At 40.0% G+C, this 70117-nt stretch overlaps 6 protein-coding genes and 1 long non-coding RNA gene across 16 annotated transcripts in view; 4 read left to right on the forward strand and 3 right to left on the reverse strand.

Annotated features, from left to right (window-relative positions):
- Positions 1-349: 349 nt before the first annotated feature.
- Positions 350-4020, forward strand: LOC142377048 (uncharacterized). Of its 3 annotated transcripts, none has more exons than XM_075460771.1 (5): positions 350-460; positions 1569-1661; positions 2861-2992; positions 3144-3490; positions 3585-4020. In XM_075460771.1, the coding sequence occupies exons 3-5, from the start codon at positions 2881-2883 to the stop codon at positions 3759-3761; spliced, it is 636 nt and encodes a 211-aa protein (XP_075316886.1). In that variant the 5' UTR covers positions 350-460; positions 1569-1661; positions 2861-2880; the 3' UTR covers positions 3762-4020. The 3 variants fall into 3 exon arrangements, with proteins under 3 accessions (XP_075316886.1, XP_075316889.1, XP_075316887.1); XM_075460774.1 differs by having other exon boundaries at positions 2864-2992; XM_075460772.1 differs by lacking the exon at positions 350-460 and adding an exon at positions 1362-1469.
- Positions 4021-5265: 1245 nt separating this feature from the next.
- Positions 5266-12374, reverse strand: nab2 (NGFI-A binding protein 2 (EGR1 binding protein 2)). The gene is made up of 8 exons (XM_075460775.1): positions 12125-12374; positions 11842-11941; positions 10640-11599; positions 10305-10438; positions 9229-9280; positions 9029-9143; positions 8749-8934; positions 5266-6908 (listed from the first exon to the last, which is right to left on the reverse strand). The coding sequence occupies exons 3-8, from the start codon at positions 11549-11551 to the stop codon at positions 6802-6804; spliced, it is 1506 nt and encodes a 501-aa protein (XP_075316890.1). The 5' UTR covers positions 11552-11599; positions 11842-11941; positions 12125-12374; the 3' UTR covers positions 5266-6801.
- A 1547-nt stretch (positions 12375-13921) lies between these two features.
- Positions 13922-23330, forward strand: dnajc14 (DnaJ (Hsp40) homolog, subfamily C, member 14). Of its 4 annotated transcripts, none has more exons than XM_075460776.1 (7): positions 13922-14072; positions 15425-16838; positions 16942-17048; positions 17356-17475; positions 17629-17789; positions 18234-18336; positions 20817-23330. In XM_075460776.1, the coding sequence occupies exons 2-7, from the start codon at positions 15633-15635 to the stop codon at positions 21109-21111; spliced, it is 1992 nt and encodes a 663-aa protein (XP_075316891.1). In that variant the 5' UTR covers positions 13922-14072; positions 15425-15632; the 3' UTR covers positions 21112-23330. The 4 variants fall into 4 exon arrangements, with proteins under 4 accessions (XP_075316891.1, XP_075316892.1, XP_075316894.1 ...); XM_075460777.1 differs by having other exon boundaries at positions 13922-14036; XM_075460779.1 differs by having other exon boundaries at positions 13934-14015.
- Positions 23331-24521: 1191 nt separating this feature from the next.
- On the reverse strand, positions 24522-27668 carry inpp1 (inositol polyphosphate-1-phosphatase). 2 transcript variants are annotated; one of them, XM_075462080.1, is made up of 6 exons: positions 27358-27668; positions 26547-26785; positions 26396-26456; positions 25978-26178; positions 25695-25869; positions 24522-25230 (listed from the first exon to the last, which is right to left on the reverse strand). In XM_075462080.1, exons 2-6 carry the CDS (start codon positions 26748-26750, stop codon positions 24732-24734), a joined length of 1140 nt encoding a protein of 379 aa, XP_075318195.1. In that variant the 5' UTR covers positions 26751-26785; positions 27358-27668; the 3' UTR covers positions 24522-24731. The 2 variants fall into 2 exon arrangements, with proteins under 2 accessions (XP_075318195.1, XP_075318194.1); XM_075462079.1 differs by having other exon boundaries at positions 26547-26752; positions 27358-27667.
- A 7269-nt stretch (positions 27669-34937) lies between these two features.
- Positions 34938-36192, forward strand: LOC142377054 (uncharacterized). Its single transcript, XR_012769487.1, has 2 exons — positions 34938-35491; positions 35606-36192. It is a non-coding gene; the product is annotated as an uncharacterized LOC142377054 (long non-coding RNA).
- Positions 36193-36656: 464 nt separating this feature from the next.
- LOC142377052 (bile acid-CoA:amino acid N-acyltransferase-like) lies at positions 36657-48889 on the reverse strand. Of its 3 annotated transcripts, none has more exons than XM_075460780.1 (12): positions 48798-48889; positions 44644-44772; positions 43982-44191; positions 43540-43639; positions 42167-42357; positions 41850-42025; positions 41621-41737; positions 41366-41466; positions 40454-40547; positions 39500-39580; positions 37963-38098; positions 36657-37853 (listed from the first exon to the last, which is right to left on the reverse strand). In XM_075460780.1, the coding sequence occupies exons 2-12, from the start codon at positions 44750-44752 to the stop codon at positions 37753-37755; spliced, it is 1416 nt and encodes a 471-aa protein (XP_075316895.1). In that variant the 5' UTR covers positions 44753-44772; positions 48798-48889; the 3' UTR covers positions 36657-37752. The 3 variants fall into 3 exon arrangements, with proteins under 3 accessions (XP_075316895.1, XP_075316896.1, XP_075316897.1); XM_075460781.1 differs by having other exon boundaries at positions 48712-48798; XM_075460782.1 differs by lacking the exon at positions 48798-48889 and adding an exon at positions 48684-48766.
- A 21179-nt stretch (positions 48890-70068) lies between these two features.
- LOC142377772 (uncharacterized) overlaps positions 70069-70117 on the forward strand; it is a 7128-nt gene continuing 7079 nt past the window's right edge. Inside the window, exon 1 of one of the 2 annotated variants that reach the window (XR_012769549.1) lies at positions 70069-70117. This exon is cut by the window's right edge and continues 117 nt beyond it. The gene's annotated coding sequence lies outside the window, so the exon portion shown is untranslated. The other variant, XM_075462081.1, reaches the window with a different exon arrangement.

Below are 70117 nucleotides of genomic sequence, written 5' to 3' on the forward strand. Positions count from 1 at the left end.
AACCAGGAGGAGTATGCATCAGCTGAAACTTTTTTGTTATATTTATCTATATGATGAAATACAGTTCACAGGTAATATAATTGGAGAGTAAACTTTAAATGAAAATTTGATAAATGATTTTTTTTTCTGCCCGATGACCGCTGGGATAGGCTCACCCCCCCGCGACCCGACTGACGGATTAAGCGGGTATAGAAAATGGATGGATGGAATTTTTTTCTGTATCTGGTGGTACTCTTTTATTGTTGTAGTTTTCAAAAAGGCTGAGCCTTTTATGTTGAAGGCAGCCTTGTTAAAAGGAAGTGACATTTTGGCAGGTTTACAGGTTCGTTGACGCAGGTGAGCTCGTTTTTTTTTTTAGGTGTCGTGTGTAGTGACGTCATGGAGGTAAAAGTACGGATCTTTTCCCATAATCCGATTTTGGGTGGTGACACCTCCTGCTGGAAACAATCGATCTGTTTGCGTGAGTAAACTTGAATTTTAATCACAAATTCACGACGCGTCACACGATTAATTGCTGGCATTAAAAAAGGGGCAGAAATCGCAATGAATCTTAGTTCCGCATACTTTAGAGAAGCTGAGCATATGGCAGCGTTACATTAGCACATCCACAGCAAGTTACACAATCGTCAGGGCAGAGGTTGGTTCTGTTGTGTTCTGGTTATCATGTCCCTAAATATGTTTATAAACAATAAAAGAGAAAAAGAAGAAGAAGAAGCAACGAGTTGGAGTACCTGCAATAAAAGACAAAAACAACTTTGTGAAAGTAGAGAGATTTGATATTTTCTCTCTGAGACTAGAATAAATGTGTACACTTTGTTGCTTTGTGTGATGTTGAGTAGTTTTTGAGCAGTTGCAACGCAACCTTGTTCATTTTACTCAATCTGACTCACACAGGGTTGTTTGCATTGATGATAAACACCGACCCACATTTTTTTGTTCAGACAATGACAACTTTTCGAAATTAAACCTCTTAAAGTCACAATTAAAGTTTAGGAGCACTGATGTGATTGCCAACAGAAGTCTTAAAACAGTCGAAGCAGCTCCGAAAAAGGACAGTAATTCCCTCAGGACGCCATCACAACACATTCCTGAGGGATTCTTTCATGACACTGGGAAACTTCTTTTTTTCCATGACAACCAGATGTCTGAGTTCTAACTTTTCTGACCCAACCAAACAGTCAAGCAAGACTGAGGCTGTGCTCCGTTCTTTACAGTAAAAATAGAGCTTTACGTTGGAGTCGAAACTAACCTACTCTTCTGCAGAGTGTTAGTCTTACTGAGAGATGGTGCAGTTCCTTTTTTTATACTCAAAAGGTTTCAGTTCTCTCTTTTTGAGAGTTACTTCCTTATGATTAGCAGTTACTAATACAGAGTGTGCTTTAGAACTAGATGAGTATAATCTTCATTCGTCAAAAAGAGAAAAGAAAAAGATGCCTTGACTGGGGTTGTTTGGGCCTCGTACGAAGACTGTATGTAAGAATCGCAAAGAATCACAGATAAGTGAATGTAAATGGGTTTTGGATCTAGATTTAAGCTCTGAGACAGCTTTTATTCCTCTACAACAACAGGACGCCCGATCGAGACTGAGGTCCGGCAGCAGAAATTCCAAACTGCAGCTTTTGCAAGAGCGAACGAGGACTTCGACATTCCTGCTGAGAGAGGTAAGTATGGTGATACTGATATGCAAGATCCAGCAGGTTTGAAGTAGGAATTCTATTAACTTCATACACTTCTAAAGGGCCAGAAAAAGGAAACTATTCATTGATCGTTAGTTGTTTATGTGCTGGGTGTGAAAAGGCCAGAACACGCTTGTGGCTTATCACATCAGTGCACCTTCAGTCTTTCCCTTACACCTCCATATTTTCTGTCCAAATCTTGATTGTTTAAAAATAGAAACAAGAATGAGGACGTTGGGAGGGCGGCAACCATTTCTTATGAACCTGAAAAATGTTTTAGTACATTTTAGTACATGCTATGACGCTAAAAAGGCACATAACACGGGCCACCCTGCACAGTAGCTGATTCATATGATTCATTGGACTTGTATTCTCCCACTCTTTTAAATGGAAAAAATAATTTCCTCCAGCAGCTTGTTTAAAAGGCACCCAGCTCTGAATCCCATCCTTTAGTCATCAGATGAAAACCCGAACAGTAGCAAAATTAACACACTCCGTTCTTCTGTCTCAAAGAGTAATATTTGATATTAAAGATGAAACATTTTTACAGAGATCCTTTCCTGGAAAGAAAAAATGGCATAACCTCGGCAAACCTGTAACTTCTATTTTGCCCAGTACTTTAGTTTATCACCTAGAACCTTAAAATGTAACGAGACCTCCTGCAGCTTTGGCTGTTATCAGCCTGGTAAATTTAACACCATTTCCAAAAAAGCGTAAAATGTAACTAAAGAGAGAAACACAAGCTTTTGCAAATAATTCAAACACTAAATTGAAGATTGTGTTGATAATTGATCACAAATGTTTAAAAGTTGGGACATGGGCAAAAAAGGAAAAGTTGTGAGAGAAAAATGTGTAGTGCAACATCACACAACAGTTCATTGACAAGAGAAGGTATAAAAAGGTGGGAGAAAGTCACCAGCCTGTTAAAACCTACAAGCGCAGATACTTGATGTCAAGAATCCTCTGCTCTCATTGCAATAATCCAGCATCTGGGATATTATCGGGGTGCATTGGAGCATATGACATGGCGAATGTAAACATCTGTGAGGGTTATTTATGCTGTATGTACACGTCCACATTTCATTTAAAAAAAGAATAGCTTGTGTTGTTGCTGATTTTGTTACCCACAATATCTGCATGTGCTTTAGCTTCAAATAAATGTGCTCTGTGATATTTACTGGCAGCAGCTCCCTGAACTGGTGTGATGGAGGAAGCATACAGTGAGCTGTACCAGCAGTTTCTTCGCCTGAGGTCACTTTGCCTGAGACAGGCAGCTCTGCTGCACCAACTCACAACAGCCCTGCAGAAACAACAAGGTCTGCATTTGAATGCTTATTAACAGTGTGTCTATCATTATACTTTAACCTTGATGATCCGACGTCCCGCAGAGTTGTATCTGCAACGTCCCGCTGGCAGGACGTCGGAAAGGTTAAGGGGTTAAACACATGAATAATTATTCGTATGCAGGTGCCACCGTTCCTAATGGAGAAGTGAGTGATATGATTTCCATCCCGGTCCAGTGCACCCATGAAATCCCTGTGCGTCTGTATGAAAAGCCTCGACCTCTAACAGCTGCAGCAGTGTGTGGTGTTGATCACCCCTCCAGAAACGTGGGGACTCCTGGGCTTGATGAAGATCTGCTAAAGCTAAGCGTTGACGTGCCTTATCAGAGAAAGCTGGATGTGAATGCAGAGAAAAGAAATCCATTCATGTTGACTCTGGACTCCTCAAGGTGTCACGGAGACTCGTCCAGCAATTTCAAAACTTCAGGGCAAAATCATCCCGGTGAAGACAGGGCTCTAGAGACAGCAAGGGTGAGTGTCTTCACAGGATAATAGCAACTCTGTCTCTGCTCCGTACGATTTTTTTTTTTTTCAAACTTCCTCCTCTCCTCTGTGTTTTTGTCAGATGCCTGTGACTGAGTGCTCCCTTCTGGCCGGTGGCCTCCTCAGCCAGTCGGGTGGAGAACTGATGTCGGACGTGGTGCTGCAGTCTCATGTGTGCGAGTTCTGCCAGGCGGTTTTTCCTGGAGACGCAGCCACAGGAGGAGAGTTCCTTCGGCATCTCTACACCCATGTCACTTAGGCTAAAGGCATATGACCTTTATTGTGATGATTGGGATATTCTGGCAGACTTTTTAAAACGTTATTTTCCAGAATGAAAAGACTGAGTCTAGTTGTTGTCACTGGACCATGAAAACAATAGTCCTCCCCAGTGTTTACCTTATGCAGCAAAGTAATTTTGTTTTATTGATGTGCATTTGTGTCATTCATGATGTACGATACAGAGTACTCAACTGTTTCTTATATGAAATAACTGGTCGAAATAAAATAGGCAACTTTTATGTGGTGTCATCTTCTCTTTAAACAGTGCTGGTAAAAACAGGGTGAAATGGGTTTGACCGTCACAAATCAGTGAATGTTACACACATTAAAGTAACTCTTTAATGTTTTTATCTTGGTTTTGGATGGAAATTCTAGAAAAGTAATTTTTAATGCTTGTTAATGTTTGATGAAAAGAAGAGACTCAAGTAAGCTGTATTTCTTACTCGGTGTACCTGACACTCAGATCCTGGCATTTCTTATATGGTCAACTTTAAGAAAATGATCTATAACGTGTGCCAATGACTACAGTATTCTTATGTAGTAATATCATTTGCTTGCTCTGGAGAATTCTAAAAACTCGTCTGGATGATCCAAATGTTCACAATGTGACTTCCAGCTGTCATCATCTATAACAGTCCATCTGCTCTTTGCTGTCAGATCAGATGTCTGCTGCTTGACTCTGTTACCGAGGGAAGAATGAGCCCTAAGAATAGACTCAAAGATTTAACTCCCTAATTAGTGGTGTTGACAGCTGACTGATGATGGCAGCTCCTTTATCTGTTGACACATTGACTGCCACTCTCATAATCGCAGCAAAAAACACCAATTTGGGTGTAATCGCTCTTGCATAATCCAGATCAAAAGGCATTTTTAACTCGAGCATTAACACATGACCAGCGAAGCACACAAATACTGCCGAGGTTTCTACTAATACGGAACATGTTGGAAGCTCTATGGTTTAAAATTAACTGATCATTTTGACATGATTATGGTTATTGATAAACAGTCAGAGCATGATATTTTCTAACAATTCACCATCTGGAGAAAATGTATGTTTTACCAAATTTCCTTGCAAGGCCTGTCATAATTGAACAAGACCTGTGACACTCGAATAGCAATGTCAAAAACTTTTTGACACTTTTTAACGTTACCTTTGTGATTACTACCATTACTCATACAGCTACTGTGATTGAATAAACTGAGAATTGTTAACTGTTCTGAAATAGCAAGGCTAATTTTGTCTGAATCGTCCAAGGTCTGGTTTGTGTGTCTTCATGCTCTCTAGTGTCTGTGTGGATGAGTGCTAATGACATCACCGGTACTGGTGAGTCACGGCGGGCTCGAGGCTCGACGCCTGAAGCATCAGTGCAGAAAACAAGACTATAGCAGAGGTGTTGCTGGCTGCGTGACGCAGCTCCTGCAGCCTCAACCACGCATCAGAGCTGCCAAGAAAGAAATTGCTCCTTGTGGAAAACAATGCAACATGGTTTTAAATCAGTAAAATAACATTTATTAAGATGTAACAAAATAAATAATCTGTTTTGCAACATAATAAACTCAAGAGGTCAGTAATGTTCAAAAGACAGGCAAGTGTAACTAATGCACAGCAAGCTACCTCACTGACAAACTTTGTGATTAGATTAGAAAAATCATAACATTTCTGTCAACATCAACTGACTGAATACATGTTTAAAACTTCCTTCTGGGGACAAAACTTGAAGGGACTGCTGTATCAAAAATGAAGCACCAAGTTTCTGTCAACTTCTGCGTTTGCTTAGACTAAAGCTTAAAAAGAGAAAGTAGTCACTCCGCTCTAGCCTACATCTCGACTGTTTTAAAAAGCAGAAATTATGCAAAGATAACCTTGTTAACCTAAGACTACTGAAATATCACACCATCATAGTCTACGTTTTCAGTACGCCCGAAAAAAGTCTGGTAAAAAGTCTAAAGCGGTGAACACGTTTCTGAAAATGTCTCAATTATTTAGAAAAAAAAGAAATGTATAATTCAGAATCTTGCCATCTCGTTTTGAATTAAGCTTTTTTTTTTTTTAACTGTACAATAGTACCTTTGGTGTACAACATTAAAACCTAGATGGGAGGGAAGTTAAAGTCAACAAACATCCTCTAGCTGGATGGCCCTCGAGAAAGTCACTGGTCTTCTTATTTCAAGCAACTCAGATCAGAAAATGAGTACATTTTCACAAAATTAAGGATAGCAAAATGCCTCAAATCAGAAATAGTGTTCATAAAACAACACTATATCAGCGATTTTGTGCAGCAGAAAGATGGGAGCAAGGGGATGCTGAACATCCATGTCTTCATTTTTCATCCACATCAGTCTGTTCTGATCTGATGGGTGATGCAGCAAAGAACGTGTGACCCTGATGATGGTGTTTATGCTCATGCTCTCAGACATCGTCAACACATGCTAAATATGCTTTTTTTACAACTACGACATAAATATCGATCAAATCAGAGTTCGTCTGAACACGCTGACCTCTGTCAAAAACAGAACATCCATTTGTTTCCTGAGGGTGAGGAGCTTCAGAGTATTATGCTGTAACTTGCTGAAAGGGATAACTCTACTGAAGAAAAACACATTTTCTCTACACGACGACAGTGTCGGAGGAACTTCAGTCTCCAAAGTTGCAGTGCCCCCTGCTGTGCTGAGGCAGCTTCACCAGAGGCAGGAGGAACCTCCAACACACAGAGACGCTCACAGTAAAATAATTCAGCTGAACTCAATCGGACACGACGGCCATACGATAAAAAAAAAAACAGTGTCTCTCCTGTCCTTTGGATATAAAAACAAAATATTTGGAACTTAATTTACAATTGAAGAGTTTATATGTTACGGCAGGCTTACAATATCCGCTGCTGGTAAATTCTCGCTTTTACTGTATTAATTCTGGAGTCAATAAGAGTCCTCTCTCCATCAGCACTTGTGACATGTATAGAAGAGTCAGGCAGAGTTCACAGGTGGCCCGACCACAAATTCCCTGATAACCGCAGAAGGTTTCATTTCCCCCGGTGGTTGGGGATGGTGGCTGGATCTTTGGTGACACAAGGGCTACTGCTCCTGCACACTGTTATCAAGCTCTGCCGCTCCACTTTAATGTCATGCTCTGTGGAGAGATGTAAATTTCAAGATGAGAATTGATACGAAAACAAACTTTGGAGTCTCCAAAAGAAGATATACTGGCAAGAGAACCAATGAATAGCACGTAAAGAGCACTGAAGTTTCTGTAGCGCCTTAAAATCTACTATGTTTGATTCTGTGAAAGCAAAAATTGAGAGTATACAGTTTTACAGTGAGTCATACTAAGGTAGAGGATAAATACCAGCTCAGAAACACAATAATTAAGATGAAACTAGCATTTTAGTTTGGGGAATTCAGCAGGAAACTCTCCCACATGGAGGGAAATCATCATGGTTTATATGACCAGCCCAAGCTGGTGAAATACAGAATCTCCAGTACTGAGGGTTCAGTGTCTTATTTGGCTGGTGCTAAGGCAAGAAAGAAAGTAAATTTAACAAATTTTGATGTTTACAGGTTTTTTGTATGGCAACGGTTGCACTGATGTGTATCATTGGACAGTAAAACTATGAAAAATAACATAATTTTACAAAAGTATCTTAATGTGTGAGGTAAATATAGTGATAGTAAAAAATACATTTACCTCTATCATTCATGATCTTCGATATGACTATAAAAAGTGACAACGGAAGATAAGTTGCAACCGAACATGGTGACGTTAAAAGGAAGTGGGAGAATGTTCAGATTAATGAGAGAGAGACACACACAGAAGGAAACTTGGATGAGTGAGAGATAAGGAAACAAACGTATGACAAAGTGAGGGAGATCGACGCCAGAGATGAAACATATGTCATTTTTTGTTATTTCCGCAGTCCTTTTGGTAGAGGGAGAAGATGTATAAAAAACACTGTGCCATTTCCCTGCCCACAGGTTTTATTTCTGTACACTGTCGCTTGGTGAGTCAATGCAACGCCCCTCCAATTACCTCCCACTCCATCGCCCCCACGCCCCATCCATCCCGCCCTTCAGCCCACGCACCTAACACACTCTGACGTCAGTCCCTGATAGGGAGGGGCGGTGGTTGGGGGGGGGGGGTCCGATTCTGTCGCCCACAGAGTACTTCCTATCCCCCCCTCCCCTCCCCTCCCTTCTCCCACCCCCTCATGTCTTTGCTGGCTTCCTCCACCTTCGTTGCATCTCATCGGCTGGCTATCACAGCCCAGAACGACTAACTTGCCCAGATCAGTTACTTTTTTCTTTCTTGCTGCTATTTGTGAGAAGCTGTGATGCATAAGAAAAGTAACAGGGTATTAAAGAAGTGCTATAACAGTGTAACACTCCCCCCTCTCTCTCTCACTCTTCCCCACCACCTCCCTCTGTTTCCCCTTCTAACTTCTATCCTCTCTAATTTACAGTCTGGTGAAGTTCAGCTGCACATGGTGGGAGGTGTCACCTCAGAGAGATTGTGACTCACGCAGGGTTCAAACTGTGGAGCTATAAAATATTCATTGTTAGGAGAGGTTCAGGGAGTCTCTGTCTGTCATTTTCAATTCAACCCCACCAACATCTTAACCACTTTTTAATACTCTTATCCACCTACACCTTCAAGCAATGGTTTGACATATTGGGAGCAACATTTATTTGCTGACTATTAGATGAAAATGATTGATACCGCACTCAACATTTTCTGGTAAATGTGAGTAAATATGATGTAATGGACCTGAGGGGAACTGCTTGTTTTCCCACTCTCTGAGTGAACTCTAATGAAGTTGTTTGAATTGTGTCATTCTAATTCTTTGTAATAAAGTGAATAAGCATAATGGCCAAAATAAACGATCAATTTAACAAGCATAGAAACATCACGAAATACGTCTTTATTGTGAGTCCATCATTAAGCACATACTACACATAATTATTCGAAAAGTCACCTGTGGAGTGAGTTCCTTCTGACCCCAGATTGAGCTTTCCTGCCCGATCATGTGACACCATCCGAGCCAGTCGCAGCCCTTCATCCATTAGAGTTTGCTGTATGAGATGGCGACTCCAGCTGGCAGGGTTGGAGGAGTCAGTGTTGGGACGGGGGGATGGAGACTGGTTGCACTGTGAGCTGGTGTCTATGAATGAACAGATACGAGTTTAAACCAAGTTTTATTACCTTTATACTATTCTCAATCATTTTTCAAAAACAATATCACTCTGAAACGTTACCATGTGATGCACTGTCGAAGCTTTCTGCAGACACGCTGTCGTCATCTGCTCTCTGAGTCGAGCTCTCGGTTCCTTCGACTCCGAGGAGTGATGACACACTCTCAGGCACGATCACCTAAAACACACCATACAGGCTCAACGATGAGCCACTTCAGATGAGGTGAGCTGAGCTTTACCCAGCAGCAGCTGTGAAGACTCACCTCATGTCTCGCTCTTTTCTGTAACAGGCTGCTGTTCTCATCAGCATTCGACCTGCAAGAGGGAAAAACTGAGGGTGAAAGTTTGAAACATTATTTTGAAAAAAAAAAAGGAACAAAACAGAGGGTCTTTGGAAAAAGCCACGAGCCTCAAGATCTCAAATCAAGAAAACGTAGTGGCACAAAGGAGAAGTCACACGGAATAAAACTTTGATCAAACTTTACCTGGAATATATTTTCAGCTTTTTTTGTGGTTAACATCAAAGCCATGTACCTATCAAAATACTTGTGAGTGCATTAAGTTAACATTAAAGTATGAACATGAGAGAAGAGTTTTGAATTTCTATTAAGAAATGGAAAGCAAAGTTAACCCCTGTGGTCCATCAAATCAAGGAGAGCAACCAAAAGGTTTTTAACATAATCCCTGCACAACATATTTATGAGCTAGTTGGATCTTATTCTTAATATGAAAACAAGAAAATCCTGTTTTCCTCAAGGTGGTTTTCATACTCTGACATACGAATGTGATCCTGAAGAAATTTGGAATAAGAATAGCAAACAAATATTTGTTAGAAAGTGTCTCGAATCAAACAGGAATGAACGCGTCTGATACTATAACCACTAAAAAGACGTGATAAAGGCTTTACTTTCTCTTACTGACTCATTCTGATGGAGATTAGTTTGAACAAAATTCTGATATTTACTTTCATGAAATACAAGAAAATGTTTTGTGCATAGTAACTACCACGTGCGTTTGTTTGGTTTTTTTTTTCTGTTTCCCTGTGTGGCTCCAGCATTAATTCATTCAATTGAAACTACAAAGGAGTGATCTAAACTGGGTTCACTTATCAACTGATGACAGATGACTCACACAAACCACCTGGCATATGCAATTACAATCTAAAAATGACTTAATTCACATTTATTCCACTAGAGTCTTCAAGTGACGCCTTAAACGTGTATCTAATTGAATTTGAAACTCAACCTGCCTGCCCCTAACAGTGCTGAAGGTTTCTCAGCTGTGTTGGTCCTGCACTGCTGCTCAACAGATCCCTCTTGTCTACAGCCAACACCTTTACCTTGCATGCTTCAGTGTGGAGGTGTAGGCACATTTTCTAGCCACCTGCCGAGCCAGAGAGAAGAGCTCCACCCGTCTCAGCAAAAGAGCATTGTCGCGCATGCAAAACTGGGCTGCAGCTTCATTGATGATCAGCTGGGGTGAGAAAAAACACAGAATGAAAGAAAAGTAGAGAAAATGAAAATGGCATTCGGGTTTAAAACTATTTACATATTAATTTAAGATATAAGCTGACATCTGGTTTATAGTCCCCTTAACAACGGGTCGTTGTAGATATGTAGCATGATGGGATAAATTCTAAAACTTCGTCTCAGCTCTTGTCTTTGATGCTTTTACCTCATGATGTGTGAGCTGCTTGCCTTCCCTCCTCTTGGAGTCAAAGCGTCCATAAATGAGGCTGTATTTTCGGATCTCCTCTTCCTTGTTTGCATCTTGGGAACCCATCCTGAAAATGTGACCCACAGTTTTTGCCATCTTCTTGTTCATCCTCAGCAGAGTCTTCACTTCTGCTGTATCTGACCTGGGCAGGGTCCTAAAGAGCCGGTCCACGCTCTCCATCACCGCCCTCGCTGTCTCTGCGTCCAGCTGTCCTCCGGGCCAGGCTGACAGAGACATTGGGACAAAGGATGCAGAAGGGATCGGAGATGTGGATGGACCAGGGGGACATGCTGACAGGAGAGGTGGGCTGAGCGGTTCCTCTTCTATTCCAGATGCAGAAGCCAAAGTGCCGTTCCCATCCGGCTCCGAGCTGAGCCAGTGTGGATCCATGGGCGACAGTTTTTCCCTGTAGTGTGTGTCTGGTGGCTGCGGAGAGGCCTGGGAGCAGGGGCTTCTTGGACTCCCACTGTGCATTGGAGTAAGACATAACCGATCCTCTCTTTCGCAGGGGGACCCTGGCTGCCCATTACTCACAGACTTTCTGGGCCCCCCAGCTGACCCACTTGTCCCCGTCCCATCAACTTTGAACAGGGGGATGCCACCAAGAGGAACGTTAGCGACAGGCTGGCTGAAAAGGGCGGGGTTCGCCGCCCAGTCTCGGAGAGCCTTCTGCAGCCTACGCACATGCAGTGGCTTGGTGGCCATGCCAACTAGTGCCATGATTTCCAGAAACTCCTCCTCCGCAGCCTCACAGAGCTGCTGCACGTCGTCACCACCCTGCTGGATAAAGGTTTCATAATAGGCCAGCAGGTTGGCCCTCTGCAGCACCCGATACAGTTGCAACTCCCCAAGTGTGCGTGGCAGAGACATGGCACACCGCACTGGCAAGTTTAGGCAGGAGAAAGGAAACACATGAACCTGCAGGTGGAGAAATCCTGTGCAGGTTAATCATTTTGATAAAGACTTGGCTGTCTACTCCACATCTAGAACACTTGTTTTCTAATACTTTTATCTTGGTGAAAAGTCCAATTAAAACAGCTGAATATTCTCTAAGTAGTTTATGCATACGTTGGAGAACAATAGACAAACATAATGTCTACACGTTTTTTTCATGTTAGCTCCTACATGAATACATACACGAGTATACAAGTTTGTCTTACCTTTTTCAGGTCAGTTAGAGAGTTGCAGATGTGTAGAGAAGAAACTGGTTATTAAGCAAAGGATCCTGCAGTGTCTCGGCTCGGTTCTGCCGGGGTGAGGCTGACAAGGAAATACAGTGTCATTTGATCACTCACACGGCAGCTACAGACACAGTCAGACAGCAACTGGATCACAGACTACACTCAAAATACGTAAAACCAACAACTGGAGGCAGCTGCTCCTGAGCCAGATGTTAAAGGAGGACATCCTGCTCGCAGTGATTATCCTCTTCGTTCCTCTTACCTCTTGTCGTCAGCTTCCACGGCGCGGACTGCCGTAGTAAATCCCCTTTGCGTATCGTTCCTCGTCTGAAATCACTGGCAAAAGTCCTCCTCCGGCGCAGCGTATTGGTTGCTGGCAGTCTTTCTGCTGTCTGTGTGGGTTGGAGAATGACGGGGGCGGACTGCAGCACGCCATCTGACCGAAAAAGAGCTTTCCTCTCCCGGTAGAGAGGCGGCTTTCAAATTGGAAGTGTGGGTGGAGGCGGAGGGGGCTTAAAATGAACCCTCTGCGTCTTCAAGATTTAAGCCTTCGTGCTGAAGCTTTAGGGGATTCCCAGAGTTTAACCCTCTAAAAAGACCCCCCAAACAAGTAATCAGCATACAAAATGCTAAGCAGATTTCAGAGAGTAATAAGATAAGCAAAACAACGATAAACTAATGGAGCTGAAAAGGATTTTTTCTTAAGTGTTATTTACCCCTTTCATAATAGGGTGGTTAATTGTTTCATGAGTAGCCTACAGATGAAAATCCAGCTTTTTATATATATAAAAAAACATTAAATCAATTCAACAAATTAGATTCATAAAACCCATATGTAGTACTGCAGTTCACATTACAGAACTATGGTCAAACGAGTAAACATGTTGCTCCCATTGCAGTGACTGCACGTTTGTTTTTTAGTGTGCACACTTTTTTTTAACTTTAGGTTAATGTGTGATTTTAAGTTGTCCATTCCGGGATGACAGTTTCAAACACAATAAACACTTGAGTATGATAAATTAAATCCTAAAACTTGCAAATCCACACTCTCACAAGACAATATAACACAGACCCTAGCCTACAACATATCCATTGTGTGCTATCACACTACAGGGCCTAAAGTATATGCACAAACAAGTGAGACCTATCAAAAATTTTTTTTTTAAAAATGGAGTCAGAGAAAACAAAACATAAAAGGCAAGCTTGCCTGAAACAAGATTCAAGTAACTGTTGCTGTAGGGCTGAAGAATGTATTGAGGATATCAACAGTATTTCAAAGTTGGTTTGTGACAGAGGTAGTAACTGATTACATGTTATCTGTTTTGTAATCAGACTACCTATAGAAGTAATAACAACTAAAAGGCTCAATCAATGATTTGATTACATTTAGACTGTGACCTTTTCAAAATACATCTTAAATTGGGCAGCAAAATACTCTGCAACGCACTCGCAGACATTTTTAGAAAGTCATGTTTTTGTAAGGTTTGATTTCACCAATTCCAAATGTGCATGTCAAAGTAGGTTTCACCTCTCAGGCTGCCAGTTTTGTTACTGGTGTCATAACTACAGGACTTTGTTTCTTTTAAATGTTCATTTATAATGGGTATTTTGATGCTTTTTATTAGGCAGATTTTGATGTAAGCTAGCCTATTTTATTGCAACGAGCAACGCATGTCGTAAACTACACAGATACTGTGCACTGCAGTGTGTGCCAGTAGTGTTTTTGTATCAATAAGGATGCTCAATGTTCAAATGGTATTATAACATTATTTTAAAGAAGAAAGAATATATGCAGGCTCCACATTTGAGTTTCTATTCATTTTGAAAAAAAAAAAAATTATGTACCGGTGTTCAGATTTTGGTTTTCAAATTAGATTTAATTGTATGTGATTCATTGGATTATATTACGAATAACAAAACTGACGTTTATTCTTAACTGAGTAACAATTATTTTTCAAAGTAATCGTGAGCTGTCTACACAACATTAGATGGCAGTAGCGTCCCTCTGTTGTTTGCTAACTGCCAGGAAACAGCGAAGAAGAGATTGGAGGAGGAAGAGGAAAGTTGATGAAAGTAGGGAAAAGGGCAGAAGAAGAAGTGGGTTTGGAAAAAAAAAAACAACACGGACACTTGGCTGTCTGTTAACAAACAAGGTTACACAGTTATTTTTAGAGGTATATATGACATCTGGTTTGTTTGAATGCAAAACGGTAAAGAATACTCTTACTTACTGGACTCGTCCTGTGTTTGAAACCTGTCTTGGCGCACTCGTCAAACTCTACAGGAAGAGGAAACAAGCGTTAATATTAGCTAGTTCTGTTCGTAACTGTCACTAGCTAACGGTTAGCGGCTGGGTTGGTTGCTTGAGAGCTAAAGGCGTCAACGGTAAAAGTACATGTTTGTGTCATCGTTTTATCTTCGTTTGACACCCTATATAGTGGAAATATTGCCAGGTTAGCCAGTTAAACGTGAGCTAATTTCAGCTATGTCTGTCATCCTGCTTCCTCATGCTAACACCCAGTTAACATTAGCTGACGTGTAAAAAAACAAAAACAAAACATGTAGTGTTAACACCTTTAACATGAGGAAGCTGTCCGCCAGAGCTGTTTGCCTCTATTTGGCGGCTTTAAACTTTGTAACGTTTTATTACTTCACCTTCAATTTTTTGATACCGTGTTCGACTTTGGTAAGCTGCATTAGCAAACAAAACAGTATTACTTACTGTTATTTGTTTTGCATTTACACATGTACATGTTTAACAAAGCCTGTTTGTTTTTCCTATTCTCACCTCTACTATAGCTGGACAAATGCACCCATTGTCATTATCTCAAAGTTAAACGTTAATGAATGACAATATTATTTCGTTTGTTGGCTGATCTTTGGAAGAGGACGTTTCCTTAAAACGTTGTTTTCCAGTCATGATAAAGTCTCTCGAAGGTGTTAAGAAAGCACGTATACTAAAGTAAAAGTATCCATGACACACTGGAAAAGTACTCTGTTGCTACTAAGAGTCTGCGTTAAAAACGTCATTTATGTAGAGATGTGTAAGTGTTATCAAGCAGTGTTAAAGGTACTGAAATCAGACAAATGTTCCTTGTTGCTGTTATATAGTTAAGTCATGTGGTTATTATGTAAATTATTAAGTAAAAGCAGTATTTGACAACTATAGGTTAGTTGCTTATCTTAAACTCTTTTGAATGTAGCTTTGTATTATTTTCCTTATTGATTTGCTGCTTGTTTGCTTTGTGAAAATCATAGAAATGGTAAAAGTTTTATTTTTACAAATGTCCGAAACTATTATCAAAATAGCTGCCATATTTCTGCTGATAAACTGTTTTAAACGCTTTCACGTTTGTGTAAGAAAAAAAACATTATAAAGTAACTTGTAGATGAAACCGATTTATCTCCAAATGCAGCAAATGTCTTGGTCACAGGGCTTGGACTGATTAATTGAGGGATGCAGTGAAATCTCCACTGAAATGAGTTATTTCCATAGTTTTTGAATGGTGTGGGAATGTATGCTGTGAGATAAGTGCTCATTTACTCTCGTGTTCCTTTTCAGGTGACCCAGTTCATCATGTGAGCTGTGTAAAAGCGGTCTAACACAAGTGGCCACTGACATGGCAGTCCTGAGTCTGGCTGTTAGGAACCCCCAGTCTCACTTTTGAATGGGACTCAGGGGAAAATGTTGCTGCTGATTATGGATTTAGGAGATCCTCTTTCATGAGATTCCAACTTTACAGCTCTTCAATCAGTCAGCTGTAAGCGACATGGAGAAAGACGCTGCTGAGAAGGAGATGGATGACGAGGAGAGCCCTGATGGTGATTGGGCCTCAGTGCCCGACTTAAGTCAGTGGCAGGCCAGAGAAACTGATGATGACTGCGAGCAGGAGGACAAAACATCCTATCTCAAATCTCAGGAAATCCCAAATCCTGCTACTCCACAAGACTCTGGAGCCGGGGAAGCAGAGTACTGTGGATCCACGGAGGCAAAAGAGGATACTGAGGAGGTTTCAGATGGGTTTGAGCATGACAGTAGTGCAGATCATGAGAACTCGGAGGTTATAAATCAAGAAGAGGATGAAGCCGCAAAGGAGCAGCACATGAATGGGGAGTCTGGCTGGAGGAATGTGGGAAGCGGAAGGAAGTGCAAATTAAGAAGCAGTGGATCAGTGTTAGAGCAGGGCAGTCAGAGCGCTTTTTCCTCCTTTCAGAAAGGCAATGTTATGTCAAGTGGCGGTCGGCACAAGCAGACTCGCAGACGCAACCACCACCACCATCAGCAGAACCGGGGTCGTCGGCGGACTGGCAACCAACTTGTCTTAGCTTTCAAAGAGATTTTCTCAGAATCTCTGAGCTTTTGGTGCATCTCATGCATCCACATGTTGATTGAGATTATTGTGACTTTAACTCACAATTGTGGAGTTGGAGTGGAAACTGGTGTTGTGAAACTTTACAAGTTTGGGCAGCAGCTTCTTCTAAAAATCACTGATGTACCCGGAATGAAGGCAGATGTTAATCGGATTCTGAAATGGACAAAACGCACAGGAGCTGACCTGCTGGATAAAACTGTGAGGTCAGTGAAGTGGGTAAAGACGACTGTCTTATCTTGTTTCAGACTTTTCTGTGCTGTAGTGATTCTCGGTTCCCAGTGGGCAAAGAGGGTGTTGGTTCGTATTGGTGGAGAGAGGGGGAAACGTTACGGGACAGCTTTTCTGGAGTCAAGGTTTTGGAAGATGGTGGTTTCCCTGCTGGACAGAATTCGAAGCAGGTTCAGGAGGGATGGTCGCTTACCACCATCAACACCTGACTCACCCGGCAGGGCAGGAAGAGGTGAGCCAGTCCAAGAGTTGGAGAGATTGCTGGCGTTGGCTGAGGTACCAGAGGATGAGCTTGACCCGTTTATAGTGCTTGGTGTGGAGGTGCATGCCACGGAGACTGAGCTGAAGAAGGCCTACAGGCAGCTGGCTGTCCAGGTGTGTCTGGTGGATACAGAGAATCAGAAATGTAGCTTCAATAATATATTTGGTTGCCAGCAGTAAGCATTGATAATCAACTTTTTACTCTGTTAATTTCCAGGTCCATCCAGACAAGAACAAACACCCACGAGCTGGGGAGGCGTTCAAGGTTCTCAGGGCAGCCTGGGATATTGTCAGTAACCCTGAGACACGACGAGAGTATGAGTTGTAAGTAAACAAAGAAATGTGGTGCAACACCAAGACAGAAAAAGGAAAGAAATAAATATTTTACTATTATTATGGAAGTGCTTTTATATTTTCACCTTACAGAAGTTATCTCTCTTGCAGTCCTCAGTAGACCGTCCAAAGTTTTGCAATATTCAGAAAAGGCTACAGTGGCCTCTGCTCTCCAAAAGATTTTTTGCTTCTGTTAAGATGATTTTCAATAACTGGCCTAAACTGATACATTACCTTGGTACCTGACTTCCTGGCTGTCATTTTTGCATCAGCAAACCGTAGTTTCATTCCCTCGCAGGAAGCGGATGGCAGCAACTGAGCTCTCGAAGTCCATGAATGAGTTTCTCACCAAACTGCAAGATGACCTGAAGGAAGCGATGAACACCATGATGTGTACCAAATGTGAAGGCAAGCACAAGTATGTTGCTACACGCCCAGCATCATCATTATCATCACAGTACTGGTGTAACGTCCCTAAACGTACAGCGCTGCATGAACTGTAGCTGAATCGTTTTCAGTGTAATTACCTTTCACCACAGTGGTACTTCCTTACTGTCTCATATGTGTGAAGGCGATTTGAGATGGATCGTGACCCTGCTGAGGCCCGGTTCTGTGCTGAATGCAACTGTTGCCATAGTGCTGAGGAGGGGGACCTGTGGGCTGAGTCCAGCATGTTGGGTCTACGCATCACATACTTTGCTTGTATGGAAGGAAAGGTGTATGACATTACAGGTAAGCATCAGCTTCTATTTAAAGATTTGCTGCCCTGCTCATCAGTAACAAACTGTAGTCCTGTAGTTTACATTAAATCATTACGTATCCTTTTCTTAAATCTTAAATCTGGTTGTCGAGCTAATTTCAGGTGAAAACAAAGAAAACCAAAACATGTACAGCTGACACCACCAGCTGCCCAACGGTGTTAGATGGCAGTATTGGCAACATCCTGCACGGCTGTAATAAACAGCTGTGGCCACTAACTGGAAGAGGAGGAAGTCAAAAAAGCCCTCACAAGTGAATGCACAAATATTTTAGGGAAACTTTGGAATTTGACCTCCCAATGAACCTTTTCTCACGTGAAACTTAAAGATGCGCTGATGGAAACACATCTGCTGTTTTCTTTTACTTGTTCTTGTCAGTCTCAGTCGAGTGACTTGTTGTGATTCTGTCATGTTTCAGAGTGGGCGGGTTGCCAAAGAATAGGCATTTCTCCCGACACACATCGTGTACCGTATCACATCTCCTTCGGTTCGAAGAACAACGGCAACACTGCACGACAAAGGTACGTCCCCGCAGGTGTAGGTTTTGGCTCACTGTGGTCAGAAATTCATGAACAGGTCAGTGATACAAGTGGTGCTCAAGTTATCATCTCTTCTTAAGTCTGGTTATTCTTCTGAATGTCCAGGTGCATGAACACACTCTGTTTTGTCCCTCTCGTTCACATTTATTGTTACTTCCAAGAAACAGTTGTGTGTTTGAATGACACGAACAAATGGACTTAAATGATAACGCACTTGTAGGGAGGACCGAGAGTCAAAGTAGATGAGACTGGAATCAAGAGTCTTCAGTAATATTTAATACTGTACACACCGGGTCATACAGCTGGCATGCATCAGAGGTAAGACCTCGATCAGAGAATCCAGGTCCTATTTATACTCTAAAGTATGTGCAAAACAACAAATCTGTCTTTAGGTGTTATCTTCCTCATATGATTTCTATAAGGAAGGTCCAGACATTTTGGTTCCATCTTGACATGTCATAAGTTTTCTCTAAACCTCCCAGTACCATATATCTCAGGACTGACCCTTCCAAGGTCCTGCAGCTTCAATCAGGCCTGGCCTATGACAAAACATACTGTCAGCACTGCATTTTCAGCAGTTCAAAAACAGTTCTACAGTCACAATTCTGTGGTAATTGTGAGCTAAATCCACAGGTTTCCACAGACAACATATTTTAGAGTGCTGTGATTCTTGTGTCTATGTAATTTATTTATATATTCATCATCTTGATTCAGGCTACTTAATTTGTCACTTTTGGTTCATGGTGCAGGCTGTATTTAGTGTTGGATCCAGTGCTGCATAGGATGTTGTCTGGCTGAAAGAGTTTATTGACTTTGAACTTTGGTTTTATTGCCGGCCTGACTGATACTGCTCGCAATAAGAGTCTATATTACATTAGTTTTGGATTGTAAAAGTGTGTAGTTATACTGTGAAATTGCTTTGCTTTTGAAGGATCTACAGCCCTACTTTTCTGCAGCTGGTTTCGGCCTGCTGACATTAAGGGTGATGTGGATAACAGCCCAGCTGATCTGGAGCAGTAGGCTCAACCCAGTTGATGAAAAATAAACGAATCATTACTCACACACAGAAACGTTAAGATTTCATTTAAAAAATTAAACAAAATTAGGTCTGAGGTCCAGAAAAACAAATGTCAGCATGAAAATACAGTATATGAATTTCATTGTGATGTCTTTATCACATTAATACATACCAACAGCCTGTTTAGTCTGAAGTAAGAAGAGCTCCCTCTTGTGTTTGGACCTTTATGTTCAGATTTGAAGAGATTCATCTCCAAATAGTTTTCAGCGCTTTATTTCAACTCTTTTTTTGTTGGGCTTATTGTTATTACTTTGATTAGAATCCTTTGCAAGTAATGACTGCTTGAAGTCTGGAACCCAAAGAGACATCACCAATGAATGCGTCTCCTCTTTTGTGATACTTCACAAGGCCTTTACTGAAGCTATCTGCAGGTGTTTGTTTGTATTTAGGTATTTCTGCATCTACTTTTGCACGGGAGAAGGTGTAACTTCTGAGAATCTTTTGTTCATTTTATATACCACAATGTAGCCCAACATGTTTCATTCCAGTTTCTTCCACGTGAGCAAAGGAAACCTCACAAACACATATTACATGACTTATACTCCACAGCTCAATCATCAGTGCCTAGTAAGGTGGACAGGATAATGTAGCTATTTGTAAACGAAGTGACACGCCGATCGCCCAAGTGCCAATAAAGTGTGCAGACAAAAGCAGATTTATGGATATAAAACAACTTGCGTATATGGCTCATACAGGTTGAGCTCAGGTGACCGGTCACTGTGGAATATTCCACTTATCTACCGTCAAAAACTTTGCTCTTTAATGTTGGATCATGACGTTACCTCCAGCACAGTTTTCTTCTCCGGGTTGGATGTTGTGAAATGTTTTTTCATGAACTATGGAAATGGCATTTCTGTGATTATCCTCCACTGTTTTCTTCCGTGTACGTTCAGGCCTTTTTAATGTTGGCAAGCTCCCCAGTTTATTTCTCCCAAAATGTACCCAACTCTTAATTTAGCCTAAGATCTAAGAATGGAATTGTTTTATTTGCGCAGCCTTAGGTTTGGTTAGGTTTAGCCTCTTATTTGCACTGAGAGCTCCTTTGACTGCATGCTGTGGGTTCACAGCAAATGTCACATAAACTCCAGACCTCTTCCATATCTGATTAATAAAGAAAGAATGAAGGAATCCTCCACACCTGTCCATCAAACAGTTGTTTTGTGTCAATTGTCCAGCTGTATTTGAACCCCTAAGAAAGGGACAGTTCTACATATTAAAGTCTCTTCTCATATTCATTACATGGAACCTTGTTTGTTGTGCTCGTATGGCACAGGCACAATACTGTTTGTAAAAGTGGAAAAGAGCATTATTTCACCTGACAGTCCAGAAAAACAACAAAATAAATGGATGAAGAAGAAACTCAGAACATTCTGTTTTCTTTCAGGACGCCATCAGAACCCGCCACAGGTCCCACGAACCCGGCCGACCTGCAGGACTTCTTCAACAGAATCTTCAAGGGAGGACCGCCTAATGACATGGCTGCCAATGGAAACTTCTTCCCCTCAGGTCCACCTCATCATCACCCCCCTGGTGCTGGAGCAGCTTCGTTCTCACCTCCCCCGGGTCAAACGGGTTTCTTCATGCCGGGAGGACATCGGCCAGATTCCAACGAGACGTGGACTGAAAGTGGCAAACCCCCCAGAAGGAGGAAGAAGGTTCGCAAACCCTTCCAGAGGTGAAGCTCGTTGACCCATTAGTGTATCAAAATGACCAGTGCAGGGACACAATAAATAATGGGCATGCTTGTCTCTCGCCTGCCTGTTGGCATGCCACTATCTGGACTGGAGAGGACCCCTGGGTTTAAGGCTGCCGTCAGATCAGCTGGAGCAGAGGGAGACTGGTCATGAAGAGGAGCCAGTTCACTTAATGAGTATTGAAGAGGTGGTAGTGATGGTGCTGTATCTGTCATTGCATCTCATTTTGTCGTCGGTCTTAAAGATGACTGTAGCCTTTGAAACTGAAATGCTCATCAGGATGCTGTAATGAGACGTTTTCCTTTTCATGATTTCCTGCCAAATCCATGGTCATTGCATGGTTTACTCGCCTGCATTTTCATGCTTCAGTTTTTTTTCCGTCGTCTTAACGCTTTGTGTGAGGTTGCTCGTAAAACGCCGGCTCTGGGCAGTGACGGTTGAGGAGAAGAGTACAGTCCGTGTTATTTATGGATCACTTAACTGAGCACTGAAAACGAGGACCTGCACAGCTTCACTGTTGATAGTGATGTTTGGATCTGCTTCTGGAGCAGCGCGCCATACGTCAGGAGTTCATCTAAACCGGCTCTAAGCTCGACACATCTGAACCACATTATCCGAAACATGACACGCTGATATTTTTTGTTTTACATTCAACATAATAAGTCCTTCTTTCAGATTACAGAAGAAAACTTTACTAAGACCAGATCAATGAAAAAATTATCATGGGTCTTCTTGAGTGGTTTAAAAGTCACCCGTAGAGCTATTTTCTGCTAGTTTCAGAGCATGTGAAGCCATGACTCTTAGTTTGATTCCGGCCATTCTGGTAATGATTACATACCGAGTCATATTTCCTTTTGTCTGCTCACTTCCCGCCTGTGATGCCACCTCTGTGGCTCCTTAAAGCTTTTACAGTCTTCTGCTCCAAAGCTCTTATTCAATAACGGTTCATGTGGTTCAGATTCGAACGTCACAGGTTCACAGAAAATCGGATAAAAACTTAAAACGACTGATTTGGTTTTAATTTCCTCGGTGGTTGTAACAACACGGAGGAGGAGTTGGTTTCGTTGACGCGGGCCTTGCATAGAAGTGACACTTTATTTTTTAACCTTAGCTTCATTTAAGAAAGAAAAAAAAGAAGAAGAAATAAACGCTGTTGTTGTTTACACTTGATGTGAGGATTCTGAGTGTAGTGATATGGCAGTTACATGCAACCAGGCATTTGATAAAGGCTGTTTGTTTTTTTTGTTTTTTTAACGTTTACAGTTTTATTTTGTGCTAATTTTCTTTTAGTTTGCACACCCACCACTGTCACAACATCTGTCATCAGCGAGTTACCCAAACTAGGCCCCCTCCACCTGCTGCTGCTGAGGAGGTGCAGCTACGCTGAAAGCTAACAGCTCGTTTGCAAATTAAGACTTTTTTTGGGATTCAAATTTTGAAAAACAAACTTTCATTGCACAACCATTAGACTCTAGAGAAAACACAGGAAATGTAGTGTGTTGCTGTAAGGCGCATTGTGGAAGCTTGACAGGAGCAAATGTAGTTTGAACTAACATGAGCTGGAAGCTAAGTTTGCCAAGTCTCTGTTCATGTGTCAAATTGCTTTTGTTCTGTTTGAGCAGTTTTCCAAACATGGAGTGAATAAGTGAAGCCTAAAGAGCCAGTTTCAAGTTATGAGCCTTGTCCTGAATTGAGTAAAAAAAGTTTTGGTAAAAAGCAAACGAGAGCTAATAGGAGTTTATGATCGGCAGAATGAAATTTAACAACCTAACAAACTCATATTAGCTCCAGATCTTCAGTATTTTCTTCGTTTTAGTTGTACCCATGTTTTCAGATCACAATAAACCTACGATTACCTGCGTCCGTCCCCGTTTAGGAAACTGGACCCACAGCCATGACCACGTTTAACGCGATGCTTTGTTTTCCATACTTTGTGAGTTGAGATTGTGCGGTGCTGTGTGTTAAAGAGGTAGCAGTTCGGAGTCCGAGAAGAGCCGACAAGCCAGAGGTTTTTGGTTTTTCTTTCTTTTTTTTTTTTCGACAGAATATGCAGAATTAATGCAAAAAATATCTGACAATCATCAGGGTTTTTTTGTAGGCAATTAGGAGGCGAGTTCCTGGCAGGCAAACGGTTTTAAAACTTCACGGTTGGGTTTGTTTTCCCCGCTTTCTCTGGTTTTCAGAATAAAGACGATTTCCTATATGCACAATGTTTGTTCCATTTTCTGCTCATTACATACGAACAATTTGTCTATTACAATCCATGTCACTGCCACTTAATACATATACAGAGAAAAAAAAAGTAACACGTTGAAGGAAGGTTACACACAGAGCCAACCTGTTGCTGCCTGCATGGCGCCCATCCCTCAGTCTGGCTTAATGTGTTATTTAACTGTGAAAAAGACTGAGTCACCGTTATACCTCATTTCTTTTCCACTTGCTGACTTTTAACAAACTGTATTCTGGTGCTGAAAAGAGGGCAGGCCATGCGTATCCCTCTGCTCCCTACAAGGAGCCGTTTCACAGAGGCAGCTGTCATTATGACCTTTCACTTGTTAAATTCGATACAATAATTGTGAAAGCGCATTTAGAACTGCAATTCTTTCTAACAAAGATGTTGCGGTTTGGTCAGAAGCAGTCTTATGACGCCTTGTTACATTTCCTCCAGCAGTACAGTGTTTCTCAGCAGTGAACCCTCTCGCTCTAACATTTCTACATGCAACACAGAAACCATCTCAGAAATATTCCGTGCCCGTCTCGCAGGACTGAACTAAAAAAAAACTGACAAATAAGGCTTAGTTTTCTCTGTCTGCAAGGAAGAAGCCAACGTCTGAATGGCTCTGTATGAAAAACGACCTCAAAAAGAAACCCCCCGTTATGCAGCGCATACATTTATTTTATTTTTGACGACAGTGGAAGCCTGAGCTGCAGGTTTATTTTCATGCATGGTTTTTGACGCAAAGTAAATAAGCCACCTTAGTATATTTACACCCAAATTTAGACGGGTTTCTTTATATCTTTATACAATTTACTTCTGAATATCAAATCATTGAACCTTTGACTTGGTTAGCTTGAGTTTTGGGATACATATGGCAAACGTCAGTCTTTAAGGGGCTGCACGGTGATATAGGTGTTGGCACTGTCACCCCACAGCAAGAAGATTCTGGATTCTGGACCCGCCTGGGGTCTTTATGCGTAACGTTTCCACGCTGAGTATGAGCGTGCATTGTTGTTTGTCTCTGTGTTGGCCCTGCAATAGACTGGTGATCTTGTCAAGTGTGTCCCTCGCCTCTCCTCAAAAAGCAGCTGGGATGGGTATGGAAAATGGATGGATGAATCTTTAAAGGCTCGTGAGGATCACAGCAAACATTTTGTGTAACAAAACTCAGCATTAATATTTTTTACGATATATTACCTTTATTTTTTGGCTCAGAACTGACGTTCACTTTGCTTTTAACACGTATGTACATACACGTAAATCTGGTTAAAAATAAAACGGTAGTATTTCTGATTAAAATATTTCCCCCCACTCCCCGACTAATGTAGAAAACATTCATATGATCATATATGCATCATTAAATACTTCAGTTTGTGCTCACTGTCACCTACAGCTTGCCTTTCAGAGCCCCGTTGATGATGCGTAGATGAGAACAGTCTCGATACGCCACCAGGCCGCCATGATTTGCCCACTGGTCGGCTCCCGTGTACTCAGTGTGAGGCTGGTGGTAGGTCAGTTCTGTCTTGTGATCCTGTGCTCCACATATAGACTGCAGACTCTTAGTCAAGTCCACCACACCCCCCCCGAGGGCTCGGAGCAGGGCATGAGGTGCGCAGGAGTCCCACTTAAAGGTGCTTCCCTCTGAAAGAACATAAACATCCGCCAGACCCAGGATGACACACAGGATCTTGTAGCCGGCTCCAGAAGCGTACATCAGCTTGTCAGGGCCACACAGTGTGGTGAGAGCTTCCTTCACCACCTGCTTCTCGCTGGAACTAAGCACCGCCGACAGCCCCTGCCCCCCCCCAGGTCCACCTTTAGGCAGCGACACTGAGCAGACGTTGATGTTGCCCCAGGACACACCCCAGTAATGCTTCCCTCTCCAGCTGAGAATGCAAAGAATCAGTGGTCAGGTCAGAAGGCCAAACTTCATGCTGGAAAAACACACAGCTACCCGCTAAAACCAGTTGAATTAAGCTGATATTTAGTGGAACATTGGTCATAAGCCATTAAACATTTCTGCAACACAAGTCTGAGGTGAATGTTGTCATAAAAAAGCTAAATGATGCAGCGGCTCGAGGTAAAACCTTTGAGATTCAATGTATCTAATTGTTAAATCATCAGGCTCAGCTGCAGATGATCTCCCAAAGAAACAAACTTTTCATAAAGTAAGGAAATGAGGGCGAGGGGTTTGGTTTTCAGATCTAGGAAAAATCCACAAACCTTTAGGCATGATTAAAACAGTTTGGCAAAGTGAGAGTTGATGAAGGTACGAGACGATTTAAAAACAAAAGTGTCTTAAAATGATGAAGACCAATCAGTAGTGACCGTATTTTGTGTTTTAACTCACCATCCACTCGCTGGATCTTTCTGGTTAAACGGCTGGTTGATAACGCCCATGACAGGCTCGCCTGTGCTCCGGAGGTAAACCCCGATGAGGACCAGTGCACAGTGCAGACCTGAAGGGGACAAGAGGCCCTCCTCCACCACCTCCTCACGTCCCTTTATGTACTGGCTGGTGGCGTCTAAAAGATAAAAATGAGACAATAGAGACATTAATACAATTTCAATATTCAGCTCGGTTCTCAGGAGTTTCTGTGATTGAGATGTTAGATAAAAGGAAGGCTTTTTACCTATGGGGTCAATCCAGATGCCCAGCTCAGAGGGGCTGAGTGGAACCGTGAGGCCATCTGTGCTCGCTTCAATGGCTGTCGGGTCTTGGTGGATGGCTTCAGCTAGCAGAGAAGCCGCCGTGTGGTCACCGTCTAACACTGTGGCCAGCAGTTTCGCAGTCTCCTCCTCTGTGCTGCACACTGTGACCGTCACACTCTCTCCTGGTGACACAATAAGGCTTTGATCACAAACCAACAAACCACTTCAACTGTTTGCACTGCACAATCTTTACACGGTGACACAGGGAAGTGTTGGCTTTGTATTCCACTAAAACATGTGCTTATCATAACACCAGCTGTATGTTTAGCCCGTCCGGTATTTGTTTAATGTTCCCATGATGCAACATGTAGGGTGTTATGTGTAATACCAAGTCATTACCAAGCCCGTTTTCAAATTTGTTGGACTCCTCTCCGTGAATGAAGCCAACCATTTCGGGGATCTGCACAAAAGGAACCACACGTCACAGTAAACATGTAACCCATGTGTAACTTGTTCTGCTGGTTCACAGTCACACCTAAACTGCTCCCACCTGTGCGCCCACATCATGTTTGATCATTTCCTGGATCACCACATCGGCGAGCGTCTTGAAGTCCTGCACAAACTTCTTGTTCTTGTCATCTCCAGTCTTCTCCTGCACGAGGAGCTGAAACAGAGGAGCCTCCTGCCTGCAGACCCGAGCCACGTTCGCAGCCTTCTCGGCCACCCGGAGCAGCAGCTTGAGCAAATCAGCCATGCCTGGACAAAAGAGAGGCAAAGAGGGTGCACACACTGTGTGAGTGTGAGTGTGTGTGAGAGAGAGACAGAGAGAGAGAGAAAAAACACGAGATAAAGGAGGTCACTTCTGCACATGCTGGGCTAATTATAGTCTCGAAACGAAAACAGGGCATATCTGAAAAAAGAAATGTGGGGGAAGGATGTGGCTTTCGGGCTTTGCGTGTAAACCAGAGAGGCAGCATGTAACCCATAAAGCTCACTAGCTGCTCCAATTTCCAAGTCAGTAGGCTACCGTGAAAGTATGCAAAACTCTTGTGACACAGCTTCATAAAAACCTGCAGTCACATCACAAAAAAACCCCAAAACATTATGTGCGTATAACATGCGTTAAAACAACCGTACAGCTTCTGTTATCTGGGGATGGAAACACAGGCCTTCGAGAAATCTAAATGATTTAAATGTTTAGTGTTGTTTGTCCATCTCATTGGTTTTGACCTGTAACCGCCCAGTGTCATTCAGATGTAATAAAGCCAGCAGTACCTGTCAAGCGTGAATGAGGCGTAATGCAGCAAATGAGTTAAACGTACGTGATGGAAAAACAACAGCGAAATGACTAAAACCCTTACCCAATCCAGGTAACACACTGCCCTTATCTTCCTCCTGCTAGTTGTTTTCCCGTCAGAGCAACAGTCACCAAACGCAGATAGTACAGAGTAACAACGACTAAATAAAGGACGTAAACTTTAAGTGAAATTATAATATTTAGGCTCTTAATTTCCACTGAGATCTGCCTGCCCTGGTTTCTTCACGTTAGTTTCCGTTAGCAGGAAGGGCGACGCTCCTCTCACATCAAGGCTGAAAAATACAAGGTCACGACATGCGCGCAGGCAGAAAGCACCTATGGAAAGCACGGTGTTTCCGCTAAGGTGAGGACAGAAAGCACGGTGTTTCTGCTAAGGTGCGGACAGAAAGCACGGTGTTTCCGCTAAGGTGCGGACAGAAAGCACGGTGTTTCCGCTAAGGTGCGGACAGAAAGCACGGTGTTTCCGCTAAGGTGCGGACAGAAAGCACGGTGTTTCCGCTAAGGTGCGGACAGAAAGCACGGTGTTTCCGCTAAGGTGCGGTCAGAAAGCACGGTGTTTCCGCTAAGGTGCGGTCAGAAAGCACGGTGTTTCCGCTAAGGTGCGGTCAGAAAGCACGGTGTTTCCGCTAAGGTGCGGTCAGAAAGCACGGTGTTTCCGCTAAGGTGCGGACAGAAAGCACGGTGTTTCCGCTAAGGTGCGGACAGAAAGCACGGTGTTTCCGCTAAGGTGCGGACAGAAAGCACGGTGTTTCCGCTAAGGTGCGGACAGAAAGCACGGTGTTTCCGCTAAGGTGCGGACAGAAAGCACGGTGTTTCCGCTAAGGTGCGGACAGAAAGCACGGTGTTTCTGCTAAGGTGCGGACAACAGGAAGGACCGCGCTCGGTGCGTTCAAGGCAAATTTGAAATTCAAATTTTTCTATCCGGCTATTGTAACATAAGAACTCTACGGAAGAGTATTAGGGCTAGGCATAAGAAAAAATATTTATATTTTGCCTGTCGATAATAAAGTCGACATGTCGAGAATAAAGTTGAATTTTCGAGAAAAAAGTCAACTCCTCTGGTCCATCATCTAATTACTATATTTTCGACATTTCGACTTTATTCTCGACAGGCAAAATATAAATATTTTTTCTTATCCCTGGCCCTAATACTCTTCCGTAGAAGTCTACGCGTGACTTTGTGAATATTATTTATCCTGCATGTCCACGGAGGTATATCTTGTATATAGGTTTATCTTGTGCTTTATGGTTTGTATGACCAGCGAAATATTATAGTTTTGGCATTCTTGGAATCATTCAGATAGAGCAAAATGTGGGGAAAGTCATGCACAAAATGTAACATAATGATGAGGTGTTGGCAAGTGGGCATTTACATCATGACTGGGGTATTTTAGCTAAAACCCCCAAAGCATGAGACTTAACAGGCAAACAGAACAAATAAATACAATGTGATTGTACAACTAATATCTTTGTGTGCCATAAATTAGGTTGAAGTTAAGCTGTGGACATTTCAGTGTACTTTAGATGAGTAAAATATTTTTTTTAAGCTCAATACTTTTTATTTGACAACTTTTCAAACGGTGATCATTTTCTAAAAATACGGTCTCAATATGCTGCTTAGTCATTCTGTTATATAGGAGGGCAACAGTGCTGTAAGCAGTGGCAACAATGACAAACACCAGCCTGTGATGGATGCAAAATAGTGGAGGGAAAGAAGAAAATGTGTTATTTAGGGTCCCTAAATCAAGAAATCCACTTTGTTACCTATATGTTACAAAAATGTTGCAGTTACACAGATTGGTGGGATTTCTATACACCACCTCTCACATTTGATACAATTACCATTGTCTGCTATTCTGAAATCTCCTTGTCAACGTTTATAAATAACTTCTCTTCACCTTAATTTTAAAATCTAAGGAATTACATTGCCAAACTGTTAGTCTCACTGCCTCATTTCATGACTGTCCACAAATCCATTGCTTTGATTTGCATGATGATAACAGACCTTTTATTTCTTTTAAAGACACACTAAGTATTTTTATTCTCGTAACAACTGCTTAAACGTTATATGTTTTAAAGGATGTAATTGCTTGTAGCCGTACTTTCCAAAGTATGTACATGAATGTGTATATAAAACACTACAAAAATATGGATCAAGTTAGTCTCTTCCATCACGAGTAAGAGAATGAATGTACCAGATAGATTAATTACTGACAGGAAACTGCTGTGAGTATGCGACTTTATTATTTGCCACAGGAATTTTCCTCCACTATCCTGATTGGTGTTTATATCCCACCTTCAGCTTCTGGAGCACCAGCATGTGAAACTGCACACACCACCGTTGCTAGGCTACAGTCTCAAAACCTAGAGGCATTTGTGGCCATAACTGGTGTTTTCAACCAAGGTCCTGTTAACACCTAATGGCGCGTTTCCACTAGCTCGCTTCGGCTCGGCTCGGCACGGCTCGGCGTGCTATTTGCGTGTTTCCACTAGCACGCAGTACCTGCAACCGGGTATACTTTTGGTATCACCTCAGCCCTGGTTCCAAGCGAGCCGAAGCGTTACTAAAACGTGACGTCAGCCGACTGCCTTCCACTGATTGGCCGATGAGTGTCGTCACTGGAAGCGTCATAACCGCGCAACGACCGACTAGAATATAAATAAATACAAGACTCAAGACAAGACTCCACATTTTACTGCTTCAAGTTTGTACTGCTACGAGATGGCTTCGCAGAGGAAATCCACTCCTTGTTGTTGTTCTGGTCTTCCGGATTTGTACGTTGCTCGGCGCCGTGTAAATGACGTCACGGAGATTTTGCGCAGCCGTGTTACGACGACCCTGCCCACGTCGAGGAGGCACGAAGTGATACTCGGTTGTAATGGAAACACAACCAAACCGAGCCGTGCCGAGCCGTATCGAGCCGTGCCGAGCTAGTGGAAATGCGCCATAAGTATGTTCCTGTAGTCTCAAGGCAGCCTGTCTCCACAAGGACTGTGAGAAGGTGGACTCAGGAGGCCAGCGAAGCCCTGCAGGACTGCTTTGAAACACCGGACTGGACTGTGCTCTGTGAACCACATGGGGACAATATCAACAACCTCACAGACCGCATCACTGACTACATCAACTTCTGTGAGGATACCACTATCCCTGTATCACTGTACGCTGTTTCCCCAACAACGAGCCTTGGATCACCAGTGACTTGAAGGCTCTTCTGAATAAAAAGAAGAGAGCCTTCAGACTTGGTGACAAGGATGAGTTCAAAAGGACGCAGCATGAACTGAGGCCTGTTAAAATTGGCTTTGTTCTTAGACATTATGAATGAAATAGTCTCTATACTTTTCCACGATGACCTAAAGTGATCCAGGAATGGGGAGACAAAACAATTAAGCCTGATTTATGGTCAATGACGCAAGACGCAACGCAAGCCCTTGCACGGTTGCAAGCCCCCCCTTGCATGCTTGCGTGTGTCACCTCAATTTTCTAAACTTCACGCAAGACGCAAGATGCAAGCCACTATCTACATCACATCCGGCAAAGCAAAATGAAGCATAAACGTCTCGAGCCATTAACGCAAGCGCAAGACGCAAGCGCAAGACGCAAGCGCAAGACGCAAGCGCAAGACGCAAGCGCAAGACGCAAGCGCAAGACGCAAGCGCAAGGGCAGTTAAAAGAAGTATAACTCAGCCTTTAGCCTGGGAAAACAGGTGCAAGATTCACACACACACATTGTTTGGCTGATCCAGAGAATATGACGAAGCATATTGAACCTACTCATGTCCAATCATACTCGTTTGAGTGTGAGTCCTACCTATGTGAAATGATGAGGCTATATATACAAATGATACCCGGAAATCGAGGCTCAATCTGACGGATTTCCTACGGGAGCTCTGTTCCACTGAGCCCAGCGCTGATATGCTTTACGTGTGACTACCAATAAACACTTTATTTAACTTGAGATTACCCTGGCTTGTTCTTGAGCTTCCAATGAAAGAATCGAGCTAACAGGGCGGAACTGAGAAGGTGTAAGGACTCCAAAAGAAAAAAGCTGGAGAGCAAAAACTCCAGCAGAAAAACATCAACAATGTGTGGAAGGGTATGAAGCAGATAACCAGCTTCAACATCAAAGACCACCAGCAGGGGGGCAGCCAGGGCAGAGCAAATGAGCTGAATGGATTTTTCAACCGATTCAGCTCAGGACCCCTTGCTTTCCCCACAACCACCCCTGTTGAGTACCCTGGACTACAACCCCCCAACTCCAACGACCTCTTCAGGATCAGCCACACCCCCCAACATGACTGTGACATCTAGCAAGGTGACGAGGCAGCTGGAGAGACTCCAACATGCCGAAGCAGCAGGACCTGTTGGCATCAGCCCGAGGGTCCTTTAGTCCTGTGCGGCCCAGCTATCTGGTATCCTGCAACACATTTTCAACCTGTGTCTGTTGCAGGAGAGGATACTGGTGCTATGGAGAACATCCTGCATAGTACCGATACCAAAGAAAACCAACCCATCTGGACTCAACGACTTCAGACCAGTCGCGATCACATCACACGTGATGAAAGTCCTGGAGAGTCTGGTTCTGTCCCACCTGAGACTGCTGGTGAAACCTGCACTGGACCCTCTTCAGTTTGCCTACCAGCGTCGTGTGGGTGTGGATGATGCTGTCATCTACCTGCTGCAGCGTGCTCGCTCTCACCTGGACGGTGGTGGAGACACTGTGAGGATCATGTTTTTTTATTTTCTCCAGTGCCTTCAACATCATTCAGCCAAATATTTCATGTGAGAAGCTGCTAGGGATGGGTGTCAGCTCATCTAGTGTCTCCTGGGTTGCTGATTATCTGTCAGATAGGCCGCAGTTTGTTCGTCTTGGGAGCTGTCTGTCTGATGTGGTGTTCAGTAACACAGGAGCTCCACAGGGGACTGTTCTGTCTCCATTCCTGTTCACCCTGTACACCTTTGATTTCCAGTACCACTCTGAATCGTGCCACCTGCAGAAGTTCTTTGATGACTCTGCAGTGGTCGGGTGTATCAAGGATGGGCAGGAGTCGGAGTACAGGTAGTTGGTGGAGAACTTTGTGGACTGGTGCAGCCGGAATCACCTGCTCCTGAATGTGGACAAGACCAAGGAGATGGTGGTCGACTTCAGGAGGACAAGAGTCATGAGCAAGCCTGTTGACATCATGGGTGAGGAGGCTGGTGTTGTTGAGGACTACAGATATTTAGGTGTGCACTTGAACAACAGACTGGACTGTACTACCAACACCAAAGCTGTGTACAAGAAGGGGATGAGCAGACTGCATTTCCTGCGGAAGCTCAGATCCTTCAATGTGTGCTGCAGGATGCTGGAGATCTTCCACCAGTCTGTGATGGCAAGTGCCATTTACTTTGCTGTAGTCTGCTGGGGGAGCAGCATCCGTGCCAGGGATGCCAGCAGGATCAACAAACTAATACGAAAGGCTGGCACAGTTATTGGACTGAAACTGGAGACATTTGAGTCAGTGAAGAGTGTTTTGATATGTAATGCAATAGATGTGTGTTTAAAAAAGAAAGATAAAAAGAAGAAGATATATATGTTGTATTGATGAACAAGAGAAGCCACAGGCTGCATGACAAGTATGATGTTCGTTATGACATTAAAGTTTGAGCACAAGCTCATTAAAGATTAAATCATGTCTCATTTATTTGAAAATCCAAATAACACAATGAGCAAGAGATCACTGAACAAACTGCTCTCCATCATGGACAATCCTTCCCACCCTCTCCACAAACCACTGCAGGGACAGCGGAGCTCATTCTCCAACAGACTGATTCAGCTCCGCTGTCAAAAAGAACGGTTTAAGAAGTCTTTCTTACCGTTCACCATCAGACTTTTCAACAGTTCTCCTTTGAGCCACAGAGGAAACAGTTTACACATTTCATTACTCTGTTTGCATCTCTCCTATCGGTTTATCATTGATTTGCACAGTTTAACATCGGTTTACAGTTTCATAATCATAATTACTTTATTCTGTGAATACATATTTCTTTTTATTATTTTTATACTATGTATATATCTTTTCGTCTTATCCTCTATTTTTGATTGTCTACAGTATAACTTGGTTTATGTGTACTCACTGTTTGCTGCTGCATAAAAAGAATTTCCCCTTGCGGGATTAATAAAGTACTTTGATTTGATTTAAATTGAAACCGTTGTCCTAACTGTTCAGCTCATATATTTGATTTGGTTGTCAAGCCACAGTAGTCATATCTAAAGTTTGGTTCATTAGAAGAAGAGGGCTGTTGTGTTGTTAAAATCCTGCTTTGGCTGTTGTATGTATCATGTCCACAGGCTAACTGTACTGTGCTAAATTAACATTAAGGTTTTAAATGTCATATTTCAGCCACAACCATGTGCTATATATATGCTTCCTGTTGATAGTAATCATAGATGGAGCATTGAGTACGAGTCGGAGGACTGTTGCAGAGGCGATAACTTTTTAATGATATCTCCCTTGTATGTAATGGCTGTAATGGTAAGGGTTATACTATATCAAATACTTGTAGTTGCAACATAAAAAGTGCTCATTTCTAAAGTCATGGTCCCCCAATGTGAACATTTGTAACCTCAGTGTATCCTTTAGACATTTTGCACAATACCAAAATCTTTCCCGCACATTTTTATACACACATTTCTCGTAATAATTTGCTTCAGAATATAATGATGTTAATCACAGGATGTAGCTGTAGTATCATTAGAAATAATTATGTCTAATGAAGACAATCCTTTTTTTTTTTGTTTACAACAAACTGTACGTCAACACTGAAAATGTTAGATCATATCTTGAATTAATCCGTAATTCAAGGTTCTCAGACTTTACCGAAGACACATATGAATCATCCAACAACAGATTTATGAGCAACCAGCTCAGAACACAGAAGACTGAAGCCTGAGTAGTAGAGTCAAAAATGAAAATGGAAGATTCATAACCAACAGGAAACCAACAGATTTTGAGAGCTCCAGTGGTGTAGTCTACCTTTTTGAGGTGGGTATACTGTGTAGTTGGCCAGTCATAGGCCCGTGGTACCAAACTAGGGGTCGGGACTCGGGACCAATAGTAGCCCCTTAATGCACGCCGTACCTCCAGTGGCGCGCTGTAATAGTCATTGAAAAGTTAAGTACCATAGTACTACAATACTATGACATAACACAGGGCTTTTAGTAATGCACTACGACTTGGTCATTGCCATTCTGGTAACAGCACATTTATAATGCTGTCTTAACGTGTTAAGGGACAAACATGTTTACCTGCCCCTTGCATGCATGAGGGACAGCATAAACTCACTTTGATTGTGTGGACTGTGTGCTGTGTATCTCAGTGGCAATGGGACTCCCTGTGGCACTTAATCTTTGTACTCATCCCTCATAGAGCGAGACCTAACAGAGTGATTGTTTTAAAGCAGCAGAACACCATCACATCTTGAGAGAGGTTGTTATATATATATATATATATATATATATATATATATATATATATATATATATACATACACAAGGGCTGTCAGAATTAATTAATTGTAATATATATATGTGTATTACATTCGTTTATATATGTAATATACATAAAAAAATATATATACACACATCCATTTTAGTTTTCCACCTTCCACTCCTATAGGGGGCGCTGTTGTGCGTTAGAGAATCACCGCTTTCAACTAATACAAAGAAGAAGAGTTTCTATGGGACGTTATTGTCAAAACACTGATAGTGAATCCCTGGGAGATTGATTGACTGCCGCAATTTCCGAATGAATGCTATTCTGAAGTGTTGTCGTTGTATTGTTAAATTATAACAAGGCTTCCATGAGAAGTGGTAGTTGATGAAACGTGGCTGTGCTATTCTAAAAATTGAAAAACGAATTTTAAGTGGGTACACGGAGCATTTTAGGTAGGTATACGGAAATCCCCTAAAAAAAGAGGTGGGTATACGCCGTATACCTGCGTTCAACGTAGACTACACCACTGGAGAGCTCTGACTAGTGAAGTCCATTAGTCGGGCATCATGTGATGCTTGTCGCTGAAAGGCATGTGGTTGATCAATACAGCTTTGCGCCCACAGTTATCTGGGCGAGGTTGACAGCACACTGCTAGATCAACAGTGCTATATCGACGCGAGACAGAAGAGCTGCTCAACATGAAGGTATGAACTCTGTGATGTTCTTGATAAAAAAAGAAAAAAGGTCCTTTTTATTTGCAAGCTATTAATGCATGGATTAACTTATGAGGTTGTGATGGTAACATTTTGTATTCACAGGTGAATTCCTGGGTGTATTGCTGGGTGACAGAGGGTACGCCTGCCATCCTTTTCTGCTCACTCCATTTGCAGACCCTCTGGAGGCACAACTGGCATACAACCATGCCCATGCCAGAACAAGGGCCCGGATAGAAATGACATTTGGCCTACTGAAGGCACGCTTTCAGTGTCTGACCCACCTGAGAGTCAGCCCAGACAGGGCATGTGATATCATTGTGGCCTGTGCTGTCCTCCACAATGTGGCCTGCCTGAGAAAGGAGAGGGCCCCCAGAGTGCCAGCTCTCATAGACTGGGACAATCCTGCCATCTTCCCGGATGACGGCTGTGGTCGGCTGGTCAGAGACCAATATGTGTTAAATTATTTTAATTAATATGCATGTTGATTTAAGTTGGGCCTGCAATGGCAGAGGCATTTTTGTTAGGTTTTTGTGCTGTATAGGCAAGGCAATTTTAACAGTTTGTCTCAAACTGCATGCTTTGATTCTGTGCTTTTTGTCTTGTAGAGCACTGTGTGACTTCAGTTTTGGAAGGAGCTGATGGTTTACTTGCTTTGATTCATCCTTGTTCAATAAAGGAACATCATGGTACTCTCTAATGTGTATTTATATTTATATGGTGATGTACTTTATGTGTAGTCTGTGGGAAACTAAATTATCTAGTGGTTCATCTAAAATCATCAGTTATCTAAAATGATTTCAATAAATGATCACAAATGTTTCAATAATGATAGTGGGTATAGTTAAATGTTTTAACAATAGGTTCTAGGCAGTGGAATAAATATTAGTTTCCATTTGTGGCGACCGCTGACTGAGATAAGGAATGAGATTAAATAGATCCTGGAATTTAGCCTGGTCTGGAGCAGGCTAGCTTCACAGAATAAATCTCCATGGTAACTTACGTCTGAACATATCCCACTTCCCTTATCCTACTTTTGTGCAACCGGATCACGGAGTTCACAACCCTCATCGCCATGGTGACTTCAGCGTGCCATGAAAAGTTCAACCTGACCGACCATGACTTGCTGATTAAAAAAATCTGAGCACAGAGACTGTAGACAGAAAGTCTGTATTTTATTATTTGAATTTATTACATGACGGAGTGATTTAAATATTGACAGAAAAATTCTTATCCTTTATGCCCACATAATCATATCTACTTCTGTGTACCTGCTTATGGTGCGAATATTGTACCAGTGTAACCATTGCATTAGAATAACAGCTGCACGCAGAAGCAACGAGATGCCAGATGAGAATATTCCACGGCCCAGAGGTCACAACTGCCTGCCACTATGAGATGAACAAGGAGCTGTTTCCTTGTTTAAAGAATGGCTCGTATCTGTAGAAATGCAAGCCTCCGTCCATTCTACCCTATAAACGTTTCTTGAGAACTCTGCATCTTTGAACATTTACATCACAGCCTCTGTGTGTAAGATTAAATGTCCTATCCTTGTGAGATTCATACCGTATTCCTGAGTTTTCTTGTTCATTTTCCTAACAAATCTACTTAAAAAAAAAGTTAGATTTTGGCCAGCTTATGTGGTGAATCAATGTTATTCAATATCACCATAATTTTATAATTCTATCATTATTATATATAATCTTATATATAAAAAAATCTGAATTAAATCTGCTATTCATTGGTTTAAAAAAAAAATAGCTAAAAAAGATCAAATGCATAAAAGATGGTAACATACGAAGAATCATGCAGTTACTACAATAAGGACATATTGTTGATGAATTAAAGCACATGAAAGCAAACTTGGCCAGTATCATCCTGCTGCAGCCTTAGACCTACATGTGAGGAACATTACAGATGGATGTGGAATTGTGGAATTGTAATATGATCCATATAACAGATTCAAGTAAGCCGTTAATGGCCACAACCGCACGTGACACTCTAAAACATCTATGGGTTAGTGGTCGAAACTGCTGCTCTGATATCGGTCCTCCCTCGGTGATACTGCACGACTGACAGCTCTGACACTGAACAAACAGCAACCTAGCGTGGAGAGTGTGCAGCCTGCCAGATAGAGATGAACGTATAAACTTTCCTCCTTCACCATCAACATGTAAAACTCTCTGATTAATTCAGTCCCAATTAAAAAAAAAGGGATGCTTTACATCTTGAGATTTTCTTTCGACAGAGGTTCAACATCTCAGATTGTTTTCCAGAAAATCCAAGATCTTCTTCCATGCATCTTCCTGGGCAGCAGCGTGGGGTGCAGGGTAACCTCCCCACAAAGTGACCACTGCAGGAAAAAGAAAAACACTTATCATAATAATGTAGGATCTCTTAAATTGAGTGCCGTGGCAAGTGTAGAGTAAAATCTGTAAACTGAAAAAGTGGATAGAGCTCACATTTCTTAGGTTTAATTGCCCACATGGACGATCTTGAATGTGGTGAGTAAGGTGGCTCAATCAGGTGACCGGCGCCAGGGTATGACAGACGGCTAAACAGCTGGGATTTACCCGCAGCCCTCAAAGTCTCCTCAATCTTTGGATAAATAAATCAAATATACAAGCAGTAACACACAACAGCATTGAAAGACAACAGAAAAATGTTTGATTTATAGCTGATGTATGACCGAATGCAAAATTAATGCATTCTCGAGCATACACCCATGTGAAAAACAGCAAGAACTTTAATCGAAGTCCTAATTTTCTGTATGAGTTTCACATTGTGAAGGAATTTTGGCCCACTCTTCCTTAAAACATTGGTTCAGGTCAGTGAGATCTGCAGGATTTCAGTTATGCACAGTGCTCTTAAGGTCCCGCCACTCAATTTATGTCAGATTTAGGACTTTGACTGGACCATTACAAAACTTTGATTAATTTCTTTTCAGACAATTTTTTTTGCAGATTTGCTGCTTTTTTGGGGGGGATAATTGTCCTGTTGCTTGATCTAATCTCAGCCAAGGTTTGAATGTTGGAAACATGGCCTGATATTTGACTCTACAATACTTTGGTAGACAGAGGAGTTCATGGTGGACTCAGTGACTTCAAGGTGTCCAGGTTCTGTGGCTGCAAAACAAGCCCAAATCTTCAGCCCCCCACCAACGTGCTTGACAGTTGCTATGAGGTGTTTGTAATGATATGCTGCGTTTGTTTTACTTCGAACAAGCTGCTGTGCATTATGACCAAACATCTCCACTTTTGGTCTGGTCTGTTCCAGAAGCAACCCTAAGCTGTGCTGGCATGTTCTTTTTTAGAGAGAACATGCTTTTTCCTGATTACTCTTCTGAACAGGGCAATTTTTTTTTAGTCTTTCTCTAATTGCACTCTCATGAACTTTAAGATTTAACATGATACTTGAGGCCTGTAAAGTCTGAGATGTAGCTTTTAGCTTTATTTGTAATTTCTCTGAGTATTGCACTGCTTGATCTTGGGGAGAACTTTCTGTGACGTCCACTCCTGGGAAGTTCAACAACTGTCTTGAATGTTTCCCATGTGTGAATAATCTTTCTTACGGCACTCTAAATTGTTTAGAAATGGCCTTTCAATCCTTAAATTGTTGGGCAGCAGCAGTTGCTTCCCTATGATTATTGTTCACATCTTTCCTCCTTGACATTGTGTTAACACACACCTGAATGCTCGAGACACAACGTCTGCTTATATAGAGGTACTCACAGTTGCTGTTGATCAGTACAATGCAATATATATTAAAAGTAGTATTTACCTCCTTTACAACCTGGTAAGGACCAGGTGACTTACATTGTTATAGTTATGTCCTGACAAGTAAAACCTTAGAATTGTAAGAGGGTGTGCTTTCTTTTCTACCATAACTGTATTTCTAAGGCTTTATGACTTATCACATGTCAAATACAGTATTAAAAAATGACAATCAGTCTTTTCTAATTAATTGTAAAATAAACCAATTTTAAATGAGACACTTTACCAGATCTGCCGTCTCTATGCTTGAAGCGCTCAAGTCATCTTCACCCACTATGTACATCAGGGGACAGGTGAGCTTCTCCAACTGCAAAAACATGAGCGATCAAAGCAGAATTTGTATGAAATTATACAAAGAATGATACTAAAATTATCCTTATACACGCGAGTGGGCTTGTGTGTCATTGTTGAAGACCTAGGGTGTTGCTTAATTAAGGCACTTTACACATGATATTAACATGCATCCTCGCTGATCTTATCAGATGTGGACACATTTAAGTGCGTTAAGGTTACACCTTCTATTAAACTGGGTGTCACTTCTTTGCTTACGTCACACACAATTCAGCTGTGGTGGGCCGCTCTTTTTTGCAGTATTTTAACAAACATTTCAATGGGCTTTGTTAAATAATACATGCAACATGAGTGAAAAGTACACTGAGTGTGAGATGATACTAAATTTGTGATGTTACAGAGTTCAATACCAGCACACAACTGCCGACTATAGACACAGTAAATCACAGTAAACTGCTGCACACTCAATAAAAGGTCATGCGTTGATGCAGTCCTGAGTTGCGTGCTCCTTGCTGTGCAAAATTGATACATTTCCCACTTGGCTCCTGAAGCGCCGACTGGTCACTGCTGTTTTCGTTACTGGCAGTATGGTAATTAACACAAAGCACACAGTTTTCAGTGAAGGAAGTTTCTAAATGATTAAATGAGCCAGAAACGCTGGTACAGGATCCTTCTCACAAAGACCCTGCACGACTCAAGACAGGCGAGCTTGTTGTCCTTCAATGTGACCCAAGACACATTTCTATTAGCACTATTGTTAAGATGAAGCCACATATTGTACCCCACCTCAGAAAGTGGTCTGATCAATCTGACTTAAACGTCTCCCGACTGCATTTGTGATCAGAGAACCCATGTTAATAATGGGTAGAAACAGCCTATGTCTCGTTACCTTGACGATATTCTCAGGGTCAAGATTAGCAGGTGAGGATGTCTCTTTGAAAATGACATGACCTCGATCATCATATGTCCAATATTTATGGTCACTGAAAAGACAAAACAGCAGATGAATGACATTCTTGCTGAATTAGATTCAGTCTATATTATTCATAATAACCTCAACAACTAGCAACAGGTGAGAAAGAAGACTGGATATAAAATGAGCTTCCCAAAGAGGTTGAATCTTTATAAATAAAGATAATGAAAGGTTAATTGTTTTCAATCTGGTGATTTGTGACTAATATGTGCATTAGTGCACATAATTTTGGAAATTTGCATGTGTGAGGGCAACAATGTTGAATGATATACTCAGATTTTGGAGCAACATGTGTTTCTATTTAGATAAGATATGTGTTTCATGGGGCCTCGCTAAAACAGAGTGAGCTTAAAACACTGGGAGCATTATAAATACAAGACAAAGGACACATCTGTTGAATGGCAACACATTTCACTTTCAAAACTAAAACAAACGGTCTCTTCAGATTCAAAGCTCTGGCAGAGAGTTGGTAAAAAAAAAAAAAAAAAAAAAGGGGGCGTGATGCAACATGTGGGCAAACATAAACCCGATTATATTAATTTTTTTAAATGTGATACTTACGGTTAATTCAGAATGATCGTGATCACTTTAAAAAAACAATAAAATGTCTTTATTTCAACATTTGAAATGTTGTCTTTGAACTATTTTATAATTGAATGTAGCTTTTAAATATCTGACAAGTTATTGCATTTTGTTTTCATTTACATTTCCACACTGTTTTTTTGGATGTAAATTCTTTATCTGCAAAATTTCAGTACTTTTGTATCACAAGGGTCACAAAGAAATAATCAGAACAAAATGCATGTAAGAAATATTTATAAGAAATACCTTTTACCACCAGCCAATAATCTATCAAATCCTTCAGTCCTGCCACTTGCATCTGCGAGCTTACTTCCCACTGGGCCGTTTATACATATCAAACATGATGGCTGCGAGAAGAAGTACATTAATTCTACAAACTCATCAAACTCCACAAAATTCACAATTTAACATAATTTTATCAGACTATTCTAGTATTCATTATTATATCATGTTGTGATCGGACAGCAGCTTTAAAAACAGACGGTGTGCTTTGTGACCAACTTTAAGTCCAGTCTGAGTTGCAATGCGAAGCGTCAAGTAGCATCCAAAAGAGAGACCAATGATGCCAACTCTGTCTGCAACGACCTGACAGTGATCTTGAAGTAGGTGGAACGCTGCCTGTCCAGACAGAACAATTGGGAGATTTCAAGAAAAATATTTAAATCATTGAGGGAAATGACATATTTCAAAGTGAAAGAGAAAGTTTGCTTCCTCCAACATATTATCGTACCTTAAAATATGAATCTCCAACATTGATACGGTTTGGTGGACCGGGTAAGTCTTTGTGCCCTACATAGGCAATAACAAGACTGGCATAGCCTCTGGATGCAAACAGTGAAGAGCGGTACTCTGGAAGCCCTCCACCCATGCCCCACAGATCCAGCATGGCTGGAAATGGGCCTGGCCCTGCAGGAGACCAGAAAAATACTTAGTAAACGCTTTTCCAGTACTTCCTTAATCCACAAAGAGTTATGCAGCATTTAGGTGTTTTTAGAGGGTGCCTCAGATCAATGTGTTATAAACACTATGGCTGCATCAGATGCTCACCAGGGGGTAAAAATAATATCCCTACAACTCCATTTTGACGAATCTCTATTCTCCTCACTCCCGGTGCCATGTACCAGCGCTCAGCAGTCACAGCTGCCAGCTCAGGGATCTGCCCGTCACTGGGTGAAATGTGGCCCTCTCGTAAGGAGATGTTCACCATGTAGGGAGTCTCCACATTTTTCTTCCTTAGCCTTTGAAATAGAGAACCATGGAAACCATGCAGACGGAGAATTACATTTCTTATAGCACACAGTTATTATGCTGAAGTGTAGATAGAATGAGTGCTGCAACTGATTCTATGACCCACCTAATTGTGTCAGCTGCCAAAGCTCATATGAAGGGTGTGTGGAAAATATGACATTAAAATGACAACTGTGTTAAACTTCAGGACTCCTTAAAGGGACACTATGTAATTTCTTCCCCCATCTAGTGGTGCAATTTTATTTTGCAAAGTCGAATGAATTTGCTCTCTAGCGCGTTTTCAAATGTGCGCTGCAACTTCTTGAACTACGGCAGGCGGTATGTGTCAAGATTCAAGAAGCTATAGCTTCAGACTCAAGGTCCATACAAACAAAAAGACATCAAGACACACAGTACAAAGGATTACATAACACACATACAATAACACTATAAATACAGATGACAGATAACATGTCAGATAACATAAGTTGACATAGCCTTTGGTGTGCAAACAATGTTAGTCATATTCCGGGAGTTACCGGAAGTGACGTCGACGCAGCGGTAGCGTTAGCAGCAGTGTGTAGTTGCTATCTGGAAAGTGTTCTTTTAAATAAACTCCCAGTAAACTTACAAACTTTCTAATGCCTCGTTTTGTGAGTTAAGAGCCTATGTGTACTACGGCAGAAGTTTGGTAACAATCAATGCATTATTAGTGGGATAATTTACGAGATAAAATCTATTTAGCATTAGCAGCTGTAATAAGCCATTTGGCGGACGTGACGTCAAAATGATGTCATTTCCGCTTGCAGGCCTGGCGTTGGGGAAAACGCGATTCGAAGTGCTTTATGTCCCTCTCTGCACTTCGTCGTTTTTCATAGACCGGAAGGACATGGCAGCCTCCATAGAGCTTGCCCGCCCTATGTAGATACAAACAAGTTATTCTTCACTCAGGAGAATAATGAGATTTTTGACAGAGATCACTTTACACCAATGAGGACTAATTTATGAATGAATATGTTGATTTGAGCTAATAAATGACTTAATTTATTACATAGTGTCCCTTTAAGAAACAGGATTTACTGCGGGTGGACAGTTAGGGCTCTGTACTACTGTGTAAGGAGACACTTGCTTGGGTTTAATATAAAAAAATTAAATCCTGCAAAGCTCTCAGCTAGCTTGTTTTCATCACCTGCCTTAAACCCTCTCTTTCTCCAGGAGCCGGCTGCATGCCCCAGAAGAGTCCCATTGGCTCACAGCCCAAATAAGAGCCTCCGACTGAAGGATCTTTGGTCACTGGGACAAGGAAGAAGAAAACAAATGAAAAACTGCCTGCTTAAGAGACTGGTTAAAAAGTTCACTCAACAGTAAATACATCCAATGGTAATCTCTAACTTTAATGGGTCATTTTTTGCAACTGACATGGAAATGACACCACACACTCTTTGTATAGCTTGGTTTCAGCATTTAATGTCTTTGATTTAGTTTACATTGAACTGTTCACATTTTGCACAGTGAAAAATGTTTATATGACATTTTTTTAACAATATTTGAACCCAGCTGTTTTTACATAAGCGTAGAAATAATATTACAGCATATACACATAAAAATGATATGTAATTCAACAATTTTACTTACAGGTAACGGTGCCACTGGCATTTGTGTTATAATGAGCGAATGACTCCCACAAATCTCCATCGTCACAGTGCATTCGTGCACACACTGTGACAGGAAAGTGTGGAGGCAGGAAACGCCCTTCAATGCTGATCTGTTCATCTATAAGGGCGCGAATGGGAGCAGCTGTCAATAGAGGGGGCTGTCTAATACTGCTCTTCGACCGAACTGCACCTGTAGAAAAAAAGAATAGATCCTATGACAATTAAGGAATTCAAAAGAGGTACCAGAAGATTCTCAAGCACATAGCAGAGCTGATGAAATGAGACACACGGAGAAAAGCAACAGGAAACTGATCTTGTTTGTGTGGACTGAAGTCTACTAAGAGAATTACAACTGCTATAATGACAACTTTGCAGCATTTCAGCTAACAACCAGATTTGCAGACATAATCATAATCAAAATATTAGTCTTACAACTGGATCTCTTTGTATCTTGTATAACTTCTACCACATTTTTTTTTTTCTCATAGGCTACAAGGAAAATCTGGCATGCAAAAGCTGCTGTCGTAGACTTGCAGTTTTCAGTCAGAACAGCAGAGTCACTACAAAGAAGTAATAAAAGATTTCTGAAACAGAAATGCAACTTTTCCATATAACCTCTTTGAAAAACAAAGCAAACCTTACCCACAATCCGCTGCAAACTCGCCACTGTTCTGTATCCACTGGGGCCCGGTGTATTCTTCATTTCAATGAGCTGCCATATTGTTGTCACACTCACACGTACTCTGAACATTATGACATCTGTTGTCTACCCTGTAAACAGAAAAGTGCAAAGATCAAACATAAAAATAATAAAGCACTTTTGTCATGTCTAATGAGATAAATGTGGTTGTTCTGCCCCAGCGAATGGGGGTGAAAGGTTACTTAGAAAAAACATACTGCTGATCTAAGGGTGAACCAAAACAAACCAAACACTCTGCTCACACGATTCGTCTGCCTGAGACCTAACTCATATGTTAGAAATTAACCGTAGATTGTCCTTTGTGCTGCATAACTTTCCAGTACGGATTTGCTTTAACAAAAACTTTTGCAGTTAAACTTAAGGAACTGGTTAGGAACCTGAAATCTGCATTTTTCCAGTTTGCCTGCAGGTTGAATTTTGTTTTTCATTTTCAGAATGTTGAGTTTTAGCCCACATTTATTACACGGTGACAAAGTGTTTGTAGTATGCATTCAGATGAACACTGAAGTACTGTCCTTTCTTCAGTAAGGCCGAGATGGAAGTAAATAACCAAAAACTCTGTTCTGAGCCTGTATCTAAGTCAGCTTATGGGTACCCAGATTAATTAATGGAAAAAATTATATTCATGCATGTATAAAATGTGGGTAATATGTTGAATAGGTGGAAAACGGATGATTTAGTTCAAATGAAAATAGGTATGTCACTAAAACAGAAGTATTCAGCTGTAAATTCTGATAAATGTCCTGCAAAAGCTGAATTACTACAATACTGGCAAAATGTTATCTGAAAAAATCTGAATAAAAATTGTTCTAGTAACACTGTTTTGGCCAGTTTGAAAAACATCATGATTTACACATTGTTCATGCAATGCAGTGTACATAGTGGAGTATTTCCATCTGAAGTTTATTAGCAAACAAATTATGATATGGAAGTATCATAATTAAGTGGAAATCAAATCACACTCTTAGGAGGAGATGAACAAAAAGAGAGTGGAAACTCTAAAACTTGTCTTTTGTGCGTTTATTCAGGTGTGGGAGAAAGCTACAGCGTGACAGAGTTCATGCCATAGTTACTATGGTTTCAGACATCATGTGTGCAACAAGACCAGCTGGAGCCCTGATATCAGCCCAATCAGAAACCAAATTAGGCAAGAGTTCAAATCTGCTGCTCCAGAGAATATGACTTATACAGTGCAGTGCAAAAGTCTTCAGCCATCCCTTATTTTGCTTCTAAGGAATCAAACTTTCTTGTATCCTTTGAAAAGTATTCTTGATTGATACTTCTCCAGGCTATCGGATTCACAATTTTCTTTTTGACATTGACTGATTTTTCAGTCCAGTTCTTGATCCTATTTTTTTTTGTATGTTTCTTGTTAAAACATTTAACACTGACCTGTGCATCCTTCAAGCATAAAAATGCATTTAACTCAGAGGATACACCAGTGTTTGACCTACACAAAAAAAGACAACTTAATAAGGCACTACTTAAAACACTTCTTTAACAAGCAGCATGTGGCAAAGAGAAACAATGTATTACCCTTTCTTTAGGAATGCAGAAAAGCACCGTCATATTTTGATCTGCCAAGCAACAAGTGGAATGTGTCTGGTTGGCAATAGCAGTAGATTTGTTTTTCAGCATGCGAATGATCTAAAAAAACACTGCAAATGCAGTAAAGACAGACTTTTGCGCTGTAGTATATGGACCAGCCGCGACTATTCAGAGACAACACGGGAGGCCGGACAGCCTCTCCCATTCTCTGGTGAAATTGCTACATCTTCAATGTTAAATTGACGATAAAACAGTTATTCACAAAACACAAGATATGTCCAATACTTTATTTACTTTCATAACTACAACATGTTGTCGTGTAGCTTAATGAAGTGATTTGTTCTGAAATCGCCGCCATTCACTGAGGAAATCATGTTATGAAGCCGCCACTAACAGCCAGGCTTCCGAGCCGAGGGCTGCCCGGCTTCAGGAGGGGGCGGGAGGGTCAAGTTTTTTTCTACAATTCTAGGTCATCATTGGCTAAATCGACAAAAACTCTTCACTTCCGAGGCTGCTCGGCGTCTCTGGGGGTAGATTAGACGTGGGCGTGTCAATATGAGGGGCTGTGTCGTGATGATTGGAGTTAGTGTTTGTCCATCATGAGAGATTCTCAGTGGTGTAGTCTACCTTTTTGAGGTGGGTATACTGTGTAGTTGGCCAGTCATAGGCCCGTGGTACCAAACTAGGGGTCGGGACTCGGGACCAATAGTAGCCCCTTAATGCACGCCGTACCTCCAGTGGCGCGCTGTAATAGTCATTGAAAAGTTAAGTACCATAGTACTACAATACTATGACATAACACAGGGCTTTTAGTAATGCACTACGACTTGGTCATTACCATTCTGGTAACAGCACATTTATAATGCTGTCTTAACGTGTTAAGGGACAAACATGTTTGTGGGGTCGCAGCTTTGCACTTACCTGCCCCTTGCATGCATGAGGGACAGCATAAACTCACTTTGATTGTGTGGACTGTGTGCTGTGTATCTCAGTGGCAATGGGACTCCCTGTGGCACTTAATCTTTGTACTCATCCCTCATAGAGCGAGACCTAACAGAGTGATTGTTTTAAAGCAGCAGAACACCATCACATCTTGAGAGAGGTTGTTATATATATACATACACAAGGGCTGTCAGAATTAATTAATTGTAATATATATATATATGTGTATTACATTCGTTTATATATGTAATATACATTAAAAATATATATATACACACATCCATTTTAGTTTTCCACCTTCCACTCCTATAGGGGGCGCTGTTGTGCGTTAGAGAATAACCGCTTTCAACTAATACAAAGAAGAAGAGTTTCTATGGGACGTTATTGTCAAAACACTGATAGTGAATCCCTGGGAGATTGATTGACTGCCGCAATTTCCAAATGAATGCTATTCTGAAGTGTTGTCGTTGTATTGTTAAATTATAACAAGGCTTCCATGAGAAGTGGTAGTTGATGAAACGTGGCTGTACTATTCTAAAAATTGAAAAACGAATTTTAAGTGGGTACACGGAGCATTTTAGGTAGGTATACGGAAATCCCCTAAAAAAAGAGGTGGGTATACGCCGTATACCTGCGTTCAACGTAGACTACACCACTGGAGATTCTGTGGCAGCCGAATTTTTAAGCGGGGAGAAGCACGCTGGAGCTTCTGTCCCAAAGCGGATACGAAAGAGACTGGTTGTCTGTGAAAGTGCTGTCGGAGTTTCACTCATTTCCCATCGTTTCCATTTCCATCCTCACACACATACACTTTTGTAAATATTACACTGTAAATAAGAAACACATCCTTGTTGTTTAGAAGTTTTGTTAATCATATTCCTGTTGTGCATTTGTTTGTCGTGTTAGCTAGTATTCATTATGACGGGGAAAAATGCTCCACAGATTCTGATCCAGCCACAGATCCAGCCATTTACAGGCCTTAGATTCCATCATACTTGATTTTGGTCTTGCTGTGTGAATTTTCAAAGTCTATACCTTCTTTCTGTGTATTTGCTGGGCATACTTGTCATACTAGACACAGCTATGTTAGAACTAATTCTTTTTAACTTTGCTATCTTCTGCTTTGGGATGGCACGAGCCACTACAACCCTGAACGCGTAATATGGGCTTCCCCTGTGGTAAAAGTCAGCAGCCGCCACTGATGGACACATATAAATCAACTACTGTATCCCTAAAGTGCTTATTCCACCGATAGTAGTGAAAAAAAGTCAGCCAAGAAAACACAATCACTTGCAATGGAAAAAAAACCCCACAAAACATCAGAGTAAACAACAATCTGCAAAACAAAATGTGGAAAATACAAGACTTTCACAATCAGACGGAACATTGTACTGAATGTGACCTCAATCTGCACTTCACTCGATATTTGTCTGTCGCGCACAACAAAACATTTCCTCACAACAAGGCTGAACTTTGAGCTCTCAGTACCCACCGATTGTAAAGCTTTAAAGTGATCTTACCGCTGTGTGAGCATGCACAGTTTGTGCAGAGGGGAAGGATATGCAGAATGGTCAAAACAATGCCTTAAAGGATTGAGTAGGGTTACCTGTGATCGATGACGTGTGCGCAACACTTCTCTCTCACCAGTTCTCTCTCTCTCTCTCTCTCCCTCCCTGTCTGTCTCATACTTTCCCCGTCTTCCTTTATGGTTTTTTTTGCGGCTAGTAAACCAGCTTAAAGGTGGAGTACTGCCGAAGGTTGTCCTTACTGACTGAATAAAGTGACTGAAGTGCACATTCCTGTGTTTCTCGTTGGCCTCAGCATGCGGATTTACCTGCATGTTTGGAAAAATCTATGAATTCTGAGTCTGAAAACTGTTGTTCAAAAATGGATCTAGACGGATGAGGTGGCTCGGGCATCTGGTTATAAAGTCTCCTGGACGCCTGGAGGAAGTGGCCGGGGACAGGGACGCCTGGGTTTCTCGGCTGCTGCCCCCGCGACCCGACCCCGGAGAAGCGGAAGATGATGGATGGATGGATATACATATAGCTATATCTATATCATATCATATACCCCATATATATGCCAGCTGTCATAGGGCGCACACAACCATGTACGCTATCTCTCTCTCTCTATATATATATATTTATATATTGTATATATGTGTGTGTGTAAGTATATCTATAACTAAGTTTTTTTAAGTTTAAATTAATTTAATAGTGTTAAGATGTATTACCGGTGCACCGCTGTGACGTAGTTGTTATGGACGAGGTTTAGGTTAGAGCCAGAGTGGTGTAAAATGAGAGTGGCGACACCATAGACATATATATATATATATATATATATATATATATATATATATATATATATATATTTAATACTTTATTTAAACATAAATAAGTATACAACAAACAAACGAATGAAGTATACAATATAACATGACAGTTATGTAAACAAACAACCAGGGCTGTTAGATGAAAACATGCAAAGATGTACATATAGAAATTGTCCTTAGAGCCTTTTCATGAGTAGAGTCTGTTATTGATTTAAAATATAGTTCTATATCTTTAATAAAATGGGGAAAATATGGCGCTTTAGGAAATTTCCATTTATGAATATAAAATTTAACAAAAACAATAACCAAGTTTATTATAAAAAAAACATTTAGCATCCTTTCAGGGGAATCTATAGAAACAATAAAACATTTTCCCAGCATAAGGAAAAAATTCTTAAAATATGGTCATTCATAAACCTGCTAAACTCCATCCAAAACCTTTGTGTGAAAGGGCAGAGCCAAAATAGATGTGTCACAGTTTCTGGAAGGCCATCACAGAAACTGCAATCAGTATTTATGTCTCTTTAAATTTTACCATATAGTGCTTAGCAGGGTAAATTTTATGGAGAATTTTAAATGACACCTCCGGCTCCTTCACCTTATTTACAATTAAATGTTTATGGGGGATCATCCAAACAGTTTTCCAGTGGATATTCAGGATATAACGGCTCCAATAAAATGTTATAAATGGACGAGAAACGATAATTTCTTGGAACAACCTGCATATTCTCTTATTGCTCTTCCCATTCTCCTGTGAAAAACAAAACAGATTTTTCCCACAGATGATTCGGCTGGATCAGGGACAGTGAGTGGAATAGACAGAGTATAGTTAGTGTTTTTAATAGGGCTGGGACTTTAGCGCGTTAATTTCGATTAATTAACTACACACATATTAGCGCGTAAAAAAAAAAAAAATTTTAAAGCTGCGGTCGGCAACTTTTTTTAGTCATATTAACTTGAACTGTCATGGGATTCTGGAAGTAGAATATTAAATAGGCTGTTTAGAAAAAATAACGAAATCTGTAGCTCCCTCTGAAGCCTGTAATCATGCTTGCAAAAACCGAGCGCTCCCGGCTGTTTTTAACCACTCAAGTTAGGGTGGAGGAATCGCTACCTGTCAATCACAGCTTGTGCACACGCTGCTGAGCGTGAGTCTGCCCCAGCTTGTGTGCGCTCACACTGGTGTGAACTCACGTGCACAACCTCGTCCACAGAGGGGGAGGGGTTTGGGGGGCGATTCGGAGCTTGTTAGAGGTTGAGAGGGACCTGAAAGTTGTGTCAGTTCGAATTTTCCGACTTTAGACTCGGAATTTTGAAAATCTGCCGATGGCAGCTTTAATCGCACACTATAATTTATTTATTTATTTTTTTAAATACAGACGGATGGAAGCGTCGACAAGAGCGTGGTTGTGTGCAGATTATGCAACAAGGAATTCGCGTATCACCGCAGTGTATCAAGCCCAGAGGCGGCGCTAAGGGGTTGCTTGCGGTTGCTATAGCAACCCCAAGACTGTGCTCAGCAACCCCATAGCTACCCCAACTTTGAGGCTAGAGGCAGGTTTACTGCTCACAAAGAACAGAAGTGCAGTGCAACAACGACAACAATATTAAGAAGTAAAGAATCACGTATGTTGCTGCGTGGTAGCCTATCCCCGTTTTTCGTTCTTTAGCTGATAAATATACATATGGAAAGGTAGAAAACACCAGCTTTACTGGTGAAACGGCTATCCACATTGTTCCTAGATCTACAGTAACTGTGGTGATGTCATTCTACAGTCAGCCAATCACGTCTGTTCTAAATTACCCGGGGAAATCGGAGGTCTAAAATAATATTTCCATAAGCAGATTTATGAGATAAATAGAAACCCTATTTAATTGTATTCTCAGTTTAATTAGTTTTTTAATAGTCATATGTTACAGTTTTCCTCTCATTTTAGCACCCATTCACTCATAACATAGCTAAACTGCAATTCTAAATGGATATTTGGCGATTCTAACTGGAAAATGGCGATTTTGAGAATGTTCTTCTTCAAGTAACACAAATAAGGTAGGAAATCCCAGTTGTTTTTCATATGCTCGCCGAAACACTATTATCAAATACTCTTCTTGTGACTTGGTTTGTTGGGTGCTGTTTTGACTAGCAACCCCTCACATTCATGCAGCAACTGCATAGCAACCCCAACGAAAAATCGCTGGCGCCGCCGCTGATCAAGCCTCAAATATCACCTCAACGCTAAACATGTAGCAGCTAGCGTGGAAGCTAACGGGGGCCCAACGCAGCTTAACATCCAAGATTCTATATACTGTGTTTTCATGCATGCTACATTCAGATTTCAAATAGGGACTATGTTCTGTGTTTGTTGAAATATTGTTGAAAATGTTAATTTTCTAAAGGATAAAGTATATGCGATTAAAATGCGATTAATTTCGATTAATTAATTTCAAAGCCTGTAGTTAACGCGATAAAAAATTTTAATCGAGTCACAGCCCTAGTTTTTAAACAACATTAAGGTGCCCGAGGGTATAGCATCAACTACCATGGAGAATTCCTGGAGACTAACTGGAAAATTATTTATTGAGCAGAATTCATTATAACTGAGTAATCGTCCTTCCTTATTAGCCAGCTGAGCCACCAGTAGGAGACCATTTTGAACCCAAGTCTCAAGGAAGAGTGCACCATAGACATAATATACGACACTCCCATAGACTTCTGTAGAAAGAAAGGAATGCGGAAGTAATGTGTGTTAGATTCGGTTCTTTTAGTTGGGAGCTCAAGAACGGACCGGAGTAATTCAAGTGAAAATGAAGTCTTTAATTGATGGCAACAAGTGAAGCATCTCAGCGCTGGTCTCGGTATGACAGGACTCTCGCAGGAATCCGTCAGATCGAGCCACGATTTCCGGGTATCATTTGTATTTATAGCCTCATAGGTTGGACTCACACTCGACCGAGTATGATTGGACATGAGTAGGTTCAACATGCTTCGTCATATTCTCTGGATCAGCCCAAAACAATGTGTGTGTGTGAATCTGCCCTTGCTTTCCCAGGCTTTCCTAATTGTTTTGTCTTCCTACTCCTGGATCACTTTAGGTCATAATGGAAAAGTACTGAGACTTATTTCATTCATAATGTCTTAGAACAAAGCCAATTTTTACACGTGGGTCACGGAGACGCCAATAGTTCCAAACAAGAGACGCAGCTCCGTTGATCAACAATTACTGGTAAGTTAAAGGGACACTATAAATACAGATGACAGATAACATGTCAGATAACATAAGTTGACATAGCTTTGGTGTGCAAGCAATGCAATTAGTCATATTCCGGGAGTTACCGGAAGTGACGTCGACGCAGCGTTAGCATTAGCAGCGTTAGCAATAGGAGCATTAGCAGCGGTAAATAAACTCCCGGTAATCTTACAAACTTTCTAATGCCTCGTTTTGTGAGTTAAGAGCCTATGTGTACTACGGCAGAAGTTTGGTAACAATCAATGCATTATTAGTGGGATCATTTATTTTGTCATTTAATATGGTTTTAACCAGAAAAAAAGTTTAGATTAATATTTTAATCATTTAATTAATATTTTCTGACTTGAAGCACAATAAACAGGGTTACTGATGCATGTATTCACTTCACATGAGAAATATAGAATAATTAGGTCTTCTACAGAAAGAATTCATCCCAGCTCATCAGTCAAAGCACCTACAGCCACATACTTCCCTCCAAGTCATTTAAAGCTTCTTTAACATAATTTATTCAGCTCAGCTTTGCCATTCAGCTCATTTTCCATCTGACACCAGAGAGAACAGACAGGCTGAATGACATCTACTACAGATGGAGTGTTTGGGACAACAGGAATAAATCTGGGAACAGACAGTAATATCATGCTTTGTTGAACAATGTATATCTGAAGGTAAGCTGGACCACTGGCATGATTCAGTATAAAGGAGGACAAGGTATACCTGTCCCCTGCTAGCATGCAGGGGCACCCTCAGCAATTTAAAACAGTGATAAATGTGTCTTTGCCGCTCCAAAAAAGAAAAACGTTGATAAAATACATTGTCAGTGAAGTGATCAATGCACATTATGGGTCAATATTTACCAAAAATTGCGTCGTAAATGTCAAAGTTACCGTTTTTGTGCTCCGTCCCGCTAAGATCCGTTCAAACTGAGAGAGATCAGAGCTATAGAGTATCAGCCAGTGTAGGTACCAAATCGGAAACAATTTACTTGGCACAAACCCAATGGTCAAATTAGATCACACATCGATTATTGGTTGATATCTCATTCAATTTCACATGCTACAGAGACAGTGATCTCTAATTGTCCTTTGAGTGATCATTGTACTATTAATCTGAGACTAAAAAACAAAAATCCAAGTAATACATTTAAAGATTATTGGAAATTTAATTCCAAATTGCTAAGGAATCTGGAATACTGTAAGTCTATTAAAAAAACTAATTTTGGATATTAAAAATGATGACACTATTAGCACATCAATATCTAAATGGGAATTTCTCAAATTTAGTATTCAAAAATCCTCAATCTCATTTAGTAAAAGACTAAACAAGCAAAAGAGAGAAGAAGAAACAAATGTGGTTAAAGAACCTATGAATCTTTATAGCAAGTTAGATTGGACTGAGGAAGAAAAAGAAAGAATTAATAACCTGCAGTCCCAACTATATGTGATGTATTTGAATAAAGCCAAGGGTGCTTATGTGAGGTCCAGAGCCAGATGGATAGAAGAAGGAAAAAAAATACAGCCTATTTTTGCAACCTTGAAAAATGCAGACAAGAATATAATTCAATCTGTAGTTTATTGATCAATGGAGAAGAATGCACAGCATTTCAAATGAAGTTTTTAAGTTTTATAGTAACTTTTTCAAATCCTCGCACTCAGAGCAAAATGTCACATCCTTTTTTGACCAAAAAAAAAAATTAAGAATTTAATTCCGGTAATTGATGATAACTTTAAAGATATTTGTGACGAAAATTTGACTATCAATCAATTTGATCTTGCTATTAAAAAAATGGTTCCGATTGATCACCAGGGAATATTCAAAACAAATAACTAACAAAGAATATTAGCAAGAAAAATCTAATCTAAATAAAGCACTGAAATGAATCAAATAAAGTTACTCATAATTAGCCAATTAAATTTACAACTAGAACCAAAAAACTAAAACTAACTCTACAAATAGCTCCTACAGGGAAGATATCAAATTCTTACTGTCTCAAGCTTTAGTTGAATGCATTAATCAAAAAGAGCTCATGGAAACGATGAAACAAGGGGTAATAAAATTGATTCCAAAATCTGGGAAAGATTAAAAAATTTTTTACACAATACAAAAGTCTTGGCTACAAGATTAAAAACAGGTATCTCTAAAATAATTAGCCCAACACAATCAGGATTTCTCAAAGGAAGGTCGATCCATAATAATATCCGTCTGGTTCTGGATCTTATTGATTACAATCATCTAATTAAGGATGATGGTTTTATGCTGTTCCTGGACTTCCGCAAAGCATTTGACTCAATTGAACATGCTTTCATTATTAACACACTTAAACATTTTGGGTTTGGTAATGTATTCCTTGATATGATTGCAACGTTACACACAGATATTAACAGTTGTGTTTCTCTCTCAGAAGGTACATGTTCCAGATTCAGGGTAGAAAGAGGCATCAGGCAGGGTTGCAGCATTTCACGTCTTTTGGTCATTATAGCCACTGAACTGCTAGCTATTACTGTTTTAAATTCAAACATTGAAGGTTTAGACATAAACAACCACAAATTGATTATAAGTCAGCTTGCTGATGATACAACAATCTTTCTAAGAAATAAGGATCAAATTCCATTAGCCTTAGAAACAATAAAGTTTTTTTCTCAGGCCTCAGGTTTGCACCTGAACCTGGACAAATGTGAACTTGAGTATCCACAACTGTTCTGATATGCCTGTCAAAAATGAGACCAGATATCTAGGGATTTGGATAACTAAATGTGAAGAAGTTAGTGAAAAAAAGAATATGCAAAATACTATTGACAAGTACAAAAAAACTTTAAATAATTGGTTACAAAGAGACTTAACGCTATTCGGTAGAACCATGTTAACCAAGGTTGAATCCTTATCCAGATTAATTTATCCAGCATACTGCCTAGCTATCCCACCTAGAATTATAAAAGAAATCAATAGAATAAACTTTAATTTCATATGGAAGAATAAGCATTACTACATCAAAAACAGAGATTTGATAAAGGATTATGAGGATGGTGGTTTAAAAGCAATTGATTTTGAAATTATGAATGGAATATTGAAGGTTAAATGGATACTCGCTGATGAATTTTCTGATCCACATATAAATACCAAGCAATTTGAACATGAGTAAGACATTTTTACTAATGTGGACATTGTAAACAGAAAGAATACACATATCCACAATGTTCCTCAACTTAGTTTAGACTTTTTAAAATAAGTTAACAACATAACCTGCCTTTCTCTGCCTCTTACTGGCAACTAATATTTAGCCTGATTAAATGAATTGGTTAGGTTGAGTCACTCATTTCAGACTGATCTTTACTCCCTGGTGTCTAGAAGCATAATATATATGTGACTGTAAATACTACAGGTCCATTTTTGGGTTCTCTTATGTATTACTGTTTCTAACACAGGGGGATTATCCTTTGTTACGCTGCTTTAAAAAAATTGGGATAGAAGTGCAGTAGCCAAGAGTGTGACTTCATTACAGAAAATCTAACTTTTCTAACTGAAATAATGGTGGTTAAAGAGATAATTAAGTTTTATGTCCTCAATGCCATGATTTCAAATTAAAGTGGCATTTACTGACGTTGCAAACCACCAGAGCATAAACTAACTGGATTCTTGTATGAAACCAAGATGAACAAATAATCAGATATGAATGTATTACCAGAGAGATTTACTTCAGTTTTAACAGAAATCAAAATGTACAAAATGTGTCATTGTAATATTTTTGAAGTATGTCTATTCTAATGTTGTTCATTAGCAAATCTGAAGTACAGTACTTTCCATTTGAACTAACATTTATATATGTTTACCCAATACTTTCAAATTGTAATGAAAAGTTTATTGATTTCTGTTAAATGACTTATTTGATGAGATCTAAACTGGCAGCAAAAGATGTGCACCGTGTTTTGGCTGGCACTGTATATTCCTGTGCATCCTATTGATAATACGCCATTAATTGGAACATTTTTAATCCATGACTTTTACTCAGAATTATTTTTACATTGTGTTATTTATATTTTCTTTTTTTGATGAATAAATCTTAATATTTCTTCCACCTCTGGTTACTGCGACAGTACTAAAGTATGAAAGCCATATTTGTTTGGGGATTTGAAGCACATCTTGAACCATTCATATGGACTTTTAATCTGGAATGTTCCATCATTCTTTTTGACTCTGAAGTTGAACAGGCTCTGTGATGTATGGTTCTATTTCAACATTCCGCTTCTACTGTGCATTGAATTTGACACGGTTGTTGAACTTTGGTCATTTCACATTGTGAAGAGCTCAAATAAGCCACATTTTATTGCTCCAGCAAACAAAGTCGCTTACCGCTAAACTCAGTGATTCTCCGATATTCTCACAGTAAACAAAGACTAAAGAGGTAAGTTTGAATTTATCATACAGCTGACCTTAAAATCTGTTTTAGACAGCAGCTTTTGTTCCGATCTATCCTCAGATACTCTTAGAAAGTGTAGCTCTTTACCATATGATTTGATTATTTTTGGTTATTGTTTCACCTTATATGGGTGTTGGGGTTGAAGGCTGAAGGCGTGATCACAAATGTGCAGTTCTGTGTAACTTTGAGTACTTTAAAATGGAAGTTATAACCACAGATCAGCTTGTGTGGATATGTGAATTTTTTAATCTCTTTGTTAACTCCCGGATGCGCTTCAGTTTTTAGTTTTTATAGGAAGGCAACAACAAAACCTGCCTTTCTCTGCCTCTGACTGACAGGTTGTAGTTACCACCATTAGATGGGCTGGTGAGGTTGAGGCCCTAACTTCATACTGATCTTTGGGACTTTGGAAATACCAATGCATTTATCAATGATCCTATGTGTAACTGTTTCTAACACGGGGCGATTATCCTTTGTAAACTTAAAATCTGTTTACAATAGCAGCTTTCGTTTTGATCTGTCCTTAGATGCGCTTCGAAATTGTTGCACTTTTTACACGATTTAATCATTTTTGATAATCTTGTCACCCTACATTATGTTAGATGGAGGCAAATTAACTATTTCTAAAGCTTGTCTGGGAGAATTTTTAGCTCCTTTGTATTGCTGGTGAATATGAGGTGAAATAATTAGATTTTCTTTGCTCTTAATTGAATTTATATAGTTTTTGCGTGCATCAATTTAAAAAAAGTTAATCTATTTAAAGGAGAACTGCGGTATTTTCAACACTAAGCCTCTTTTATGAGTCGTCTTTGGAAGCTCGTTCATGCTCGAACTGTTTTCTTTTCGGTGGCGGAGTAATATCAACGAACTTCCAGTCTTCAATAGAACTCAATGTCAAATAAAACACGACAGAAGCAACTTTTCGCAACGAAATTTGATATGGATTACCAGTGCACACCAGTAACCACTCCGGTGAGTTGATGATTTTGAAAACGGACGTTTATGGTGCTTTTACGGACCTTTTAGGACATGCGCATGACTTGTCATTCTGAAGCAGGTTGAGCTGAATCAAAATTAGGCAAATACCGGAGACATACCGCAGTTCCCCTTTAACTTGAATATGTATTTAATTGTTCCTAAAAAGTCTTTTGCATTACAAATCACTTAATTGTAGACTTTAAAAAAAAAAACTTTTTAACAACATAGTTCCAAGACCCAGCGAGATAAATACATTATTATAAGGAAATAAAGATCAATTGTTTACATTTATGTTTTGTTACTGTCTTGATGATGGTGTTAATTTCTATCATTTTCATCTTTCTGTTTCCAAAATATTTGTCAGTTTTTCCATGAAGACAATCGTCCCCCAGTCCCATAAATTAACTTTTCAATGAACTTGCTGGTTAACCAAATATCTGGAAATTCTTGTTATACTTTAGCAGAGAAACTAGAGAGATATCTCACAGATTATAAGATCTTTTTACAATTCTTTGAAGAAATACAGCCCTCTTGATATACTATATAATATGTAACATATTCATCAAAAATGAAGAAGTGGAGTGTTTTCATACATTTCGTAATAAAGTGTCAAAGGTAACACTTTATTACAAAGGTTTTAATCACAAGCTCTCTCTGTCTCCCTCAATTCTCAGTCATGTCTCGTCAGAGTGGAAGGTTGCGTTCGAACGGGTATTACAATGACGATGAAGAATCTATGATTTCATACAAGGAAAACCCTTACAGGTAGGCTGAAGAGTGTGTGTTCGTGCTTCATGCAGTACAAGTCGTGAGCAAAATCTTTGGCTGAGTATGTTTACAGAGTGCTGCTTCCAAGAAGCTGCAAGAAGGTGTATGAGTATCGAAGGTTAGATTTGTAAATCTTAATATTTTTTTATGTCTTTTAGAGTTTTTCGAAAGAGGAGAGGACGTCGCCGATCTGGTGCCAGCACCATTTCAAATTTTTCAACAGTTGTGTTTTATGAGTCAGACCCTTTACTAACCAACACACAGAAGACCCCAAAGAAATGTAAGAAATTCACCTAAAAGTCACTGAATCCTCCCAGTGTGTCCAACAGGGTATAACATCATTTCTCTTTTGTTCAGTCTGGAAAAAGAATGGAACAATGCAAGTAGCAGCAGGCCTCCTCCTCGTCCTCCTGATTTGTTTTGGTAATTATTTAAGAATCACTTTCATTAGAGGAACTTTGACTCATTTTGATGAGGGATGGAGCCACGAGTTCTGTGAGGCTCATTTATGTATCCGTATCCTTATATTTATCGGTCTCTGTCTCCTCAGGAGGATTTTTCTACAAAGATATGAAACAGGATCAAGATCAAATGGTACAGTAAAACTGGCACAAAAACAGATGTTTTTTCCTCTCAGATTGACAGCTCTCGTAACTAGTTTAAATCACATGTTGACCTTCTCACTTCTAAACCCATCGCTTCCCATGTAAAGGAACAAGATATGACTGATATGAAGATGAAGATAAGAGAGCTGGAGGAAGAGCTGCTCCACCTAAAGATCAACTCTCCACACACCATGCCAAATTTTGCTTTGGAGTCACAGGGTAACTCATCCGCATTTTTTGTTGTCGGTGGTGATCTTTTTTGAAGATTTTCACTATAAGTTTTTCTGAATGTGTCTGATGTGTTTATTGCAGGGGCCACCATCCTGCACCACCTCTCCACAGAGACATACCCCACCAAAAGCCCACTACTGACACTGTTTGGCATGGTTTTTAGTTATCCCCCATCAACCCCCCGAAGTGTCATCCAAGAAAAACCTTTAAGTCCTGGTCAATGCTGGCCATTTGCTGGAAGCCAAGGACACATTTTCATCTCCCTTTCTCACCACACAACCATCACCCATGTGACACTGGGTCACATTTCAAAAAGACAACATCCCACTGGATTCCCTACCTCTGCTCCAAGAACATTTTCTGTTTATGTAAGTCACAAATTTGCTACAACTTCTATGGAGCTATTATTTTTCACTTCAAAACATACAGAAGACAAAAGAACAAGGTGTTGAATTTTCTGTTTCTGCCTGTCAGGGACTCAGAACAGCAGACGGTGAAGAAACTCATCTCGGAAGATTTGAGTACGATCCGGAGAAGGAGCCGCTGCAAACCTTTAAATTGACTGTGAGCGTTCACCATCACACCCCTCACAAACATGCCCAAGCACGGTTAATTCTGTCCCTTACTCACTTATAGAAAGCTAAAAGTCACATCATTTGCTCGGTTCCTATATGACCAAGCTTCACACACTCTGCAGCAGGTGCCTGAGGGAAGTATCCTTCTATGGGTTCAAAACAAGGATGAAAATATTAAATGTCATACCGTGGTCAAAATTAATCTAAATTCTTTAGCAAAGCCATTAAAGCCAGTTAGCTTCCAGTCAGCAAACATGATTTATTGAAGTGACAAACACTGACTGTCCTAAAGGGTTCCTACTTATTTGATTCAGCAGGAGGGACACAGCTGTGATTGGCTGGTAGAGAAAAATTAGGCTGGATGACCAATCAATTACTGGTCGTGCCTGCTGGTGGACGTATTATTTTTTCTGCTGAGTGAACAGGATGCTTCTTTAAGAAACATCCTTTTTACCCACAACACTGTTTCAAATCTGCTAATTCTTGTTAATTATCATTGTATCTCTGATCTGCCAACTAAAACCAACTTTTTTCTCTTTGTCTGCTCTTTGTCTCACATCAGGGCGAAACGAAAGACGTATATAAATATGTGATGTTCAGGATCGAGAGGAATTGGGGCCATGAAGAATACACCTGTCTTTATAATCTTCAGGTCCATGGCAAGGGAAGTGATATGTACACACATCTAAACAGGATACCAACATAACACTCAAGGACACATTAATGGATCATAAATCACAACCAAATACAAATTCATAAAAACAACACAAAACAATCAGTATAAAACAGTATATAATAACAATGAATAATATAAAACAATCAAACTAAAAGTACAAAAAATAATCATAAATCACAACAAATACCAAATAGAATATTCATAAAAACAACACAAAACAATCAATATAAAACAATATATAATAACAATAAATAATATAAAACAATCAATATAAAAGTACAAAAAATAATCAGAAATCACAACAAATACCAAATACAATATTCATAAAAACAACACAAAACAATCAATATAAAACAATATATAATAACAATAAATAATATAAAACAATCAAAATAAAAGAACGAAAAATAATCATAAATCACAACAGACCCAAAAATACGTTTCATAAAAGCAAAAATAAAGACACAAAATAAAAACATAAGTCACAACAAAAGTAAAAAGATAAAACCAAATATCAACCAAAGGAAATTCTCACATTTCACAACATTTAAACAAATCAGCACAAATGTTCACCAAGGCAACAAAAAAAGAAAACAAATGTCATTAAGGAAAAAAACTAAAAGATAACAAAACACATTTCAACAAGCCAAAAATATTTCACCGCAGCAAAATACATTTCAAACGTCACAAAAACATTTCACAAATCCTGTTTTAACAAACCAATGTATTACCTGTCCTGCTGTTTCTGTGTTTGTTTGTTTGTTTGTTTGTTTGTTTGTTTGTGTCTCTGTCCTCTCTCCTACCAACCGGTCGAGGCAGATGGCCGCCCTTCCTGAGTCTGGTTCTGCTGGAGGTTTCTTCCTGTTAAAAGGGAGTTTTTTCTCTCCACTGTCGCCTTGTGCATACTGTGGATGGGGGATTGAATCGAAGTAAAGATTCGATCTGATCCGTTGGTTTCCTTAGCTAATTAACTTTGTATCAATTGGCATTTTATAAATATTCAGACTGATCTGGATTAGAATGTAACTGTATTTAATGCTTTTGTACTTTATCATGTTTAATTTCTCTGTAAAGAACCATGTGATTACTTTTGATTTAAATTGTGCTATAAAAAATAAATTTCATGAATTGGATTTCATGACATGTTGTTGCAGCTTTTGTCTTTCGCACTTCATGGTCACCGTATGTTTTGGAAAAATGTATCTACTCTAAAGTTAAATAACAACAATGCGGCTAAGAGAACATGGCCGCACTGTCAGAGAGCTACGATGAAATTACAGCTGAACTGCAAAAAGCACATAATAGACACAATAAAAAAAGAACATTCAAACATATACAAAGTGCTCAAATTGGGTTTTGGGACACTTTGTGCGGCCACAACAGCTCGAGTGTGTGTTGGTATAGATTCTGTGAGCCTGTGAAACATTAGTAGGAGCATAGAACAACATTCTATAAAACATATCGTCTCACTTGGCATTTCAGTGGTGGTGGCTGAGGGAGCTGCCTGACACTTTAATCCAACAACTCTCATTGGTGTTCAAATAGGGTGAAATCTGGTGACTGTGTTGGCCAGAGCATATGATTCCCATCATTTTTATACTCTTCAACCCATTCAGTTACCCTGTGTGCCTGAAGGATCCCCTCATTGTGGGGGCTGAACCTTTGAGCTTCACCTGTAAATTGGTCTTAATATTTTCATTTAGAGAGCTAATGAGCCACTAAAAATCTCAGAAAGGATTTTGTTGCGACTCCCTGGGCTTCAGTCACAGTATAGTTTAAATTGTTCACAAGATGGCTGGTGTTTGACCTTGCAAGTTTTCACTGTGCTGGTTTCAGCCTCCTGCCACCGCTCCATATGCACAACTGTCCCACAGTGGGTGTCTCCATTTGCTCAAAAAACTTAAAATCAGTGTTTTTCGAGATGTGATAAGCAATAAAACCACATCAAGAGAGGTGGGTAAAGGAGACAGATGAGTAATGGGGCAGTGGAAAGCTGTTTACATATAACTATAATCAGTTTACATCAATAAATATAGTAATTTAGTTATGCACATACACACACACATACAGAAAGGCCCCAGCTGGGAATTGAACCAGGAACCCTGTTGCTGTGATTTTCGAATGTAGTCCTTTTTATTTCTCAACAGTCAATATTCATCACACATCAATAATAATGTAATCTTTTTTTGTTGCATCCACCTGGAATGTACAAATGAAAGATTTTTCTTTAAATTGCCCTGTTTGATGGACATGCCGGTGAAATATAATACGGGGGCATCCATCTGGGTTACGTAAACTAAGTAAGAAAGCAGAAACTGTTAAAGGAGTATCAACTGTAACAATAACAATAACAAAAATAATTTTATAAAGAGAGGGAATGGCTGAAAAGAAAATACCTCAATACAAGGTTGCAAAGGGGAGAAATGGACAAGGTTGATGTCATTTATTTAACTTCCTTTCAAAAGCTGGACTGATCAGAAGAATATGAAGACATGAATACATCCAGCAGATGGCAACCATGCAACTTCATGGACACCTGCGGCGTAAAATATCAACGAAGAAGAAAAGTTTCACTTCCAGTACATAGCTGTGACGTCTGTGTTTTGATCAAGGTTGAGTTACTGCATCACTAACATCTCTATGGCACCTCACAAATAGCTTATCTGGAACAACAGAGATATTTTATTTAAAAACAGCTCACTCTTCCTTGAGACTTGGGTTCAAAATGGTCTCCTACTGGTGGCTCAGCTGGCTAATAAGGAAGGACGATTACTCAGTTATAATGAATTCTGCTCAATATATAATTTCCCAGTTAGTCTCCAGGAATTCTCCATGGTAGGTGATGCTATACCCTCGGGCACCTTAATGTTGTTGAAAAACACAAACTATACTCTGTTTATTCCACTCACTGTCCCTGATCCAGCCAAATCATTTGTGGGAAAAATCTATTTTTCACAGCAGAATGGGAAGAGCAATAAGAGAATATGCAGGTTGTTCCAAGAAATGATCGTTTGTCGTCCATTTATAACATTTTATTGGTGCCGTTATATCCTGAATATCCACTGGAAAACTGTTTGGAAGATCCCCCATAAACATTTAATTGTAAATAAGGTGAAGGAAGTGTCATTTAAAATACTCCATAAAATTTACCCTGCTAAGCACTATATGGTAAAATTTAAAAGAGACATAAATACTGATTGAAGTTTCTGTGATGGCCTTCCAGAAACTGTGACGCATCTATTTTGGCTCTGCCCTTTCACACAAAGGTTTTGGATGGAGTTTAGCAGGTTTATTAATAACCATATTTTAAGAATTTTTTCCTTATGCTGGGAAAATGTTTTATTGTTTCTATAGATTCCCCTGAAAGGATGCTAAATGTTTTTTTTTTATAATAAACTTGGTTATTGTTTTTGCTAATTATATATTCATAAATGGAAATTTGCTAATAAAACGCCATATTTTCCCCATTTTATTAAAGATATAGAACTATATTTTAAATCAATATCAGACTACTCATGAAAAGGCTCTAAGGACAATTTCTATATGTACATCTTTGCATGTTTTCATCTAACAGCCCTGGTTGTTTGTTTGTTTGTTTACATAACTGTCATGTTATATTGTAAACTTAATTTGTTTGTTTGTTGTATACTTATATCTGTTTAAATAAAGTATTTAAGAAACAAACAAACAAACAAAAAAAACATCTCTATGGCACACTACGGTCCACTCCAGGTCGAGAGAGCTTGAAACATCATGAATAAACGAAAGCACTGCCGTTAAAAAAACAGCTTAAAAACCCTTTGGTCCTGTATTACGTTTATCTCTGTTCTGTTGAAGCGGCAAAAGCTAAAAACATGCTGGTTAATCACTGATCACCTTCCGCGGTAAGTTAAATACAATTAAAAAAGGACGTCAGCATTTTTTAACACGCCTGTTAAATTCTGTCTTTTATGTTTACTTGAAGGAGGGATTGATGTAAGAACGAACAGACATCAGCTATACGCAGTAACATTAACCCTATGCCAATATCTGAGTGTGTTGGAGAGGGTGAGCTGTCTGTGTGAAAGCGGTTAGCTGCTTCTCAGCTGTTACTTGGTGATTTTCTGATCATTGGAAGGACACTTACCAGTACTGAATTTGAAAAGCTCAGATAACTGCGATCAGACCTATCGGTTACGAGTTTTACCTCCATGAGACCCCCGACGTGGAGCTTGAAAAGCTGATGGATTTTGTTGCATCTTACATCTTGGATGTTTCTTCACAACCATCTCTGAGACGCCCTCTAAACATTTCAAGTCAAGTCAAGTCAAGTCTTTTATTGTCAGATACACAGAACAACAGAGTCGGACTGGGCACTGAAATTCTTAGGACAGGACACCGTACAGCAGCTACCATAACAAGACATAACATGCCGTAACATGTCATGTCATAAGTACTCTACCAAAGATATTTACAAGACAGTAGAAATAGATAGGCAATGTTGATACTACAATATGCAATATACAATATGCAACATACATTTTAAAGCTAATTACGAGAGCTGTACTGTACATATAATCCACATAATAGCCTATGCTAATCTGAGACCTATACTAACTATAACATAAGGAAAAATAAAAAAATAAATACAATGTTGTGCAATATTTCAGGTTGCAGTGCAATCAGCAGTGGAGGTAGGCATGTGTAAGTATAAAGTGTGTAAAGTATAAGTGTAAGTGTCGAGTGTGTAAGTGATGAGAGTGCATTATAGTCCATTTAGGAGCCTGATGGCCTTAGGAAAAAAAAACTGTTCTTTCATCACGGCTCAGCTTGAGGGGATTCTGATCTCTTCAGGTGATACTTTGATGGCCTCAGCTTTGCTCTGCTCAGTTGTGGCTCCAGCTTTTGCTGTGACTCTGTTCAGGGCTCTCAAGTTTTGAATGCAGGCAAGAAAGAGATACTCTACAAGACTAATAACCTGAAAGACTTCATCGGGTTATACACAGTGAGCGAGCCAGAGATGTTCTGTGGGGCCAAACTATAAAGTGCTTTATAGACTCTATGAGTAAGATGATTTAGAGGTGATTCTGTATTGAACAGGTAGCCAGTTGAGAGACTTCAGTTCCAGAGTGATGTGTTCAAATGTCTGTGTTTGTGTAAGAACTCTGAATGTGTTGAAGTCATCCTAAAGTGTTCCAGTGATCCAAACTGCTTGATATAAATGCATGAATCAGTCAATTTGAGATCTGTATTTTCCAACTTTAAACAATTTTTTAAAGTGGTAGAAAGCATTTGGTAATGATGCTCATCAGAACTGAAATCAGTGTCCAAAATAATGCCAATAATGATATATGCTCACTGTGTTTTAGATACAGTTAAGACAGGTATGACCAGATTTTCTGCTTCTGACTATTTGGACCAACGAGATGGAAGTGTCACGGTTGTGTTAAGGGAGGAACCAGGTGCAGACACGGACGAGAGCCAAAATGAAGTTAACGGATTTAGTTTAAAAAATATAAACAAAGCGCGGCAAAGGCTGGAATACAGACAAACTGAACATAAAACTAAGAAAATAACAAAACAGACTTAAATACTTGTAGACAGGACTGACGAGGGAAACCATGGACCACGGGTGTAGGAACAGGAACTACAGACATAGAAGACAAGGAATACAGACTAGGATTTCAGATAAGATAAGAGAAGACAAGACTAGGAATACAGAAGTATAGGACGAGGATCCGGCGTGGAGTGGTGGAACAAGAAAGACATATATACTTGGGAGGTGATTACTGGAGCAGGAACTGGTGGCTGATTAGTAAAGGGTTGCAGGAGAGAGATCTGTTCAATGGAGCGTAACTTGATTGGCTGCCGTTGGATGAATTGAGACAGGGATCAATTGATTCTCCCTGTTTACCCGGATGTTGTATCTGGTTCTTTTTCCACTGAATTTTTTTAAAGTTGAATTTTTTTCCACTGAATTTTTTGAAGTTGAAGTTTTTTACACTAATTTTTTTTTTAGAAATTTATTTATTTTACACTGTTGGTTTTTCAAATTCAAAGTCTGATTTTGATGCTGTAAAAATTCAATATTAGAAATTCGTATTCAAACTCTGATGGCACTGAAAAACTTCCATAGATCTTGTACAGCTTATATCCAAAGAGACTTACATGATTTAACCTCTGTATTTTCAAATGTAGCAGAATGAAGACAAAAAAAAAAACTGAATTGTTGACCAACATTTGTTTTTAAAGATTATTGTTGAATTTATTCTGTCTCAAGTTGTGGCTTATTCACAGTATTCCTCCTCAGCAGTTCAGTGCAGGTTATGTAAAGTCTGTCAGAGCAGAAGAAGATTAGAAACAGTTAATGCTGTTTGATATTCTAGTGTTTGTGTTTGACACTGTTTAGTGGAGGGAAGAAAAACTGACTGCCACACAAAAGACCTCCAAAATATTCACCCACATTCCTCCCAGAATTCTCAGAATTACTGTCTATCTGTGTTACTCAGTATGATAAAATTCTTCTTATTGGTGATTTTAATTTTCACATAGATGATGTTTCGGATAAAAAAGCTCGGGATTTTATACAAATGGTAGAAACATTTAATTTTAATCAGTATGTTACTAACCCCACACACAACAGAGGACATACTTTAGATCTAGTGATGTCAAGAAATCTGCACTTAGACATTGATGAAATTTTAGATGTTGCAGTCTCAGATCACTATTGTGTATTTTTTACAGTATCACTCCATTTAAACAAGAGAACTAAAACTAACAATTTAAAAAGGAAACGGTACCTCAAGGCATCAACTGCTAATGATTTCACTAACATTTTAAATAATACACCAATTCGCTATGAGGACCTTGATGTAAATAAAATGGTCAACTTTTTTAACACAAAAACAAGATCAGTTCTAGATTTAGTTGCTCCAGAAAAAGAAAAAAGGATCTCTTTGACTAAGAAAACACCATGGAAAACTGAACAACTTCAACAACTAAAAAGAAAGTGTCGTAGAGCAGAGAGGGTGTATAGAAAAACAAAACTTAATGTACACTATGACATTTTCAAAAATTGCATAGAAGTGTACAATAAGACCATGCGAACACAGAGGCAGTTACATCTCTCAAAAATTATAGATGAGAATAGTAACAATCCAAAATTTTTATTTTTAACCATAGACCGCCTTTTAAATCCCACAACCACAAAAGATTGGCTGTTAGAGGCATCGCCAAGCAAGTGTGAATTATTTGCACAATTTTTTAATGATAAAATCTATAATATTAGATCAAGACTGATGAGCTCAAAACCTGAAACTCTAATAGTCCTTCAATCACAATCTGTAATGCAGGATTTTAGAAAGATCTCTCTCTCAGAACTGCGTAAAATAATAACTCAGCTAAGTTCTGCGACCTGTACTTTAGATCCAATACCAACCTCTTTCTTTAAAGAGATTCTAGAAAGTGTTATTCATAATGTTTTAGATATCATAAACTGTTCCTTAGATACAGGCACTGTACCAGATGCCCTCAAGGTTGCTGTAGTTAAACCCTTACTGAAAAAACACAACCTTGACTCATCAGTTTTAAATAATTTCAGACCCATCTCAAATTTACCATTCCTTAGTAAAATCCTAGAAAAAGTCGTGTTTGCACAAGTAAATGAATTTTTAAAAAATAATGAGGTGTTTGATAAATTCCAATCAGGTTTCAGATCAGGTCACAGCACTGAAACAGCTCTGGTCAGAATAGTAAATGATCTCAGAGTTAATGCGGACAGAAACCAGATATCTGTCCTCCTTCTCTTAGATCTCATTGCAGCTTTTGACACGGTAGACCTCGACATTCTTATAGATCAACTTGAAAATTGGGTAGGCCTTTCGAGAACAGTCCTACAGTGGTTCAAATCGTATCTTAGAGGCAGAAAGTTCTTTATTAGTCTAGCCGAGCATAGATCCAATGTTTATGATATAAATTATGGTGTCCCTCAAGGTTCAGTACTGGGTCCTCTACTGTTCTCTCTTTATATGCTACCATTAGGACACATTATTAAAAAACATGGAGTCAGTTATCATAACTATGCAGATGACACGCAACTCTATATCTCTGTTGAGCAAAATGATACAAGTGCTCTAGACAAACTAACATCCTGCTTGAACAGCATCACTAACTGGATGAATAGAAACTTCCAAAAACTGAATGAAGAAAAAACAGAAATTCTTATAATTGGCAACCTAGCAGATAAATCAAAGGTTTTGAACCAACTTGGAAATGTGTCTAAGCAAGTGAAGGATGAAATTAGAAATCTGGGTGTAATTCTAGACTCCAAATTAACTTTTAAACCTCACATTGGAAATATTACAAGAACAGCATTCTATCACCTACGAAAGATTACACGGGTTAGACCATTCCTCAAACAGAAGGATGCTGAGAAACTGATCCATGCTTTTGTTTTCTCAAGACTTGACTACTGTAATGCGCTATTTACTGGGCTCCCAAAATCTACGACTGACAGATTACAGCTTGTTCAGAATGCTGCTGCTAGAATCCTAACCCGCACTAAAAAGAGAGAACACATCACACCTGTTCTAGCTTCACTACACTGGCTCCCTGTTTCTTTTAGAATAGATTTTAAAATTCTCTTATTGGTTTTTAAATCTCTGAATAGATTAGCACCTCCGTACATTTCAGAACTACTCACGGAGTATGTTCCGGGTCGAGCTCTGAGATCATCAGGTGCTACTTTACTAAGTGTTCCTAGGATGAAATATAAAAAGACGGGTGAAGCTGCTTTCTGTTTTTATGCACCAAAAATCTGGAACTTTTTACCAGTGCACATTCGTCAGTCAACAGATATTACACACTTTAAAAAGCAGCTAAAAACACATCTACACTGTAAAAAACAGAATTACGCGTTGTTCAAGTAATTGCATGTTCACAATTGAATGGATAAGGAAATATGAATAATTATTAACGAACAGAAAAATCCTCATCAAACTGATAGGGCGCACCTCAGTGATGTGCAAATATACAATAGTGAATAATCTTAATTGAAAATACATAATCGCCACAGGTGTTTATTCGGCGCATGCGCTTACTGGCCAAGACACGGGGTTTCCCACC

Source organism: Odontesthes bonariensis, chromosome 3 (assembly GCF_027942865.1).
Source record: "Odontesthes bonariensis isolate fOdoBon6 chromosome 3, fOdoBon6.hap1, whole genome shotgun sequence".
Classification (NCBI taxonomy): domain Eukaryota; kingdom Metazoa; phylum Chordata; class Actinopteri; order Atheriniformes; family Atherinopsidae; genus Odontesthes; species Odontesthes bonariensis.

Coding starts and splice junctions, on each gene's coding strand:
- LOC142377048 (XM_075460771.1), top strand. CDS start 2,881: ATGGAGGAAGCATACAGTGAGCTGTACCAGCAGTTTCTTCGCCTGAGG. Junction 2,993..3,143: donor AGCCCTGCAGAAACAACAAG/GTCTGCATTTGA, acceptor ATTCGTATGCAG/GTGCCACCGTTCCTAATGGA. Junction 3,491..3,584: donor GGGCTCTAGAGACAGCAAGG/GTGAGTGTCTTC, acceptor TGTTTTTGTCAG/ATGCCTGTGACTGAGTGCTC.
- nab2 (XM_075460775.1), bottom strand. CDS start 11,551: ATGTCTCTGCCACGCACACTTGGGGAGTTGCAACTGTATCGGGTGCTG. Junction 9,144..9,228: donor AGAAAAGAGCGAGACATGAG/GTGAGTCTTCAC, acceptor GGTGTGTTTTAG/GTGATCGTGCCTGAGAGTGT. Junction 8,935..9,028: donor CTTCGACAGTGCATCACATG/GTAACGTTTCAG, acceptor GTTCATTCATAG/ACACCAGCTCACAGTGCAAC.
- dnajc14 (XM_075460776.1), top strand. CDS start 15,633: ATGGAGAAAGACGCTGCTGAGAAGGAGATGGATGACGAGGAGAGCCCT. Junction 17,790..18,233: donor AAAGGTGTATGACATTACAG/GTAAGCATCAGC, acceptor GTCATGTTTCAG/AGTGGGCGGGTTGCCAAAGA. Junction 18,337..20,816: donor GGCAACACTGCACGACAAAG/GTACGTCCCCGC, acceptor GTTTTCTTTCAG/GACGCCATCAGAACCCGCCA.
- inpp1 (XM_075462080.1), bottom strand. CDS start 26,750: ATGGCTGATTTGCTCAAGCTGCTGCTCCGGGTGGCCGAGAAGGCTGCG. Junction 26,457..26,546: donor AACATGATGTGGGCGCACAG/GTGGGAGCAGTT, acceptor CCTTTTGTGCAG/ATCCCCGAAATGGTTGGCTT. Junction 26,179..26,395: donor CAAATTTGAAAACGGGCTTG/GTAATGACTTGG, acceptor TTGTGTCACCAG/GAGAGAGTGTGACGGTCACA.
- LOC142377052 (XM_075460780.1), bottom strand. CDS start 44,752: ATGTTCAGAGTACGTGTGAGTGTGACAACAATATGGCAGCTCATTGAA. Junction 42,026..42,166: donor GATATTATTTTTACCCCCTG/GTGAGCATCTGA, acceptor GGTCTCCTGCAG/GGCCAGGCCCATTTCCAGCC. Junction 41,738..41,849: donor TTGGAGATTCATATTTTAAG/GTACGATAATAT, acceptor CTGTCTGGACAG/GCAGCGTTCCACCTACTTCA.